Source organism: Lepisma saccharinum, chromosome 26 (genome assembly GCF_977018435.1).
Source record: "Lepisma saccharinum chromosome 26, izLepSacc3.1, whole genome shotgun sequence".
Classification (NCBI taxonomy): Eukaryota; Metazoa; Arthropoda; class Insecta; order Zygentoma; family Lepismatidae; genus Lepisma; species Lepisma saccharinum.
The window spans coordinates 47,614,024-47,686,112 of NC_139254.1; the positions used below are offsets into that span (position 1 = coordinate 47,614,024).

General features: G+C 40.5%; 1 protein-coding gene across 2 annotated transcripts; it reads right to left on the reverse strand.

Moving 5' to 3' along the window:
• Positions 1 to 10,174: 10,174 nt before the first annotated feature.
• LOC145979559 (uncharacterized) lies at positions 10,175 to 45,652 on the reverse strand. 2 transcript variants are annotated; one of them, XM_083112532.1, is made up of 7 exons: positions 45,570 to 45,652; positions 34,006 to 34,075; positions 27,580 to 27,674; positions 20,826 to 20,918; positions 20,156 to 20,272; positions 15,661 to 15,824; positions 10,175 to 10,603 (listed from the first exon to the last, which is right to left on the reverse strand). In XM_083112532.1, exons 1-7 carry the CDS (start codon positions 45,639 to 45,641, stop codon positions 10,555 to 10,557), a joined length of 660 nt encoding a protein of 219 aa, XP_082968658.1. In that variant the 5' UTR covers positions 45,642 to 45,652; the 3' UTR covers positions 10,175 to 10,554. The 2 variants fall into 2 exon arrangements, with proteins under 2 accessions (XP_082968658.1, XP_082968659.1); XM_083112533.1 differs by lacking the exon at positions 20,156 to 20,272.
• Between the last annotated feature and the right edge of the window lie 26,437 nt (positions 45,653 to 72,089).

The following is a 72,089-nucleotide window of genomic DNA, read 5'->3' on the forward strand; positions in this document are numbered from 1 at the left end:
TCATTTTTCTTTTTGTATGTAGTTATTTATAATAGGTCAAGACGTTTCTTGTAACGTTGCAACGTTTAAAAAATTATTAATTTTGTTTCTGTATTTTCCGTTATTGGGTTTCCTCGTCATGTCTATTGTGACAAATCCGAAATCATCTTGGTTCCAGCATGAAGAGCAAATTTTGGAAAACTGATTGTAGTTGATGTCCCCACCTACATAATCATCGTAAGCGTATTTTAAATTGGTGTAGTCTTGACGAAACAAACAAATAAAATTAGCATTGTCTCGGAGTAGCTGCTTGGGGATTTTGGAAAAAGTCTGAGCAAGATAGAAGCAGTCCATGCCTGTGTGCCGACCCTGAGTAAAAAAAATTACGAATTTCGATCTGGTTCTTCAGGATCACATCGCCAAAAACCAACACCGAATTTTCGAGACAGCAGTCTAGTGGTATCATTTCAGAAGCAAATATAGCTATGCCTAGTCCCTCGTACAGTTTCGACAGCTGGCGATACTTCGGTTGCTCCAAACTTTTGGAGAAAACATACAGGTGCCTGTTCTTCCAGTTTAACTAGTTGGGTGCAAGAAGAAAATTATCAATCCAGAAGGTCCAACAATGAGGCAGCGAATGTTGTCGGGTAGAAGCTCGCCATTTTTCCTATCCTGACGTTCCGATGGAAAATTTGGCAGTCGCCGTACCACGTCCCAAGTACCAGTTACACGATCACCTCGTTTGCGTCTATCCAACTTTTTTCCTCGAGTCCCAGCCATTTCCCCAACGTTTGTCACCTTTTCTACGTAATACTTTTTCAATAAGATACCTGTCGGGGTATTTTGTTTTAGAAAGTTCTCTTCGTATAATCTTCCTATCAGAATTTCGTCGCGATTATCTTTTATTATATACGTGTGACGGTTTCCGGGTAAGGCTCGAACTACGGTGAAAAGTTCCGTACTCCAATTTTTTGTAAGCCTTTTTCAAACGCACGCTTAAATTTACTGATTCTCTCCTGATCTCCAATTTTGTATTTCGGTTTCTTGCTTGTAAATTTGTACTTTGGGCAATAAATTGTAGAAATTAAACGTCGCTCGTCAGATTTGTTGACGTCAGCTGGTTTCATGTTGATCGTGCGGTGCAAACTGTGATTATAGCTGTTAACAAGTTCCGGAAGCATGTCGAGCCACTTGTAATTCCCCTGAAGCGTGAATTGTTTCCACATCCGTGTTTTGAGAGTTCGGTTGAAACGTTCCACTATGCTGGCTTTGATGTGACTAAAGGTGGAGTAATGTTGAATATTTTGTTTTCGAATAAATTGTCGAAAGACAGAGTTGTAGAATTCTTTTCCGTTGTCTGTTTGAAGAAATCGAGGTCGCCTGCCACTTACATCGAAAACAGTTTTGAATGCTTCCACTACACAGGTTCCTGTTTTGCCTTGAGGGGTAAAACCCACGCAAATTTTGAAAATGTGTCTATAACGGTGAAAAGATACTTGTAGCCCTTGTTGATTTTATGTAAATTTTATAAGTTGCCACTGCTCATTTCCACAAGGTCAGCTTCCCACAGGTCGTCTATGCCTTTGGTCACTACCGCCAGTCGTTTGTAGTTTCGCCGTGCAGGTTTGTGCAGCTCTTTCACAATAGCCTGCCTAGATATTGCGTGAAAATAAGAATATAGCTTGGATGGGATTTCTGGCTGCAGACAATGCCGGGTTTTCTATGTACAGCTTATCACCTATTTCTATGTCGATAATTTGAGTAGCATCTTCGGCATAGGCAGTCTCGGGAGTTTCGGGGTGGGTTAAATCGACCAACTCCACCCCTCTTATTTTAGGCTCGTCACTGATGTTCGTCACGGTCATGGTTGGGTAGTGGGTTGCGTGAGGCAAAGACCAGTATGAAACCTTGACGAACTGAAATGTGCCAGCGATGAAAAACTGGTGATAGGCTATGGCAGGGGTCTGCATGGCACCCGGATGGAAGAGCGAGGAAAATTCCCTGTTTGAAATGACAGTTCCATGACAACGGTGGACTTGATATTGTCGATGCTGGCGTTCAGGGTGTTTACATTGGTTCGAACCTCGCTCTCCACATCCTCCAATCAACCGTTCACCGATTCCAGGTGTTCCTCGATAGCACGGACAACAGTGTCGTAATTGGGCTTGATCTTCACATCGACAATTAGCCTCTTGAATTTTTCGTTTAACTCATGTAGTTGGGTGCTGAAATTGGTTATGGCCGATTCCTGGCTCGCCTCGATGCTGCCAATTTGCTCTTTCACATTGGCGATAATCTGCTGTAGACTTTCCACGAGTGTCAACTTGGAGCTCTGGGTTGCGAGGTCGTGGACCTGGGTTCTAATTTCCGCAAACAAACCAAGTAGCTCGCTGATGTTCTGGTTGGTGGGTAAGGTTGCAACAGACTCCCGAAGCAATTCAATTTCGGTTTGGATGTTTTTGATGTCGTCGGATTTGAGTATTCGGTTCAGAGCCCTCTTCACGCTTTTCAGTTCCTGCGAGGTAGGCAGGGAGCGACTCCAAAGCTTTTTTCATCGCATCCAACTCTGAGGCAGCAGCAGGAGCGCGTATGCCTTCTTGTAATTGTGTTCTGTCGTCCTGGGTGGGAGTGGATTGTTGCAAAGTTTCCAACTTAGCCTGTATGTCGTCGATCAAGTGATGAAAATGCGACAACTCTGATTCGGTGTTTATATTTTCCAACTTGGTGATCTGCTGTTGGACGCTGGCCAGAGTATCCCTGATGCCAGGCAGTTTGGATTCCAGTGCTTCGTGTACGTTTGCCAGATCATTTTTGATGACGGCAAGAGCATCCTCAATATGAGCTATGGTAACTTGCAGCTTCCCGACATCCTCGTAGGTCTCAAGTTGGAGTTTTATGTTGGCCACGCTACGGGCAATAGCATTCAGCTCGCTGGACGAAGGTAGATTGTCCATGAAGTCCTCTAGCGTTTGGAGTTTAGTTTTGACTTCGTTGATGGCTGCATGCAAAGCGTCCGTTTGAAGCTCAGCCTTGATGCTTTCAAACGTAGGAATTTCGAAAGATTGAAACTGTTAGTGCAATTTGGCAATACTGGCATTCACGCGATCGTAGTCATCTTGAGTTTTTATACTCTGGATAATGTTTTGCAGTTCAGTCTGGATGGTGCTCGTTTGGTCCTGCAAATGTCGCTTCAGCTGTTCCACGTCAGAAGTTTGCGCTTGCTGCAGCTTCAAAAATTCGTTCTGCAGCTTGCTTATGCTCAGCGCCAAGTTGTCGAAGTTGTCTATTGACGCGAGGTCGGTGTACTTTTGCAAGAGCGATTTAAGCTCGGCGTCAATTTTGAGTACGGGGTACAAGCACTGAGACTGTAGGCTGGCTATCTCTGACTGGAGGCTGGAGTTGAGCGTGGACTGCAGAGCCAGCAGGTCGCTTCGCAACTTCTTGACCCTGACGTCGAGCATGAGAAGCTCGTCGCCGTGATCGTTGCGCTTGGTGTGACCAAAAATATCGTTAGGCATTGTTACCAATGTGGTTATTTATTATAGGGTAGGTGATTTTCATTTCTATGAAAGGAGGGATGAGTTTGTCGTAGTCGTCCAAGAGCTCCACGTACAGGCGATCGCCAGCAGACACATCGTACGTTGTAGTCGCTTTCATTTTATCATGCTTGATGCGATAGATGTTCATGCCTGAGGAAACCTTGGCCTCCCCTTTATTCTTGGGATTCATGTTGAACTGCAGTTTGCCGGAGGCGGGGAACCGGTAATAATTTAAATTGTTGTTGAATACATATAAAGTTTTGCCCACATCTTCGTCGTACTGGGTCAAAATGCTATTCAAGTGTATAATTAACAGACCGTTAAGTTTAGATAGCATGGAAGGTAGGAGTTCGTTGAAGCTCGACGTCATGGGCTGGACGAGCACTTCCATGGCTTGCTTCCTGAAGCCAACAGGTTCATAGGCATGGTTATTTTATAGAAACATTTCTAGCTGTAAGGTTAAAATTGGTCAGTGAGGAATTCCATCGTTCGGCTACTGAAAAACTGGGTAGTAAACTTCCACCGTCCAAGGCCCCTACATATTTGTTCACTCTGTATTCTGTCGTCGAATCCTACCCAACAAACCTAAAATCGTCATCCTAGCTCAATTAGGAGCCAAGAAAATCAATATCTTGGGAAAACGTCTTAAGAAAATTTTCTTGACAGGCCGGAAGTAACATCTTGACATACCAGAAGTCGACTTTCTTAAAGATTAAGATATTTGTCTTAAGACGTTTTCCAAGACGTTGAGAAGCAACTAGTCAGTGTTGCCAACTCCTATTTCTAGGTTAGCTTCGCCTGTAAAATATCACATGGTGAAATTTTCTTGGTGTGGGCTGGCAACACTGCGGCTCACTTGATGTTCCAGAAGCGGCTTTATCCTACTACTCACACTGAGCATCGCATTCAAGAAGTATCAATTTCTGATAAAACTGAAATTTAAATCTGAGTTATCCGCTCACAAAATCCACACTTGTCGTTACCTTGACTTTCCCCCAACGATTCGTCATCAGAACTGGTGGAGCTATCATTTGAAGAAATGCCGTCTCTCTTTTTCTATAATGTGATGTTCTGTCGCCGCTTAGATTTGAGGAGAACTTCTAGACTTTTGGATGCTGCTGCAAGGTTTCGTAATTCTATCACATTATTGGGCGATGTGACATGGGCGTCTTTCTTCTCTTGTCGTTTTATCTTTCGTGCTGGTGTTGGTGCTTTTTTGGTGAGGGTACGATGTCTATATATATATATATATGTGTGTGTGTGTGTGTGTGTGTGTGTGTGTGTTTTATATATCCGTGTTTTCCTGTTTCCTAATATCTAATCATACATCCTGTTTACATATCGTGCTATTTTGTTGTGATCCGATTTAAAGGTTTAGTATACGAACTGCAAAGTACCGCCTACACGAGCAACAGCAACAATAACCATGAAAAAGTCAATGACATCGTATTTGTGTAGTATTCCTCATATTTATAACACACAAACATTAACACCTATTACAACAATGCTTACCTCATGAGCTTAACCAAGTACTGAATAAATATTTCACAGCAGTCAAGACACACAATGGCTCACGCCAACGGTATGTTTCGAATTGCTTTGTCACTATGAATACAGAATAAACACTGTTCTCGTCCGCTACTGTTTGCACAAGGCATGGGGTCACTCAGTGAGAATAGTAGAATACATCACCACGCCATATGTTCAGCGCTGGAGACAGTAAACCTTAGGGCGATTCGGTTTGCAGGCCGATCCAATTTTGAGGACTCCACTCTTATGTTATACATGCACTATTACGAAATAACTGTAAGAAAATAAATTTGAATCTAAATGGAATGAGAAGTTATGTTAAATTTATTCAGATTATAGTAGGTTCGTTACACAAATTACCATAATTCGAAAGTAAAAGTATAACACAGACAAGAAATAAATATAAACACAATAGTTTTTTTTTTAAAGAACGTACATGAAGCTGATATTTATATTCTCAGTTATTAGGATACAGAGTGATTGAAAATTCCGGTCCAATAGGCAACTCCGTTATTAGTTCACATGGCGAAAAATAGAAAGAGTGAAAGTTGTTGGGAATAGGTGACTTTCATTCTAAAGGTTTTGAATTTTCAACGTAGCATGCAACGTTCAGGTTGTACACTGGTTCTAGCCTCATTGGTAGACGAGAATGACGCATGTTTGGCTCGGAATACTGTGAAATTCGCAATACCATACAGAACTGTGTGAATGAAGAACGATCGATACAGGCAAATGAAAAAACCAACGCCGTCTGAAGAACTTCTCTAGGTACCATGATTGTAGAAATATTTAAATTTAAAGTTAACAAGATGAAGAAAAAAGTTGTCAAAATCGCACATTTTGCACCACTGTAATTTTGGAAATACAAAGAATATGTATTCACGTAATGTCACACCCACCATGCTTGGAAACCCATAAGGCAGGACTTAATGAATGAATGAATTTTTGTTTGAAGTCCACTTGATGGAACCCAGGACTTAAGGGGAGACATGCATACATTGAATTTCTCCACAAGACAACACCCATGAACAGGAATCGCAAAGACAGCACCATCAGAGCTATACGCTGGGAGGCGTTGAGACTGCAATTCAGACGAGCGGCGAGCGGACAAGGCGGAACATGCGCAAAGAACGCGTGCGCAACGATGGGCTGCGCAAATTCTTCTAATAACCGTGTATTGATAGAAAATCGTGCCACATAGAAATTTCAACCTATTTCTTCATTCAGCTGACTTCAAAATCGTTCAGAGTCAATGTGTTGCCGTTCCAAGAATATAGTATCAAAATACTCGATACCGTCAAGTATTAGGATCAAAGTTATACAAATAATGTTTCAAAATTTAAATCACATGTACTTTATTTTGTATAGTATTGCCAAAACGCAATTTTTCGAAATTTTCAAAATGGCGGACATATTTCAAAATGTATGTATGTTCTACATCTTTTCGGTAATTTTTCTCTAGAGGTACAGGGTGCCCCAAGGAAAGTAATAAAACAAAAATTAAGTTTCCAATTTTTCTTTCCGTCTCCTATCCTAATTTGCATATACTACAGAGAAATTCTAGAAGAAATATAAAATTAAGATCTGAACGGTTAATGCCGACGAGTAGAGGAAAAGGTCTAAATATAAACCTCCCTTTTTATGTTGTCATTTTCGGAGGAAAAAATTCATATATCAAGCACCTGCCTTTAAAATGCATATCTATGAAATATATACTTAAATGTAATAGCATGCTAAAGTATAGAAGGTCTCCATTTTGTATTTCAAAATTGTGGTCTAAATATGGGCCACTAGTGGAAATATAAAAAAAAACAATTAAATTTTAAAAAACAGTCATTTATCGCTAAAACATTATAAAATTCTTATTTATGAATAATCTGTTGTTTTGTAAATCACGCGGAATGGGAAAAATCGAAATTAAGAAAAACATCAGAATATTTGTTAAAAATGTGATCTCAACATTAGACATGATGTCATAGCCCATATTTAGACCATCACGCTACTTTTTCTTCTTCAATTTATTTTTGCTCTCTGTAGTACATATTTCACAAACATCTCATGGCATTATAAAAGCCCACCTATGATGTAGGCTATGTACTGCTAATATCATAACATACAAAGCAGATGAGAATTCAGAAAACGTTGAGTTAAAACATACCTGCAAAAAGTTTTCGGAGGTCGCAATTCTGTAACAGCGTCCAAGGCCGAAACTAAGCAGCACTTTCTTTTCGAATTGGCGCCGCAGCCTTTGTCCTTGACGGATAACCTGTTCCAATAGCCTCAGCCAGGCTTCAGCACCCTGGAGTGCTGATAACTCCAAAAACCATATTTGAACCTTAGCCCATATTTAGACCTTCTCCTCTAACTGTTACAGTGAATGTATAAAGTACTCTGTTGAAACTATTTAGCGTATTGTTGCAATATTTATTTAGTGAACTATTAAACTATAAAAGACTTTCAAGTGTTATCGTGACTACATAATGAAATAATAGTGCATAAAAATACATAAAAACTGTTATTGGATAGAGTATATAGTGAATTGGTACGTACAATAGCGGCTATTAGGGTTCGAGGTGGACAGTTGCCCCCCAATTTTTGACACTTTTGCCCCCGCACTATGCTAAACCTTATGTCCTTGCCCCCTCCACTTCTTGCACCTTAGGCCCCTAGTTTTAGAACCTAATCGCCGCCACTGGTTACGTACAGAGTTACATGTTGAACGTTTTTTTTTTTTAAGAATCTCTCGTAAAATTAAATCTGTTCTGACACCTTTCAATTTTATTTTCCGAAAGAGGGACAGTTGCAACAATCCTGAGGGATCGTTCGAACATTGAAATTGTATTATCTCTCCATTGTTGAGTGCTTGTTATATTCTACCCATTTGTGCTATCTGTTCCCTTTGATATACCACTGCAAAAGTTGGGCAAGCATGAAGTTCTTGGATGCCTCGCTAGGGATCGCTACTGTGCTATATTTCAGCTTTCTCCTGAATAGATGGCGACAGTGGTATGTAGAGTTCTCGTCTGATTGCTTTGGTTTATTTTACTTTGCGTTTCTGCCACTTTTGGTATAGACGAAAGTTTTGAAGTGGCACTCACAAAGATAACTCATGCTCAGAGCAGGATTCGAACACCGGAATCCTGTGCTCTGTTGGAGGTCGGCGTAGCATAATTGCATTTCACGAGGAAGTCAGTCCTTAACATTAATTATATGTTGATATTATAAGCTATTGAGATTATACGCTTATTACTATTGTATTATTATATTAGTTTTTATGCTAACCATATCAAATGCAATAGGTAGTGTTTGAACGTTTAATTGCATATATTAATGTTAATCAGCACGGAGATTCGTAAAAGGTAGATCTACGGTTAATAAAATGTTAGCTTTTGTTGATTCAATAAGAACATCTCTAATTAAGAAATCGCAAACAAATGCTATAATTATACACTTGTCCAAAGCTTTTGACTAACTGAAACATAATTTACTATTTCATAAACTGGATATTCTTGGAAAATCACCCAGATTTTTTTAAATGGTTTCAAAATTACTTACTGAATCGAACTATTAGAGTAAATATTTGGTACACAGTAGAGTAACACGCATATCTTCTGTAGGAGCAATTTTATTTGCAATTTTTATTAATCATGTCACGTACAGTGTTAATGACTCCAATGGCCGTCCATTTGCCGATTAGTCAAAGGTCTTCTGGGTAATACAAATTACTCAGACGTTTTCAAGTCCCAAAATCATCTTCGGTGTGTAGTACTATGGTGTGAAAACATAGAAATGCAAATTAATATTAATAAATCCAAAGTGTTGAGATATGCAAGAAAAACACACTTTGTTGTTTCCAACTACATTATTAAATGTCAAAAGGTGCTACGGGGTTCCAGTTATAAATATCTAGAAATCATTACTGATTTATCCTTATTATTTAATAAACATATAAAATAAACTTCAAAAGAAGCTGAACAATTACTATCCCTTATATTTTTTAAGTAAACATTTAAAAAAAAAATATTGGAAACTCTGAGGTCTTTTTGCTACAGTTGTACAGCCAATACTTGAATGTAGTTGTGAATTTTGGAACATAGCAGCTTAATGCTTCATAAAAGAAAATATAATCAATTCAGAAATTGTCAGATTACTGTGTATGAAGAGTAAAAGCTGTTATGTAAAATGTACATATGAGGAGTAGCTATTTGGAATATCTTAACTTACAAACACTGTATTAAAGATGGAATAAAAAATGATTGATTTGCTTTATTTTACTTATTTTACTTCGCTTTTTGTGCCACTTTTGGCTAATTTGCGAAGATAGGGATGAGTGACGACATGATGAAAATTGATGAATGGACACACACAAACATCCACGAACAGGCCGGGGGTAGAACCCGGGAACCCAGGCGTCGTAGCGCGATGTGCTAACCACTCCGCCAGGGGAGCCGGCTAAGTAATGACCAAAAATTCCTTGTAAAGAAATTATTTTCATCCAAGATTGACAGCAACTATTATTTTAGATCAATTGCTTACGAGGTTCCTAAATATGGGACTAGACACATTTACCTGATGTCGGTAAACTGTGTCCGTGGCAATTAAGTGATAAAACCTGGTATAAATAATTGAAACAATTATTTGCTGTGAAATAATTATAGAAATATTGAACGTGGTGTTTTATCTGTGTATTTCTGTGCTCAGAACGAAGTAACAATAAACTATGATTATTATTATTAGTATTATATTGATGATTACAGATGATTTGATGTTCCGTGAGCTGCGAACAAATTGAGGTCCTTGTCTCCTTAAGCTAACAACGTTTTTTCGAAAACAAATAGTCCTTACCTCAAGTGTGTTGAGAAATGATGTCCTGAAAAATAAAGCCGCTTATTTCCCCACTGGTATAGTAAGATGCCCAAGACTAAACTTTAAAGTCTCCATGTCTAGGGGTTTGGGATGTGCGTTGATGAATGTCCGAGTGAGGACAGACTCTATTATAAATTAAGGTGTAAAAATATGGAAGGATATCAGAGGGTATTTCGCTAAAATGAAACATCTATACATTCGTCATTATATATTTTGCAATAAATTCATGAATTAAGTATTGTCCCATCCATTACCCATTGTGTGTATTGTTAAAAATAATAAATTATCGTAAATTGTAAGGGAGTCGTATGAATAATCATAATAATACCAACATTAAATAATACTTTATATGTAACAATCTGTAATTAATATTGACAAAATAATTAGTGATGAAATTTGACGCTGTAAATTTTGAGCTGGTAGTTAAATGTGGTTTAACTTGGTTGGTATAAGCCTATTACCACCCGTTTCTTCACATCGGAAGAGAGAGGGGCCTTGCTCAACTAAAAGGAACCTTCGCCTTGGAACTCTCATCTGGTACGTACATATTAACCACAACGGACTGGTAATAATGCAAACACGATAAATATATTTGAACAAAGTTGATTCCCTTTCTAATACACTGTGATGAGACTCGTCTCTAGAAGTTATTGTACAAGCTTTCATCCATTATCATCACAGCAGCACATCTGGAAAGAGAAAACGAAATAATCTAATAAATGTTTTGTTTAGTAAAGTATACTCTTCTGCACTTACCAACCCTTGCAAAAGAGTGTACTGCTTCGCTCTGCTCACTCGATTTCCCCCTTTCTCTGCCGCTATGCGCGGTCTTGCTCCATATATTCCTGGGATAGAGTATAGTTGCTGTGGTGGTAACGCCAACACTTAGGTGGGGTCATCCTCCCAAATGATTTGGAGTGGGTGGGTTCAAGTTCTATGTAACGATGTAACTGGGAAATCGGTAGTCAACTATTGCCGAATTGAATGAAGGGAGTAATACAGGGTGGCGCGGAGCCGACTGACACATTTCAAAGTTGAATATATTACGCATGCGCGAAAGTTTGAAGTGGATTGCGGGGGAAATCAGAAGAGGATATGATGCCATTTCATATGAAGACAGCAACAGTCATACTGAACCGTTGGAGCGTTGAACATCGCGTTTTCTGTGTTCTTAGTTATTACTAAACGACGTCAGTGGTTAAAGTGCAACGATTGTTCAGAAAACAATTCATTGTTAGCCAACATGGTAACGTACAGTCTCGGAATATCATATTGGTTTTGGTGAAGAAATTTGAAGAAACTGGCAGTGTATTGGATGTGAAACATGGAGTGCCAACAACAGTGCGTACGCCCGAGAACTTGCAGGGAGTGAGGGAAGCATTTGAACGTAGTCCACATTGCTCGGCACGCCAGCAGTCTCTGGTGATTCTTGAAAGACCGTGTGTTCAGAAGGCATATCACGACTCTTCAACAACTGAAAGAAGCCATTGTTGAGGAAGTAACGGCTATGGATGAGAAACTACGGAGATAACTTCCAGAGACGTCTGCAACAATGCATTGATGCCAAAGGCCACCTGTCTAATGTAATTTTCAAAAAATGAACTTGTAAGTTGTTAGTAATAAAATTTCATTACATACGGTTTTCCTTATTGTCCTTCCTTTCTTTCATCATCTATGAGCATACCAAATGTGTCAGTCGGCTCCGCGCCACCCTGTACAAGGAATACAATACACATGTTCAAATCGCACCCACGCACAAGGCGTTGACGTACATCACCGACGCATACAGGAGATGCAGACGAACAACGTTTTAAAAGTACGTTTTGGACTGCTAAGGTCCTTTTCCCACGCTACGAGCCCACGAAATAGAATACCGCTTTTCGTAATCTAATTTAAAGCATGCATAATGACCATGATAAATTTCCGTCTAATACAATTCCCAGATCTTTAACAGTTTGGTTAAATGGAATGTGAGTCGAATCTACAAGAATGGAAGGCTGAATGTTAAGATCTACGTAACGTTTCAGTTTATCGGAAGCAATCAAAATTGCTTGTGTTTTATTAGGGTTAATATACATGCCATTGTCTAGCGACCAGTTAACAATCCTCTCTATATCTTCATTAACCTTGGAAATACCATCGTTTAACATTACTGGGGGTGCAGAATAGTACAACTGGAGGTCATCGGCATACAGGTGATAACGGCAGTGTTTCAAGATATTTGGTAGGTCATTAATGTATAAAGAAAATAATAAAGGGCCGAGTACGCTTCCTTGCGGAACGCCACAAGTAATCTCAGATAGCGCCGAGCACTTGTCATCATAAACCACCCTTTGTTTACGTCCAGTTAAGTAGGATTTGACCCAGTCGGTTGCAGAGGTGGTGAAATTAAAAAATGATTTTAGCTTGGAAATGAGAATATCATGGTCGAGTGACTGGAAAGCTTTCGTGTAGTCCAATAAAACTAAAACTGTCGCCTGTCTGCAGTCCATAGCTTGTCTGACGTTGTCGGTTATGTGAGTCATGGCGGTGCTAGTGCTGTGATTAGGTCTAAATCCCGACTGAAACGGAGCCAGAACTTCATTTGTATGTCGGCTGATTTGGTCGTGAGCAATGTATTCTAATGCTTTCGATAGCGCGGGAAGAATACTGATAGGTCGAAAATTGTCAATGGAAGTGGCGGGGTCAGTCTTGGCGAGAGGAAGAACGTGTGCTATTTTCCACTTATCTGGAAAAATACCAGAGCGCAGAGAAAGATTAAAAATGTCAGTGATGTATGGCAATACATGAGGTAAAATCAGCTTTATTAGTCGCAATGGGAGGTTGTCGGCTCCTTCAGAACCAGATTTGATTCGACCGATTGCAGTTGCAACTTGGAACTCATAGACTGGGTTAAAATTGAACTCTATCATTTCTGTTTTGTGGTTTGCTATAGCTCTAATAGTAACATTGTTAGCATCGTTATTCATTGAATTAGAGAGAGAGAAATGTGTATTTAATTCATCAAGGGACGAAACACGAGTAGGATCTGCGTTACGTTTCTCTCCTAGCCCTAGATTTCTTAAGTTATTCCACAACATTCGGGGGTTGCCTTGCATATTTAATAATTCGTAAGAGAGCCTTCTCTTTGCGTTGCGCACGGCCTGATTACATCGATTTCTCAACACGCGGTAGTTATTAAAACTGTTTAAAGTATTTGGAGATTTGAGGCGCTTGTCAGATTTAAACCTGCGGTGAGCCGAATCGCGCTTCGCCATAAGTGCGAGAATGCTGTCGGTCATCCAGGGGGAAGCAGGCCGCGTGACGCGTTTTTTCTTGAGTAGAGCATGTTTGTCGAAAAGGTGTAAAGGTGTACCAAGTTTGGTTGAAATTGCTCCAGGCGTTCGAGAGTTATGTCGGAACAAACACACACACCCACACACATATATCACTTTTTATACATATAGGTTAAAAGCACTTTACATGTAACGTTTCTACCCTCTATCAGGGTTTTTCACAGACGAAGAACTATACTAAAATAATTTAGGAACACCCTGATAGAGGGTAGAAACTTCACGTGTAAAGTGATTTTAATCTATATAAATATGTATGTACGTATATAAGTTTTTTTGTTCCGGCATAACTCTCGAACGCCTGGTGCGATTTCAACCAAACTTGGTATACATACGACTAACAATCTGGAAAGAAATACTGTAGGGGTAACAGAAGCCTAGCACCCCTAGGGGTGGGAGTGTGAAAGGGTCACATGTAAAAATAATCGAAAACGACCGATATTTGTGAGGAATCCATAGTTTTCGGGGTCGCTAAGATGAATAGTGACACTTCCAATGCCGTTCAACTCCACGTTCATTTTACACTATAGTTAGAATTCATAATCTTTCTGTCTAATAGAAGATTGGGATAAATAAATACCCTGGTAACTCCTGGTAATCATCTAGTTCTTAATAAACTGCCTTGGCCAGCAACTTTAGTGTTTTTAATATGGAAACAAGGCTTAATTATATTACCAAAGCCGTCAGATAAAACAATAACTGAAAATCTCGCTGCTAGTTTTGTAAAAATTATACTTGTACTGATAATGATTCGATAAGGATGGAAGATATCAGCATTGCTATTTTTGCTAGTGGCCGCGGTGGCTCAGTCGGTAACGCGTCTGACTACCATGTTCAAGGTCCCGGGTTCGATCCCCGGCCGGTTCAAATCCGGGAACTATTCTAACGATGGAAGCGGCCCCGGCGCCCACCCAGCGTCGAATAACATGGGTACCTGGGGGGAAACCCTGGGGGGTAAAGGCGGTCAGGGGCGTGATGCTGATCACATCACCCCCACTCATGACCGGATCAAGAAAGTGTGGGGCGTTACACCCACACCCCCTATACGCCTTCATGGCGTGGTGCTATGCACAGGGGAACACTTTACCTTTTTTATTGCTATTTTTGCTACGTACACAGATTGTATTCATGTATCTTCAATATATATAAAGACTGCAAGTCGAACATTTAACGTTGGATATGAAACAAGAAGAAGAAGGGCAAGGTATTAGATACAGTGCCCCAAAACGATCCATTATATCTGAAAATAGTGCAACGATATATCATAATACAGGTCTTTAAACATGAAACCGTCATAATACAATTGGTGTAAGTCATAAAAAAACTGTTTTCGAGACAATTGGTTTTACAAACTGGAAACAACAGTAAATTTGTAAATGTTGCTGGAAAATTTTGGCATCTAGAAACAAACAGTACAACCATGGACTTATTTTACTAATCCTCTGAAGCAACGTTTTTGAAATGAACACGTTCAAAACGTATTTGGAAGTAATTTAAAATTTGAGCTTACATCACTTGGATTGTAAGTGCCTCGTATGAAAAGCTAAGTCTTGAAATTATTGATGTTTCATCTTAATTTGTTAGTGGCACATTATACTGAATGACAATACAATTTGTTGGAAAGCGATTAACAGAACACATCACAAACGAACCCTACGTCATGACATTTCTTTTGAACCACGCGCAAAAAGTTTTGGAGGACCGTGTACTTTCTCTGTCTCTACAACCCAAGCAACAAAATGCGCCTTGACATGATTTTTCAAGAATTTCGACATCACCATGTGAAATACTCAATTCTTACTTGAAATCAAAAGTACAGAAATTCGGTGAATCGCTCCTTAATATGCGTCGTCGCCTTGTAATCAAGGGGTTCTGGGTTCGATATCTGGTGAAGGCACATGGCAAAATGGTTCGGAACCTAGTTTAAACTGTAAGTCGAGTCCCGATTAGCCTTTCTGAGCATTAAGTGGACTTAATGTAGCAATTGCAATATCTCATTTCGTTTTAGTTGCCCAGAAAACAATTGAGACACCCTTTATGTCAGAACGATTCATACACAGATAAAATTCACGCTTAGGTTTCTTCACGTAATGAATAATCTTATTTTAAAATGTCATGACAATTCCAGTAAGAATATAATGAATAACTCTATCCTTGAATTCAACTAAAAAAATCCATGTTTTGCTAATGTTTGATTGATTTTTGCGAAGTTGGTGATGAGTGATGATATGATGAATACACACTCGAAAACACCCACGCCCAGGCCAGGACTCGAACCCGGGATCCCTGACGTCGTAGCGCGATATGCTAACAACTCTGACACCGGCGCCGGCTAATGTTTGATTGCGGACAAGTTTCTATGGAGTCGATAAGTTGGAGTTTAAAGAGGAAAGGAATCCTCATAGCTAATTTACCTGCACAAACTTGGGATCCACTCAAGCCCTGTGGAACACTCCCTCTCTTCCTCCAGACAGGAGCACTTGCACCTCCTCTCGTCCCAAAACTTCCCATCCTTCTGACATTTCAACTTCTCCATCTGGTCTTTGCAGAGGCACATACAGTTCTTGGCATCGTACACCTGAAATACGAGCATAAGCATTTCCAAGAAATGTAACTGGTGCTGCCATCTATTTACTTTTTGAAACACTACGTCCAACAACTCGCATCCACAAGTTATGAATCCGTATGCAAAGAGCAACGCGATGAGATTGTAATGGTTTTCTTACAAGTTTACGTCTCGAAATAAATGAGAATAGGAAAATCATTACAGAAAGCTTAGGTTGTCAGTGACCTCGCAGGCCGAGAGGCCTAGGTCTTACCACAAAACTTTGCGTATTAGAGTATTCTCTTAGGCATGGATGTTCTTCGCTAGTGTTCTTCCATTAGTTTTACATCATCATTATTCATTGTCGCAATGAGACGTAGCAAAAATTGACTCAAAAATAAGAGTACTAAAAATGCATAAAGTGTACAAACGAACTTAGTGGAGTATTATACTACTACAAACTTACTGATTATTTTAGACAAGCTTGTTAAGAGATTCGATTCTAAAATCACAAATCGGAAAGCAAATCAGTCTGTCCACATCCAATAAATTTTCGAAATACGCTATTAGGAAACAGATATTGAGAATGTTAAATATCAAAATCATTTTGTAATTTTCCGTTGCTTAGACACCTCTAAACAAATATAATGGTGATTCTAAAAGGAGAGGCTATTTTACAATGACCAAATGATTGTTGTGAACAGGAAACAAATTATGTCGTTATTACGGGAAGTTTGAAGTCCCAAATGCTTATGGAGAAACCACGTTATAAGTTCCTGATTCCTTTTAGCACTTCTGGACATGTGCTTTCGTCAATATCCACAGACTTAACTTTGCTACATGTTCTTTCTCTGTCTCGATTTTTTTTTTTCAGAGGGACATTGCAAGGACAGGTGATTTCGCTTCATGTTGTGTTCCTCAGAGCCGTGGCAGAGTGGTTATCGCATCGCGTTACAACGCCAGGGGTCCCAGGTTCGAATCTAGACCTGGACACGGGTGTTCTTTAGGAGTGTCCCGTCATCAACTTCATAGCGAGTGGTAGAAGAGCGAAGTACATAAACAAATCAATAATTGAGTCAATTGTGTTCCTAAGTCAGTTCCCTGGATACACTTTACGGAAATTCTATCAAACATGAATCACGCTGTAGCTAAATTATGTGACATCAGTTCTACACTGTGTCCGTATTATATCTCTGTACTGTAGGGCGTCGTACAGGAAGGATGAGGTTCAGAATGGGAGCAACGCATACATGGTGTGACAGTGATATCTTGGATGGCAAATATAGCATTGCATTTTTGTAAAAAATTTAGATAGCGCACGAATGATCGATTTTCCCCAATGTTAGGGACATTCCAAATTCTTCTGATATTTTTTATGGGGACTCCCCTATGGCGCAGCGGTACCGTGTTCGCCTTGTAATCAAGGGGTCCAGGGTTCAATACCCGGTGGAGGCACAAGTGGTTCGGATCCCACTTTAAACTGTAGGTCCAGTCCCGATTATCCTTACTGTGCATAAAGTGGACTTAGGACACCAAATCATCTGATATTTTCAAATATCTGTCTAGTCTATATCTTTGGAGAATAATAATCGTGCTTCGCAGCAATGTTAGTGCAGCGTAGTAATGGAAGTTTCGTAAGTAGTGTGTTGTTGGGGAAGAAAAGAGGGTCAAAGTGTAAGCAAGAATCATCAGTGTTCTGATCACACCAAAATTAGATATTTTTAACATGATGAAACAAAATTGACTGTGAGATGTCGACAAAGAACATCCACGTCATAGCCAGGATTCGAGTATGTGGATTTTGGTGGCGAAATAGAAAGTCGACTGCTCGGTCACAAAGCCGGCTAAATTTAATTATCCTCACCATCGCCACCAGTGTCGACGGTTAGGGATGAGGAGGAAGGAAGTTATCCCTCAAACACTTTTCGCCAGTGTTTCTTGAACTTCACGAAAAAGTGAAGAGCATATACGAAGACACGCAAATTAGTGATATGAGGGACCCGCGAGCTAATGGACAAACAAGATTTCTAGCTCGGAAGGAAGCCGTCTGAATCCAGAACGAAACCATTCCAGTTTCAGCCAAGAAGCAAGCCATTCCAGTTCCAATCCAGAAGGAAGCCATTCCAGTTCCAATCCAGAAGGAAGCCATTCCAGTTCCAGCCAAGAAGGAAGCCATTCCAGTTCCAGCCAAGAAGAAAGTCATTCCAGTGCCAATCCAGAAGGAAGCCATTCCAGTTGCGATCCAGAAGGAAGCCATTCCAGTTCCAGTCAAGAAGAAAGCCATTTCAGTTGCAATCCAGAAGGAAGCCATTCCAGTTCCAATCCAGAAGGAAGCCATTCCAGTTCCAGCCAAGAAGGAAGCCATTCCAGTTGCAATCCAGAAGGAAGCCATTCCAGTTCCAGCCAAGAAGGAAGCCATTCCAGTTCCAATCCAGAAGGAAGCCATTCCAGTTCCAATCCAGAAGGAAGCCATTCCAGTTCCAGCCAAGAAGGAAGCCATTCCAGTTCCAATCCAGAAGGAAGCCATTCCAGTTCCAGCCAAGAACGAAGCCATTCCAGTGCCAATCCAGGAGGAAGCCATTTCAGTTCCAGCCAAGAACGAAGCCATTCCAGTTCCAATCCAGAAGGAAGCCATTCCAGTTCCAGCCAAGAAGGAAGCTATTCCAGTTCCAATCCAGAAGGAAGCCATTCCAGTTCCAGCCAAGAAGGAAGTCATTCCAGTGCTAATCCAGAAGGAAGCCATTCCAGTTCCAGCCAAGAACGAAGCCATTCCAGTTCCAGCCAAGAAGGAAGCCATTCCAGTTGCAATCAAGAAGGAAACTATTCCAGTTCCAATCCAGAAGGAAGCCATTCCAGTTCCAATCCAGAAGGAAGCCATTCCAGTTCCAATCCAGAAGGAAGCCATTCCAGTTTTAATCCAGAAGGAAGTCATTCCAGTTCGAGCCAAAAATGAAGCCATTCCACCAAGAAGGAAGCCATGGCAGCGGAGAAGAGAGCCATTTCAGTCCAAATGTAAGAAGGGGGAAGTTACCAGACCAGCGATTGAAGAAGGAACGCCTCAATCGTGGTCTCGTACATTGTGAAAGATCACATAATTAAAGGAAATCGTGGGATAGAACAAATGACAGATGATTGTGAAATAAATATTGAATGTGTAGTTGTAACGCATAAATTATGGATGAGAAAATTGAACTTCATCTAAATGTTTATTTAAAATTGTTCATTCGTATACTAATATATGTGCATACGTTCCCAATAATCGTATAGATGTGACGAAGGAAAGAATTAACATAATACTTTAACAGTCTCCATTAGAAGGATCCCTGTCTTGTCTGTATAAATAACCCACAACACTGTAGATTAAACCGTGGTGTAACCTAAAAATAGGTGGTACGTATTAAACACTCACATCGTGGGGCTTGGCCAGAATACACGTGGCAGACTTTAGTCGAGAGGCCATGGGAGAGGATAGGAAAGTTTTTATGTATCTTATTGGTAAACCTGATGGTAAGAGACCAGTGAGAAGGCCTGGACGAAGAGGAAGTGAGAATATTAAGATGGACCTGAAGGAAATTTGTTGGGATGGTGAATTCATGGAATTATTTTAGTCAAGATAGTGGCAGGTGGAAGACTTATGTTGTTATCATAGTGATCCTTCAGGTTTAAGAAAGCCAGAAAGATAATCGTATTGGCGAGAAGAAACGAACAACGGTTGTCATTTCCTATGCTGAAGTGCACAGGAAATAATTAGCTTTCTCAACCAAATCTATTGCAAGGCTTGATAGTGCTGCCATCTGCTGATCGTTTTCAAACTATTAACTACCAGCAAGAGCTCTACTGTTAGACCATGGAAGACTTGCCAGTGTCGAGTGGAGGAATCCAAAGACTAAAGGGTTGTTTATTGTTACTCGATTTTTTGACCTTACGATTTGTAATGTTTGTAGCAATTTGTAACAAACCCTTTCGAGGCGTAGCAAAGACAATTTTCGTATTGAACCTGCAGCCACCCAAATTTTGCCCGTGGACTCGTTCAGTTAGCACTGCACACTTGGGTCAATAGTCTCGGCTAACGCTGATTGACTGTATCACATAACTTTTGGCGACTTAATTATTTTCTCTTTCGTTGCATTGTTTTCAAAGTAAATGAACATTTTACAGGGAGCTGACGTTGTCACTTTTCTGCCATTTTTGGCTAATCGCGAAGATGGATGATGAAATTGATGAAGGAACACTCATGTTCCCAAAGAACACCCATGCACAGGTCGGGACCCCAGACGCCGTAGCTCGCTACTCCACCACGAAGGCCGGCGTTAGGAAAGAAGAAAGCAAAGAAGAAAACAGGGTACAATCTTGCTATGGCTTACCTGCTTCTCAGTGCAGTGTCGTGGCATTTGGGAGCATCTGCAACTACAGTTAACATGCTCCGTGATTCTTACGTGGCCGCAAATGTAATTGTGTTTCCAGGCATACAGTGGCTTAACCTGTAACACAAAGCAAGGAAATGATGTGGAATTTCTCGTCTGGTTTCTCACTTGTCGGTTGACGCCCGTCGAGCGTCACTTGTTACTTCGGTCTGAAAGTTGCCTCATATTGATTCATTGATTGAACTTGAAATTTTGGGTGTCCCAGCACATAGGCTGTTTTGTACTCTTCACATTATACGGGGTTCAGCCCGTTACCATAACGAAAATATAACTAACATAACATAAATGTAATGTCAGAGGAATAAAACATTCTTACTTGGGTTGAAAGCTGAGGCTGTAAAGGGGCACGTAGCACACATGAGGACAACACACACACACAGCCATACACAGGATTGTACTGGTGGTAGATCTAGACGCCAGAGCCTTGTTGGTATGCACAATGCAGTCCAGGGTGTACTACGTGGAAGTGAGATTGGCAATTAGGTGTACTATGCGTGGAAAGTCACCACTTACACCCCAGCTGCCGCATATTAAATGCAGTTCTTACAGTAGCAACTACCACAATTTTAACATCGCCATAAGCATAATATATCAGAAATAAGTTTCTCACCGGCACCCAGATCTTAGTGTCTGTGGGAATGCAGGACTTCTTCGAGGAACACGATCCACCACAACGTTTCACAACTAAGCTGCTGGGATTCATCTAAAAATAAAAACGTTTCGTTCAATAGTTGTCGTAAAATTAACAAAAATATAAAATGTTCAATACCACAAAATACTAAGAGCATATTTAGAAATTCTATTAGTTCTAATGCCACGAGGAACAGCAGTTTGAGTATCAAACCAGACACGATGTTCTGGAAATAATCTAGACCGCACTTCCCCCACCGACCTCTCCTCGCAGCGAGCTGTCGAGCTGTGCGCTGATTGATTAAAACTTACCATTACACTAATTTTTATCTTCAGAATATCAAATTTTAGTTGGCGTAGAAAATTACATGAACGGAAAGAGAACACGTTGAATTTTTTTTTTATAGCGTCAAGAAAAGTCGAAATCTCTCATTTGATGAGCTGTAACTTCATCTCTCCATAAGGAATGCACGGGATTCTGAAAATACTTTTTCAACAAATTTTTACAAAACGGATCTAGCTTAATTATGAATCTTAAAAACCGCTACCACTTGCAACATGCGGAAAAATTAATTCTCCTTTGTATGTACAATGTTTTACACATGGAGTGAAACTATCCCTCTTCGCCATAAATACGGTATTTCACCCTATCATCGTTCCAGCCTTTTTTTAAGTCTTAAATTGGTTTGTAACGTTTCATCGTTCAAAGAAGTTCCATCCAGCCGTACCTCAGATAACAAAACCGATAATAGCGGGGCACAATCTTCGAACACAGAAGATTAGATTTTGTAAATCCGTACTTTGCAATACTGTAGTAATTTTTTTCAAGTGTAATATTTCGATTCAATCCAGATATTTAGGACTCAAAGTGGTAAACGTTCTTAGTGCCAAAAGTGAAAGTGTTGGGAAATCGCATCGTTCAGCACGTCATCCCGTAAGAACGTTCACACTAGTGACCCCTTTACACGCCCTTTGAACTACTTAGAGGGCTACCAGCCACATTTCACGTTTACCACATCATAAAGCATGGCACAATTCACAGTTTAACGTGGAAAACGGTGTTTGAATTATTGTGGCACTTACAGCGTTTACCAATTTTAGTCTTCAATTAATAATAACTAGTCTGTTAAAAACGTTTTTAAATTGTCACGAAGAACCGGTGTACGTCGATTTGGACGATGTATTTTTAATATATTTTCTCGAGTATTCCGGGCATCCTAATCCTTCTGCACCAATGAGCTTATTAATAAACGATATGAAGTGCCGGTTTCACCGGCTGAATTTCACCGCCAAACACCTTTGAAATGCTGGCCAATCAATATGGTACAAAGTGGTTCATCGTGTTATAGTGACAAGATATAGGTCATACCAATATGGAATCAGTGACTCTCCTAACTGTATATCATGCAACGTGCCAGACTCTTTAGCCCACAGGATAACGAAGTGTCGAAACTCCTCCACGGCATGGAACAAATTGAAGACAATGCTCAGTCGTATAAGGCGCACCTCATTAACAAAGTTTACGGATACAGATATAGTTTTTCCTCATTTCAATTTTTTTCCACCAACAAAACAACGAGCAGTACAATGGTTGATAACTGAATACTTATTATATATATTTCACAATGACGTGAGCAGTTTTCAGAAACAATTCAGTATCTTCTTGCAAGAACAATACGAAAAAATTCATCTCCAAGCAAGGAAGAAATGGTATGCAAATTTCTTATTAGTGCTTTATACTTAAAAGAGTGGTTAGCACATCGCCCTACGACGCCAGTGGTCCCGGGTGCGAATCCTGGCGTGGACTTGGAAGTTTGTGAGAGTTCATTCATCAATTTCATCACTAAGACTAGGGTTTTTATCACCTAAAATCATCAAAGAATGCAAAATAAAATATGCCCTTATGACCTAAAATTTTACAAAATATGGACTACAATTTGAAAAAATATGCCCTTATAACTGGACTGTTTCAAACATCAATATCAATCAATGCTGAGATATTTTTACATACGTACTATTTTTAGTTCACTTTATGGGCCCTGAGTTGCAATGGACAATGAATACTATCTCTAAAATTTCAAAATTAAAATGAAAAATATTTTGCTACAGTCCAAAGAAACAAACTCAAGTAAACATGCGAGTAAGAACGAATCCACTTTCAAAATGCAAAAATATACTGAATATGACCGAAAATCCATCAAAATATGCTCTATCAAATGGCCAAATATGCCAAAATATGCCCTTAAAAAGAACTATAATTCAAATAGTTTCTTCATAATATGAATTTCTATATATTTAGGGAACACATCAACCTTACCCCCAAAAAATATGCTAAGTCATGAAAATCCTAGTCCTATTCGTGACTCATCCCCATCTTCGCAAATTAGCGAAAAGTTGCACAAGAAGCGAAGTAAAATAAAGCAAATAAATACATCAATCAATCACCGGCAGAATTAAAAAGAGATATCGCATAATGGTCGCATACTACTTTGTTTGAAAAAAAAGCATAAAATATGTTACGATTATACAGTAAAAATACGGTACCGAGCCAGTGGTTCGAAATACGGTTGGAGTTTCACTTAGCATCGCGAGGATATTGAGGATCCATTCGAAAGCAGTGGCAGCAGACTATGCTCTGCGAAGCCAAAAAAGAGGTACGATCAGATTTCATGAGCTGACTAGGTGACGTCCCAAGAAAAGTCGTTTAGCTGTCCTTGACCCTGAGAGAGCTGTTGCGCTACTGACTTTATTATTATTATTATTAATGATAATATTAGTAGTAATAGTAGTAGTAGTGGTGGTGTTATTAATTTTTCCTTACAACTCTTGTCTAGAGTTATGGCGAGCCGACTACATGCTGGCTTGGGAAGCGGGAGCGGGGACCGGGGAAGCGACCAATCCAGCGTGATAAGAAACACAGCAGCCTGTAGTACGAGGTGCGCGGAGCACCTCCTCCGGGACACCATAACTGTGTCCAAAGCCACAACACTAAACCAGGGATATCCTGTTCTTTCAGAACGTACTTTATATCATCGCTGTAATTTGGGCATAAGCTGTGTAAAAAAAGGTAAACTGCTCCCCTGTGCTTAGCACCACGCCATGAAGGCGTATAGGGTGTGTAAGGGTAAAGCCCCACACTTTCTTGATCCGGTCGTGAGTGGAGGTGATGTGATCAGCATCACGCCCCTGACCGCCTTTACAGGGTTTTCCCCAGGTACACATGTCATTCGACGCTGGCTGGGCGCCAGGGCCGCTTCCAACGTTAGATAAGTTCTCGGATTTGAACCGGCCGGGATCGAACCCGGGACTTTTAGCATGGTAGTCAGACGCGTTACCGACTCAAACACCGCGGCCAAGCTGGGAAATGATAATATTGACTTTTCGTAGTTTTGGGCTTGATGACGTAAAATTCTTAAATCTGATGTAATATATTATTGTTTATTTATAAAGTGACTTGCAGGAATTCGTGAGAATGTTATGTAACTATAAAGAATAGGTGTATACCCTCTGTTTCAATCACCAACTCTATTCTCTAAGCTGTGGCAAAGGTAATAGGTTTTGCCATTTCAATATCCACACTCATCAAGTTGGTTATTTTGTAGGTTTTTTTAGCTTTAAATGGATTGGCATATTAACTTTGTGGGAGGGAAGGAGGCAGGTGAATGAGTACATTGCATCTTTTGAAACAATATTTCATAATATCGAATTTAAAGGTTGACCAATACAGTTCTTGATACTCCGTTTTCGTTTACAGGAAGACACAGCTTTTATCAAATTACGCATGTGTTGTTAATGATTGGTTGGTTAATTCCTCTAAATTTAGTTCGATTTTCTGCCACGTTTGTAGTACAATAGCGTAGATGAGGGTGATAGATGATATGATGAAATTGGAGAAGGGAAACTCATGCCTCATCTTCGCAATTAGCCAGAAGTAGCAAGAATGCGAAGTCAAATAAATAAACCAAATTAATCAGGCTTCTGTTCATTGTCAAAGAAAAATGAAACGGTACGGCTACCCATGAACATTACAAGGTCCCGTGAAGGCATATTCGCTAATGTGAAGGTATCGTCCGGTGCGTTCACGGCCCCTGCTATTTGTGAAGACAATGTCATCAGCACCATCTCCCATTAATGTTTATTCCAAAGAGTTGCCCCTCGGTGAGAGAATGTCTGGATGAACCCCAGAGCCGCTCCATCCTGAAAAATCTCCCACCTGATACAATTCACCCTGGGTCTCACGACGGGTAATGAGGCGGTTACTGACTACTTCGTGCAACTGTAGTGAAAAACAACTAAAATTAGAACACAGAACATAAACTCGAAAACTTGTTTTCGAGGGCCTCCACGATGGCGTAGTGGCATCGTCGTCGCCTTGTAATCAAGGGGTCCAGGGTTCGATACCCGGTGGAGGCACACATACTGGTTCGGAACCCAATTTAAACATCAGGTCCAATCCCTATTAGCCTTCCTGTGCATAAAGTGATCTTAAAGCAACAAATCAATCCATCATAGATTTTCGAACCAGCAAATATAGTATTCTATTCACTGATTTGACAGCAATCCCACTGACTGGGGATGATCGGAAAAAGAGAATACAAAGCCTGCAAATTCCAGTAGGTATTTATTAGACGAATACAAACGTACTCACATGAAAGGATGTTTCATACACTATTTCTCAAGATAGTCTCCTCCCAGGTTCGAACATCTATCCAAGCGCTACAGGAGGTTCATGATGCCTGCCTCATAGAACTCGGGGTCTTGTTGTAGGAGCGCAACCCTTACTTCGTGCTGCAGAACATCATCAGAGTGAAACCGACGTCATTGCTGCGCCTACGAACATATCTTTGCTCCTTTGAAGAGGCATCGCAGAGGATACCGGTTTCACTCGGATGATGTCAAGCACGAAGTAAGGACTGGGCTACAACAACAAGACCCCGAGTTCTATGAGACAGGTATAATGAACCTCGTGTAGCGCTGGGATAAGTGCCTGAACAGAGGAAGAACTATGTTGAGAAGTAGCATATGAAGTGTCCAGACACGTAAGTCCCTTTGTATTCCTCTCCTTGATAAAATGCCTACTGGAATTTGCATTCTTTGTATTGTTCTTTTCGACCATTCCTCGCATATTCAGTCTTGGTATTATGTGATTCACGGAGAGGTGTAATACAGAGGTTGATTCATTTATATTGAGCCGAATTCGAATGTGCTACCTACCTAGGAAATGCAGTGTTTCCACCACCGGTTGTGTTCGATCTGCAGGCCACCACTATTGACTATTGCCCAGCATCGGAGTTTCCATTGCAGGAGACTGCGTTGCAGCTGGACCATGGGTATTGCATCCCACTCCTCGTTACAGGCTTTCCGCAGGCCGGAGATGGTGCGGACGGCGCCGCTTGAGGAGTCCGAAAGCACAATAGTCCATTGGACTGGCATCTGGACTCTTGACAGGGATGTCAGAGAAGGGAATTGCAGAAATTCCAGTTTCCTGTTCCACTTCCACCGATCACCCTCTAGATGACGTTCATACAGCTTCTTGCAGTTCTTTTTTCGCTCAGCCACATGACACGGTTTCAGGGCGTGCACACTGCTCTTGTGAATGACCTTGAGGCATAAATACCTGTGAATGACGCGGTTGATTGTCGCCTGCGATGTGCGGCATTTGCTGGCCATTGTACGCTGTGTGTGGGGATCTTTGGAGGTCGCCATACGCCGAACAACATGCAATAGCGGCAGGGTCCTCTTCACGGGAGGCCGGTTTGTAGCTGCTCGCGTAGGTGTGGTGGGCCCAGGACTCTGTGCCGCATATTTCCATATAATACGAATCACAGTGGCACGACCTACACGAAAATTATGCACTTTACACATTTCTACGATGCGCGACGCCGTGAACTTACCGTCGGAAAGGGCAACAATGTACCCCTCCCAGAATCTGTTCAGTTTCGGCGGTATCAGACTACGCTCGACCACACTGCTCTACTGCGTGACTAACGAGATACCGTTGCTTGCCTCGGGGCAATCTCACGGCGATGCGTTGCTCATGCACGGTAGTGTCGGCACATTGACTTCGGCTTAATATAAATGAATCAGCCTCTGTAATTGATCCTATCATACGAGTTTTTTACAACAGGGACGACAGATAGGCACTAGAGACTAGAGGAGAAAAATTGTTTTCAGCTTCAAGAATACAGTAGTGACACATTTTATGAACAGATGGAAGCACTGTTGAACTTCCTGTTTGAGGTAAAACATGCAACGGAGAAAAACATTTTTTGATTGCTGTCCTATTTCTTTGGCATTTGCTTATTGTTGGTTACAATATTGTCCATTGATCAATTGAATTGTTGAAATTTATCTTGAATTTATGGGCTATTTCTTGCAATTATTATTACGCCATTTTTTGTTTCAAGTTACAAATGTAGACAAAAGAGACAGAAATTCGTTTCCCATTTTTGTATATTTGTTAGTATAAATTGTCTAGCTTTTAGTTCTCGCCACATTTTGGTGTGCGAGTTTATAACGAATCTTTGACCTAGAGGGCCTCCCCGATGGCGCAGTGGTAGCGTCGTCACCTTGTAATCAAAGGGTCCCGGGTTCGATACCCGGTGGAGGCACATAGTGGTTCGAATTCCACTTTAAACTGTAGTTCCAGTCCCGATTAGCCTTACTGTGCACAAAGTGTACTTATATCATCAACTCAACTTTATGACCTAGAGGCTTTAAAGTAGTATACTTGCCTGGAGGTTTCCATTTGTTGGTTCCAGGTTCACAACTGTCGGTCGAGGTTCGCATTTGTTTTCTGCGATGACACGTGAAAACTTCTCTTGGCATTCTGCAACAAAGGAGAAATATAAATTTTGTGCACATTGTTACGTTTTCATTATTTTAAACTCTAGAACCCTGACGGAAGCATTTCTCTAGGCACATTGATAGGCGCCTCCTTCCGTTAGGCTCGTGGGTGACACTGGTCGATCCATAGATATTCCTTACGATATTGCAACACTGCGTATTATATTGTAATGCGTGCTTTTGTGTAGCTGAAGGTTGCAACAGTTCATCTTAGAATATGAAAAACTCAATATGCTGACCAAGGCAGAAATATATTTTAATATAAAACATAAACTAAACGTAACGTTTCAACCTTCTAGCAAGGTCTTCTTCAGACTCTGTACCATGCAGAAATGAAACAAGGTACAAAACAGGACGATATATATATATACACAAAAATTACTCCCCTCCAGCACGTGGCCTTCCCTTGTCAACTGTACTTTCACCTGGCAGGCGATTTAGCTAAACATTTCCTTTCATTTGGAAGGTGGTTGAACTCTTTATCTTATGCTCTTTTTCCTTTCTTCATTCTTCTTTGTTCTTCTCTCCTCTTTCTCTCTTGTCCTTTCCACTCTTTCTAACCCCTTCTTCCATTCTTTGTTTATCTTCAGTCCACAATTCCAGTTTATTGTGCCTTCTACACCTTTCTTCTCTATTTCCTTGACCTCCTTCCATTTCCTCAATAGTATTTATTCTCTTCTCCCTTCCTATCTGCTTAACCTCCTCCCACTCTATGTCATGTCCTGTTTAAATATCGCATTTCTATCTCTCTTAAGTCGTACATCATCCCTATGTTGTTTCAACCTGTTTTTCAGCCTCTTTTTCGTTTCTCCTATATACGCACCCTGACATTCTATACATTTCATTTTGTAGATAATCCCTTCCTCTTCCTCTTCTCTGTTTTCCTTTTTCTTGTTTGCATTCTTCGCTATTCTTAAGACGCTTCTTAAGATGTGAGTGCAGCACGCATGCGCAATATAATTCACAGCGTGCTTCGTAGGATTAGGTTACAGGCGTCACCCACGAATCTAATTCCGGGGTTAGATTGTAGCCTTAAGACAATTGGAGTTACGTAACATCAAAACTGATTTGTTCTTCGGAAATAAGACTTATAAAAATAATGATAATAATAACCCGTGGCTGTACAGACCGTAAGAGCCTTGGCCTATTTCTTGACTGCCAATCTCAATCCCACAGTACTACCTAGAGGTGTGGAGTTCTCCAATCGGTAATGGGATGACGTGGGGTCAGCACGTCGAACCTCCAGACATTATACGAGATTTTTATGATCAGGTTACGCTACACATTCGTAGCTTCCAATTTCCTCACGATGGTAGGTTGCCATCGGTCATATACACAGGCCGAAAACCCAGAGACTGAACCCAGGCGGACTCGAACCCATGCCGTGCCGCAGTCGGAGCTCAAAGCACAGCGCCTTAGACAGCACGAACACGAAGGAGGAACGAAATAAAACTTACCTCACTATATTCAGTTTTCGGATTGAGAAAGGTTTAGCCTCAATGCAATAATAGGTTTACACAAAATTATTGTTCAGTCATTTTATGAAGATTAGGTACAAATGAACTCTTGCAAGTAAACTTGTGGTGTCTGCATTGCATATACACATACATGTGCATATATGTATATTTTGATATACATTTACATAAACAAGGCTCACTGAATGATGATCCATACGTTTGCTGTAATTTTCTTTGTTAGCCGTATAATCCTTTTTGCGCGTGCGTGTATACGGTAATGTGCACTTGTTGCTTTAGACACTGTGCGAATTAAGCCAAGGCCGCCGGCAGGATTTTTTCCTCAGCGGAGATATAGTAAGATTTCATATCTTGCCATACAGTCATAGTAAGTTGTATTGTTGTTTTTGTTATTGCTATATTATTATTTTTATTATTATTTTCATTACTTCACAAATCACAAAATTCAAATTGAATTTAAAATACTTTGGCGCTGTATACAAGATCAGACTCGAGTGTACTATTAAAATAGAAACTGGAATGGCCTTGCATCCTCTCCATAAACATCTATCACTAGTTCTTTGTTTTCTTTTGTACGCTTTTAAAAAACACAGATACCAAACAGATTCCACTTAATCTGCTGTCTTCCATGGTACCTCTGTGCCATGTTTTAACATGCCGAAGGGTACTGTAAAAAAAAGTAATCATTGAAAATGACGGGGTGTATCAAAGTCAGATCCCGACTTCAGGAAATGATTTCGCGACTTCACGAGCAGCAGAGAAATTCGAAAGGGACGTATATAAAGAATATTATTGTTTGCACTATAATTGTCTAAATTTCATTAAATTAACAGCTTTTTATTCCAGAAGTGCAAAAACAATCACTTGAAGTGGAAATAGTGTGTACAATTCGAGATTTAAAGCGCATCGGGAAATTTGAAATTATCCGACCTGATCGGGAAATGAAGAATTTCTTCAGTCCCAAACGTTAGGATTATTATCATTTCGTTCTCAATCCCCGCCCCGACCAAAATTTTCCATCCTGCGCAAGCCTATAACTTTAGTGTATCTTGTGAAAGCGTTCTCTCGTTAATTTGTTGGACATGGCAGTCAACTGCTGCAACTGACAGCCTGTAGATCGCAGGAAACAATATTCTTTGTCATAAAATATGGAAACAATTAAACCATTCGAAACATGTGTACTTTTCCCAGATATCTCGAGTAAAGAGGGTTCAAGTGCCCACACCTCTTGCAGGCATGGGCGTCGGCAAGGGGGGCGAACCGGTCGGTCGATCCCCCTGGAAATTTCCATCTACTTTTTTTTTAAAAAAAATCTATGGCAATTTATAAACGAAGCACTTTATTTCACCTCACTTTGAGTCATTGTGTAAAAATGGTCTTGAGATATCAAATTTGGTACGAAACTTTCATAATTTGCAACACTGAAACTCTGTTAATGTGTAACTTTCACACGTTCCGAAGCTTTTTATACTACTACGGTTACTGCTTCTACTTCTACTGCTACTAATGTTAGAAGTAACTATTATGTAATCTTGGTTGTAACAAGTACTATATTATTCATATAATAAACTTATTGGATGCTAATATAAATTAAAGTAAAACTGCTACTGTTACTACTGCTGCTGCTGCTGCTACTACTACTACTACTACTATTACTACTAGTGATAATAATAATAATAATAATAATAATAATATAATAACAAATTAAAAATTCGATAATGCAATAATAATAAAAATGAACCCCTCCTTGACAAACGTCTGCATATGCCACTGGTCTGTATCACAATATTTTTGAGGGGAGGGGGTATCTCCCCTCGACATCGTCGATTCGACACCCCCCCCAAAATTTCTGGCGACGCCCGTGCTTGCAGGCGTAGTTTACCCACTCAGTGGCGTATGTTTAGAAAAAAATAGAATCGCCTCTTCTGCCTCACGCATGTGATTTAATTTTGGAGGTGGTTTTTTTTGAGTATGCAAATTTCTACATATGTTACCAGTCAGTAAATTAACTCTTGCCTTGAGCTTCTAAGTAATTTTGAATATTGGTTCTAAGGTAGGTCATTAAATCTTACGTAATACATGTATGACGTAATTTAGAAACAGTGTATTTATATTCCAAGAAATCCCCAAACGTCTATTTGACCACTTCCAAGTTTCTTGTAAACACTTCAATACATATTCGATGAGGTTGGTCAGTTTTCCAGAATGGTGTCCTTAATTACTCCACAAAGCTGCATACTTCTCGGCATCGAAATGTTGATGACTACCCTGTTCCAGCTAACTTAGAAGCAAGGCCGCGAGAGAAGCGAGAAAAATCGAGTGGCCGGAGCCAAGCAGTACATGCTGCTGGGAAGGTAGTCGCTTTCTCCCACTCCACGTAATTCCGTCTCTCTCACGTGTTTACTAGAAGACAACAGCGTCACTTGTAGGCCTTCGAGGAGGTCTGGAATGCTAAATGAAGATGGATTGTAAGATCGCCCTTAAAGTGCATTCCAATATGTTGGTGTTCAGGTAACTAATCAAGATAACTTTTTTAACATCTAAGCCATGTTTGTAACCTGGGAGTAGTGGCGAACGTGTTAGAAACTTCTGGGGATATGAGATTGTTACTGGATCAAAGTGAGAAGTCAGTAAGGTCAGCCCGTGTCTAGTGGGCCTAATTCAGATATTGTACCTGCTCCATCCTCTTAAGTTTTAATAAAACGTCTGCAAGTTGTTCATGTGTATCGCTCATGAAGACCTACAAAGTTTCAGATTCATATGAAGTTTTGTTGGGCCCCCAGGGTTGCTTCTGGGAAGGTCACTTTTCATTGCCGCGGCAAATATGAATGTTGCGATGAATTCGTCTCAAATTTTTTCAAGCTGTAACTACTGAATGAATACCTTTGTGAGCCTTTCTTCAGTTTATGGGCCATAGTCACCGTTGCTTTTTACGGTATGGCTCTTCAGCCAAAGTTTGGGTGGCCCTGGAATGCAGCATATGCCCAAATCTCACTTTTTCAATTGCGCTGACATATACCTTGTGCGTGAACTGAAAGAAACCGATTTCGTCATCGCTACCACCGAAACGGCCGAGAATCAGAACCCGTAACTTTCTGGGCACTCTGCATCACAAACGGCCTACCCCCGGTGTAAAGTCGGACAAATATGATTTACCTTATCTAAGAAGCCAGATAGCATTGCATTACAGGTGAATTTCTCCCATAAAGCATAATGGCGCAACCGCCCTTGAAGAGCTAGGGCCTGCCGGAGAGGCTTTTCATTGGGTGACGCGTGGTCAGTGCATTAGATTCCATTGCCACTGTTTATCTGGCTTTCGTGACCCGAGCCCGCTACTTCTTGAAGTAGCTTCCAAATTTTCCTCACGACGCTTAGTCAAGGATGAATTTTGGGGGCATCCACCGGGAATCGAACCCGGGACCGCTCGCACCGAAGGTGAGAGCGCTAAATGTATTTTTGTTTCAAATTTGTACCAGTATTGTTGATTTTAGCGATAATAAGAACAGCAATTTAAGATATTATTTGGAGTATTCATTTTTTTAAAAAAAAATAAAATTGAAATCTGTTTATAAATAGCCAAGCAACAAGGAATATAAAAATATGAGATCCGCCATTTTGAATCTAATATGGCGGCTAAGCACCAAAATGAAACACAAGGTTTTTAAACAACTTGGATGCGCTCTCTCCAGTGATGCTAACAATGATCAAATAAGACGTGTCAATTTTAAGGTATACGCTTCTGAAAATGCGTTGAAATTTATGAACTAAATTTTGGAGGGGGGGGGGGTTAAGAATGGATGACTTAATATATATTTGACCAGACAGGACACTATTCAAACAGCTTCACGACATGCGCATGCCCCGTAAACTGGAGAAATGTCAGCCTCTCAAAGCGATTTATTCATAAGTTACAGCTTGCTAAAATGCTTGGCGAATTCATCGTGACATTCGATTCGTTATGGCATTACGAAAGTGACCTTCACGGAAGCATCCCTGGCGTCTCAACCAAACTTCTTATGAATCCGAGACTTTGTAGGTCTTCATGTGGAATACATATGCACAACCTGTAGAAATTTCGTTAAAATTGTATAGGTCGCGGAGCCCGAGGCAAGTTTTCATGGAATTACCCTATAAAATATCCACGAGATAATTGTACAATTCTATGAATTTTCATTAATGACAATTCCACATGACATTGACTTGCATCACAAATTAGTTCATTTCAGACCATTTTAAATCTTATAATTCTTCATCAAAATGCAAATTATTTCTGTAGTTAAATTCGCTCCGTGTACAATTGAAGAACTTATGAATAAACATCATGGTGTATATGTGAAAAGTGATATGATGGAAAGCTTTGATGGCAATTGTCAAAGTCCCTAATGAATCGCATGGTTTCGCTCAGAATACTGGGCGTCCGGAAGGGTGGGGACAAGGGAGGCCGTGGCCCTTTCCCCTGGAAAATGAAAGTCAACCAAAAATTATATATATATCAAGCATATGATTTCACTTTAACCACAATAGTATGTGATAATTATTGCACGAACATGGTAAATTAATATTTAAGCAATGTTTCTTGAGGGAACAACACTATTATTGGAGAAAATGTGCCTTGTTTGCCCCCCTGGAAAAAAATACGTTCCTTGCCCCTCCCTGGAACAATTCTGTGGAAATCCATTCTCAGGATGTATGATATATGCCACTTGTGCCTGATGAACACTTTCATGTATCTATTTCTTTAAAATTAACTTTACATGCAAGATGGTTAATCGAGATACAGTCCTTTCTTACCCATTTCGGAAGATAATGGACATAGAATTTAAGGAAACATATACTTACTGCCTTCAAGGAAGACGTGTCTTTCCTCTTCCTCCGACAAAGACGATCGGCCACTTCGAAGGCGGAAATCCTAAGAGGAGAGAGAACATCAGTAATCTACAAGAGCCAATATCTTCCACAACGGCAATGAGGAAGTAAAGAGTTGAATCAGTTCTATTTGTGGAACCTTTCAAACAATTACCGGGATTCTGTTCCTTCAGTACTTCACACTGTTGTTGTCAGGTATCGATAAATATGGTTGTCTCCCATTGATTTTGCTTCAGAAGGAAGATTCTACCCTATTCATGTCGTGTCCGTTCCACCAGTAGCACACTATTTTTTTTATTTACGGGATACAAAGTTCAAGCCCTACACACGCAGACGTATATTCCAGTTTAGGACAGGCTGCCTGTCTTCTAATTTCTAATGTAAAATTTGCTAAACCTTGTACTGCCAGAAAGAATCAATATTCACAAAATAATTTGGGAATTTTCATTGTAGACAATAAATGTGACCTGTTTCAACATAGCTTTTACCATATTTCTAAACCATGTGCAAGTCAGGAACAGATAAAGATCTAAGCCGCATTCCACAGTTTTAAACTTATTTTAAACAGTGCTAATATCCTTACACAGTTTTCTAATAGTACCTATATAAGAAGGAAAATAGTACTCCCTGTTCTTGCGCCACTGCATACCATGACTTGCTAGGTCAGTTAATATGATAAGAACGAAGACCACAAAACAGTGCACTCAATAGCAGGACATTGGAGCAGGTGAAAAAGCAGCAAGGAGCCTCTTGGTCGTCCATACACGAATCAATCTCTGTTCATTTAGTTTTGTAAGTGAACGGTGATAGTGCTAGATAACAACTGTTCAAGATCAGATTTCCGAACGGATGAGGATCACCCTCGGGAACTTTATTGTAAGCATTATCTTGCATACATGTAAGTTCTGGCCACTCCTCGTGTTCCTTCGTTCTTGTGCTCATGGTAATCCAGTGCATATTGCGTAGTCCATCAATCTGTAGGAGGAAGCCAACACCCTATTAGAGTCGAATTACTTTCGGAACATCTCCAGCAGACTGCGCGAGTCTGTCTAGCGAGCCTAGTGGGCGTGTAGAACCTGAGCAAGGGGCTTAGCGCTAGGTTCTGGGTTGAGATGACGTCAGCGGCTTGCTTGGTTAATTGGCTGCTTCGAGAGTTGCGACTCGTTCCGAAGCTTCAAATGCATATCTGCCAAAGATGTTACTGAAATAATCTCCCTCTACCTAAATCAGTTTCTCTCGTGACTAGGGCCCGGGACTTTATGTCTTATAAAACTTTAAAATATGTATGTGATTTGTTTATTATTTGAAGTAGGGTCACACTTAAGTTTACAGTTTATTTTACACAGATTACACTGAGGAACAATGAAATTTGCCGCGACCGGAAAACAACCTATTTCTATGTTTTTTGACTTGCTGAACACGAAAATTATGTTCTTTTTTCTCCACCACGTCTAGTTTTTGAAAAAACACGAAACTGAAGTAAATGTGACAAAGCCTTTTTTTCGCCATATGATATACAGGGATTCTTCAAGAAATCACGTGTGGCTGTTTTTCCTGCGTAATATGAAGAAAGTATTTTAACGACAACAAAAGGGCAAACATTGATTTTTATTTTGTTGCCCGATATTATGATAAGAGTAGAGAAAAGTCTTTGTTAAAGAGGCAAGGTGACTTATTCTACTGTGTCTTTATCAGTTGCGTTCTGTTCGCTGGAAGTGTAGGTTGTGTGTTAGGTTGTGTGCTTCATCGCGATTGTTTTGTGTATTATTTGAAAATAGTGCAGTGATACCTCGTAACTGTGTAAATTCACCCAATCTGTTTTGCTATGTGTGTAGTGAGTTGACGACAAAATCCCAACGAAACTCAATTACACCAATAGTGAAGAAAGCTTACGAGCTATATTTTGGATGCAAAATCGGAGACCAAGATAAAGGGTGGGCGCCTCATGTCTGTTGCAGTAGATGCTTGCGATATTTACGAGGGTGGGTACATGGTACCCATCTATCCATTCCCTTCGTTGTTCCCATGGTATGGCGCGAACCTCAAGATCACGTTACTGATTGTTACTTCTGTTTAACTAATGTAACGGGATTTTCAAGAAAATCCAAAAAATTCTACAGTATCCAAATTTACCTTCTGCGATAAGACCAGTGCAACATGATAAGACATTACCTGTTCCAAAGCCACCATTGGAATGGTCTTTGGAAGAGGAAACATAAACTTCCTCACATGAACCGATATCTTCTCTCGGACATGATCCTGACTTTCAAGAGTCACAGAAGACACCGCATCTTACCACCCAGCCAGAATTAAATGATTTAGTACGTGATTTGAACCTTACATAGAAAGAAGCGGAACTGCTGGGTTCAAGACTGCAAGGGTGGAGCCTGCTGGAACCAGGGACAAGTATTACATTCAGAAAACGTCAACTAAAATTTTCTTCCTTTTTTTCTATGAAGGGTCCCTGGTATACTGCTACAATGTCACTGGATTAATGCAGGAGTTGGGAGGAAACTATAAATCAGGCGAATGGAGGTTGTTCATCGATGCGTCAAAAACTAGCTTGAAAGCGGTCCTTCTGCATAATGGAAATGAGAAACCTTCAGTGCCAGTTTCTCATGCAAGTGAATTGAAGGAAACATATGAAAACATTGCTTTGATTCTCACAAGTGTTAGCCACAACAAACACCAGCGGAAAATCTGTGCTGATCTGAAGGTACTGTGAGTTATTTTGGGGATGCAATCAGTTTTCACGAAATTCTGTTGTTTCCTCCGTCTATGGGACAGCAGAGCAAAGGACATGCATTACAAAACAAAACACTGGCCTCCCAGAAAGTGTTGCACACCTGGAGAAAAAAGTGTCTCCCACAAACCTCTTATCGACGCCAACAATGTGTTATTCCCCCCCACTGAACATCAACTTGGGGTTAATGAAGACCTTTGTGAAGGCCATGAACGAAGGAAAAGGGTTTGAGTACTTACGAAGCAAATTTCCTGGTGTAAGCGATGCTAAAATAAAGATGGGATATTTGTTGGCCCTCAAATCCGGGAGGTAATGAACGATCCCAATTTTGAATAACTGTGAACTGAATGTGAGAAAGCAGCATGGGGTGCGTTCAAGGGTGTGTGTCGCAATATCCTTAGCAACCACAGGGCTCACAATTACTCTGAACTTGTCGAACGTATGCTGGCAACATACAAAAAAATGAGGTGCAATATGTCTCTCAAGATACACTTTCTGTGTTCCCATTTACACTTTTTCCCCTCTACTCTGGGTGCAGTGAGTGACGAGCAAGGCTAGCTAGCTCTTTCACCAACAAATCGCAGAAATGGAAACACGTTATAAAGGCAGATGGTCTGCCAGATTACTAGCGGATTACTGCTGGAACACAGTCTCAGATGTTGAATAGAGGCCAGCATAGTCTGCATTTTACCTACCCACTGCCCGCTTGCCCGTGAGGACAGGTATACCTGCTAGCCTGCCCACGGCAACGAGTCGACTTGCGTCTTTACCCGGGTTCTTCGTCTTCCAGGCGCTCTGCGCTTACAAGGTAACTGGGCATTCAACAAGACCCGGGCGCCTGCAAAACCTGCTGGAAGGAAACAGCCCTCCGGCAGCGTGTCGCTCCAGGTGTTTCATCACCACGTGGACAGCTTCAGCCAGTGTTGCCTACTTACGTAGCTCGTAAATCCTACGAGGTCCTAGGAGGAGCTCTCTCCTCCAAGGAGAATTTATATACTTAGCGATTTCAGTTCAGCGTAAGCAGTTTTTATCTTATTGCCAGGAAATGCACGCAGTATTACAGCTTAATTTATTTAAATGAATGATCGAGCAAACAAAAATCTCCTCACTGAAAACTAATTGCTTTTCATTGCATGGTGCCTTAACCAGGCACGCAGTGGCGCAACCAGAGGGGGTAGGGTGCATTGCTCACAACCTTGGACGGAAATTAAGTCTAGCGGAAGAGTCAGGGTGGGGGTCAAATATTAAAGTACAAGAAAAAACAGACTAGCAGAATTTAAGAGTAGCAGGGCTAAAGGGTACTCAAGATGGAATTAATTTTCATATTTTTCTTGCATTTTCCTTCCAGACGGCCAAGGGCACCTGCAGAGGGGGAATGGAGGGGTAATTGCAACCTTTTGATTTCAAATTTTATGAAAGTAGAAATATATTATAAAATATTATCCAGTCTCATCAAGTTCAATGCCGTAGCAAAGGGGTAGCGGGAGTCGGCCCTGAGCGCCGAACGATCTAAGTGAGAAAAGTTTTAAAAGAGAGAATGCTATGGCGGCCCGTGATATTATTTGATATTAATGTTGGTTTGTTACGAGTTGGATGAATTGATTATGTAATACGTCGCTCCATGTGAAAAGAAAATATTGTAGATGGAAATTTTACATGCCATATGTCTGTACATTCGGAATGCATTTATCATGCACTTTCTTTCTTTCAAAAACAGTTTGTGTGCTTGTTTTCCATTATTAGCTAATGTGAAATTGACGTGTTGAAAAAAAATATTTCTAATCCTCTGTTTCAACACAAATGCGCGTGAGAACCGACTTCTACCCCCTTTTTGCGTGATTTATGAGGATTATAATGCCTTTCATGCTACTTTATTACTATTATTGTAATTGTTCTTGTTGGCACGTTTATCCAAGTACTTGGCCCTACCCCCCAAACGAGGGTAACGGCAATGGCCCTGGCTGGCTACGGCCCTGGTGTTCGCAGTAGAACAGTGTGTTGTTCGACTCGCGACCTCAGCGTCGAACGTGACATGTTTCAGTCCTGTCCTATATCACTATATATACGTATATTGGTTGTTTACGACATATACTTATGGATCCTGTGCCACGGAAAACCTATTTCAATGTGTGTGTGTGGGGGGGAGTAACATTCGTAAATCTCATTTCATTGGTGATGTGGCTTACGAAGCTTCGAGTTCCCTTTTTTAAGTAGTGAAAATCTATTGCAGTTGGCAACACTGCAGAACGGTGTGGGCCCGGTGCAGTTTCTACTCGAAGCAACTACGTCATGTAGAGGGAGGGGTCTGCAGTTGATGGAAAGAACGAACTGAGACCTACTAGGTACCGTAAGACTGCGGGTACCCGCCGGGTCTACAATGCCTGCCAGGAACGATCTGTGCAGGTGGGCATACAAGCTGCTCAAGCGAGGGTGTTGCGCAGGTTGCATGGCATTTCAGGAGCGATGTCTCGCGAACGGGTCTGCTCCAGGTCTTGTGCAGGCCTTTAATGTTGAACACGCCTGCTACAAGCGGAAATCATACAGAAATACATTTTGAAGGTGCGTTACTTTTACTGTTTTCTTTAATGATTACTATTTTACTGCAACTGCAAATTTTTGTGCATGTCATAACTACATCACTTACAATCATGTTTGGTATTCTATGAACCCAATGTATTACTAAAATTCACACTATCACATTAAGGTTTGGAGCAATATGCTATATTTTACCCTTCTTTTAATGTACGGTGAAAATTTTTCAAAATGGTTTCCGCCAGAAATGGTACGTGATACAGCATTTTTGTTATGGTTTTTGAAATCAGCGCACCCGATTTATTAAAGATCACCTATTTTCATGAAGCGGCAAAACAAAAAGTTTTAATTTGTTCCTCAGTGTTATCTTACTATAAGTCATAAAAATTGAAAAATATGTCAGAAAAATGCAGAAATATTCCCAGTAAAGCCACAAATATACACAACAGTACTTTTGAATTTCTCATTATATTAAAAGTCAGTATCTTCTAGGGAAGATCAACTAGGGTGGGAATTGTGACCGATTACTTTGGGTCACGTAAAATAACGCACACGTAGGAGGAAAGGGTGATTACGAGGAATAGGAATAGTGCGTAGCAAGAGTGTTGGATTTCAGTGAGCGTGTTTTGCATAGTGTCGCAATGGAAGCTGTAGCTAGGCGGACAAGAGCTTGAATGCTATTGGTTAACATTGCATGGTGTGATTATGCTAAAACCAATCACAGCCTTAGAGTTGCAATGGGATGAGTGATTCAAAACGGACGAGAACAGTGCAGTTGGGAACAGAAAAGGCTAAACATCAACTTTCTTGGTGAGCAAAGATTTCCTCGGTTGGCAGTAGTGCCATCGGACGTCCCGTTGCGACTTTCCGCGCGATTGACCAAACTTTATCCGGGCGTCGAGAAAATTCTTTAAACGCATTAGACGGTAGTTTAAATCGTTAGCAAAGTTAAGCTTGTGAGGAGTTGTTGTTGAAACAAATTGTTACTATTATAATCCCACACCACATTCTCTGGCATAAGAAGAACAGCATAAAAAGGAAAGTTGATATTGATTATTGGAAATAAAACTGTTTATAGTGTAAAATGTAGTAATATTGGACTTGAAGGTTAATTTTCAAATACAAGGTAAAAATTAGATATTATTAGTAGTTTATTTTATTTTGTGTTAATCTTATATACAGTTCACTAATTAGCTAACTTAAGACTTGCGAGTGACTGGTCGGTCTGGTGCCATAAACTCAGAGCTCGCAAGCCCAATCAGGTTATTACAATCAAAGCATTAGTAAAATTAGAAAGTAAGTAAACAACGACCGCAAAGTAAAAACTGTTGAAATGTGGGGTATTAACTAAAGTCAGAATCACTTTAACCGAAGAATGTAGTTGAAAAATGCTAAAAATATCGTGAGGTTCACTGCAAATATCCTACGTTTCATTTACTAATATTTGGAAACTAAAGCATAATTGACAGCTCGCTTCAGCTCTGGTAAATCTGTGCAATCAATACACAAACGCAACTTTTCTAGGCAGATTTTGAAATACAGCGTACAAAAGAGGTAAAGAAATTAGAGCAAGTGAAACTTGTTTACTTGTTTGCGGTGATTCTCGTGCTCGCTTAACAATAACGGAGAACATTTTTCAATAATGCTCGCACGGCTATAAATTGTAGGCAGGATAAAAAGGGGGTATTATTGTTCTGTATTAGTTGGTAAGAAAAGATGGCATCTGGTTTTAATTTCTTTGTCCATAATTTCCTTAACCTACCATCGATAATATAAAGTATTCATTTCGCTAAAGGTACTAAGGGTTATAAAATAACAGATTATATGCAAGACAATTACGGAATTATACGAAATATGTCTTCTTACGAACAAATTGAATAAATATGTTGTCAAAACGCAAAATTCGTCAAATATGTCATAATATGTCTTATCAGGTTCGTCTATTTCAGCTGATTTTCGTCAGATATGTAAATATCTCACCAGTATTCTATCCGATGCCAAATAAGAATTATGTTATAACATAAAGTCCCGGACACTACTCATGACCATGAGAAAATATTAAACAAATCTTACATTGGAGATTGGAATCTGGTGGCTTTCTGAGCATACAGAATCCAAAATATGTCAAGTGATATAAATATGTTGACTCCAGTAACACACTATAGTATATAAACTGTTAATGATGCACTTTTGGTTCGTCAAAATATGCATAGAAATGCATAAATGTGCAATTTTATCAGCTGTTGATTTGTATCATTTACTAGAAATGCATCAACGGGAACATCAGACAGAATCATTTAAGTAAAAGCAAAATCGACACACTTGTGTTGCATCAACTGAAACACTAAATCGTGCAATTTTGTTTTGATGCATTCGGAGCTCTGTGTGAACATATTGACTTCAATTACCTGTAATCGTCCGCTTGCATGACTTCTGCGCGGAAAGCATCAACGTGTAAAATGACAATATGATATGGTGAGCATGAACAATGACAACTTCCACCTCCGAATAAGGAAGAAAAACTACAAAGAAAAACAATTTGTGTATGATATTTAGAGATAGTACATTAAATGTGGCATACCCAGAGAATCCTGCCTCTCTCCCTCCACACTTTATATGTGGCGACAGTGACGAAGATTGGGTTCCATAGCTGGGGGGTGGGCTGCAGTTTACTTTCCCTTGGTAGATAAGGTTTATCATAGTGCTGAGGCAAAAGTGGAAAAAAGTGGTGGGGCAACTGCCCTCCCTTGACCCTCTCCATGATCGCCGCCACTGTGTGGCGAATATGCAATGAGGTAACATAATCGTACCAATAGATATTCTTTAGTAATTGTCCTTCATTATCTACAATACAATGTACAATTATGTACAACACGTACAATATCAATGTTGTCCACAGGATTCATGTATAAGGGGTCAAAAAAAGCTCTTTTAGAGATATTTTTGAATAAAATAGTAATAATTTAAACATATGAAATAAGATGGGGGAACATTTAATTTCATACTTTATAATTCAGCACACGCAGGAAATGCAATACGTAGAAATGTCAAAAAATGTAGGCTCGATCAGGACTCGTCACTGGTACACCATGCCAATGCTCAACTCTGTCCTGGACGATCTGAATATTTCAAAATAATTTTGAAAGTTAGATCCGTGATGTATATTTCTACGAGGATACGTTCTTATTAATTTAATTGATATTTGCATTCAGGTCCACAGTTTAACAATTTAGAAGGTTACTGAATTCAAATTTGTTCACTAGCGCCACAGCTCGAGACTTACCAACTACAATAATACCGAAGAGGTCGAGTGTGAGGGTGTGTGTGTGAGAGACAGAGAGATAATGATTCTCTAAATCTGATTTTATGTACTTCAAAAACAAATATTTCAACACTTCCAGCCAACATTATGTCACGGGGCAGATCCATGTTACATGAAGAGGGCTTCTAAAATCAAATATGAGCGAACAGGTCATTACAATAAAAGCAAGTCTTGTCTTTCAGGCATGTAATAATCCCAGGACTATATATTGCCCATTTAATCCGGGATTGTAAGATTATCGACCATGTAGGGTGAATAATAATTACCTAAAACTTGGGGTTATGTTTTATAAACGTTCCAAAGCTTATATTTTTTATGGCCAATAGTATATATTCCGATCATGGTGGATATGCTGGTATGCCATTATCAGTAAGCAATTGTTTATGAGAAATACTCAACATATACACGAGGGGGACAAATGAAATAACAGGCCAAGTCCAGGTTAATTATGGTTATTTATTTCAAAGTTGTTGTGGTATTAATTAGAATTCTTTGTTAATAGAATATTGATGGAGTTTATTTATTTATTGCAATTTCCAGTACAGCAGAAGCCATTTTAAACCGGAAAGACACAACGGTAAAACAGTACCCTAGTGTTAAAAAGAACACACGAAACAAGATAAAATAAAATAAACAAAATATAAACATAAGCAAGCCACGACAGTACCAAGGTAAACAGATTACTATCACAATATACTTATGTACAATTTTTTTCTAAGTTGGTGATAAAAGACGAATATGAACAGAAAATATCTACTTGGTTTGAGATGATATGAATTGGTTCGGTAGCCTATGGAATAATGAACGTTGTATGAGTGATAGTCTGGGAGTTGCAGTATGTAACTTGAAATTGTTAATTATGAAAAGCAGTTGTTAGTACCAACTTATAGAACTGAAAGAATTTCCGTCTATGTAACTGAACGAAATATTTGTACTTTCGTGGCTCTAGGATTAATAGCGTCCCAGTTTTAGCTATCTACTGCGTGGTAAGACTTTAACACGTAACTTGCCTCCCACATAACAGTTGGGCTGAAAAGTTCGTAGGCTAACATAGTAAAAAATATTTTTTTGACAAAATTCGATTTTATTATTCAATATAGTTGCCTTCGAGGGCGATACAACGATTAACGCGGTCATACAATTTTTCGATGCCATTTTTATAGTACGATTTCTCTTTAGCCTCAAAATAGGCCTCAGTTTCGGCGATTACCTATTCATCAGTGCTAAATGTCTTACCAGCGAGCATTCTTTTAAGGTCTGCAAACAGGAAAAATTCACTGGGGGCCAGATCTGGAGAATATGGTGGATGGGGAAGCAATTCGTAGTCTAATTCATATAATTTTGCCATCGTTTTCATTGATTTGTGACACGGTGCATTGTCTTGATGAAACAGCACTTTTTTCTTCTTCAAATGGGGCCGTTTTTTCGTGATTTCATCCTTTAAACGCTCCAACAACGCTATGTAATAATCGCTGTTGATGGTCTGGCCCTTTTTGAGGTAATCGATGAATATAATACCATGCGCATCCCAGAATACTGATGCCATAACCTTGCCAGCCGACTGTTGCGTCTTTCCACGCTTTGGATTCGGTTCATCACGTGCAGTCCACTCGGCTGACTGTCGATTGGACTCTGGAGTGTAGTTATGGAGCCATGTTTCATCCATTGTAATATATCGACGGAAAAATTCGTGTTTATTACGGTTGAATATCGCTAAACATTGCTCCGAATCATCAAAACGTTGTTGCTTTTGATCGATTGTGAGCACGCGCGGCACCCATTTTGCACACAGCTTTCGCATGTTCAAATATTCATGCACAATATGTCCAACACGTTCCTTTGATATTTTTACAGTCTCAGCTATCTCGATCAAATTCACTTTACTATCATTTAAAATTATTTTGTGGACTTTTTTTATGTTTTCGTCGGTAACAGCCTCTTTGGGGCGTCCACTGCGTGCATCGTCTTCGAGGCTCATTTCGCCTCGTTTAAATTTAGCAAACCACTTCTCAACGGTTGATTTTCCTGGTGCAGAGTCCGAATAATGTTTATCAAGCCAAGCCTTGGCATCAACAGTATCTTTTTTCGCCAAAAAGCAATGCTTTATTAACACACGAAATTCTTTTTTGTCCATTTTTTCACAATAACAAAAGCTGCTTCACTCACAATGCTATACTAATTATCCGGCAGCTGTGAAATTTATACACGTATCTTTTGAAGGTTAGTACTAAGTAAAAATCACATGGATTTAATTCTAGTAACGCCATCTATGAGTCAGCCTACGAACTTTTCAGCCCAACTGTTAGAGGTTGATTGATTGATTCATTGATGGATTAATTGATTTGCTTATTTTACTTCGCCTTTTGTGCCACTTTGGATTATTTACGAAGACGGAGATGAGTGATGATATGATGGAACTGATGCATGCACACTCACAAATATCCATGTCCAGGAAAAGATTCGAACCTGGGACCCTTTGCATCGTAGCGCGATGTGTTAAACACTCCGCCACGGTAACTTAAGAGGGCGAATCATATATTCTCCATATCAGGAAGAGTCGTTGAAAGTCCAGGAATTTTAAATACGTTCAATTCCGGTCTAGGAGAGAAAATCAGCAAGCGTAAGTGGGTTCTGGACGGTAATGAACCTTTTTATCTGTAAAGAATTTCAATTCGGTCCAGGTGCCTTTGCTCTGGATGAATTTAAATACGGTCCAATAACCTTTTTTCAGGAACAATTTAAATACGGTCCAGGAACCTTTTTTCAATGAAACAATACGGAACTTGGACCGAATTGAATTTGTGCGAGAAAAAAAGTTTCCGGTCCTGCAGAGGACTCCAATAGAACCCATTTATGCGTTCCTGGATTTTTAACAATCCTGCTCCATAGTAATTCATACAAAAATTGGATATGAAGGACAAATAGAAGTAAGTTACTTACATGGCCCCTGAGGAGAACTGCATTTGAAAAGAACAAGAGAAGAACATAGAGAACGACAACGTTTGCAGTCATTCTTGTCTTGCAGCGTGTGATGGAGTGGACTGGCAAGCGAGAGGATGTGGTTACCCAAAGGAACAGGAGTTTCCTGCGCGATATCAGGAATATATTATTGTATGTACACGATGCGACCAACTGCATATGATTTTCACGTGCAATTTGAAAAAAAAAAATCGCACACTCACACAAGGTATATGTGTAAGGCAAACCTATCCCCTGCAAATTTCAATATTCCACAGGGGCTTAGGAAGATGTGAAAGTAGGGCCCGCGCACACATATATCTCGACCACTCCTATTTACTCGTATATTAGAGGTTGGGTGAACTCTAGAGCTGCTCGAGCACAGGCAATTTACGAAACGTACTGAAATTTAAAAACAATTCTGGGTTATGTGCATAGATTTACAAAAATCGACAAGAGGCTAATCTAAAATTTTCATCGGGTACATTTCATTCCAAAATCTTCCACAAGTAAACTTTTGCCATTTCATAATATATCTGTTCTTTCCCATGCATTTTCGTCTCTTAGTGAAAATATTTAAGACAAGCAATTTTCGGGGTTTCCCTAACAGCAAATAAAATTACAAACTCTAAAGTGCTGTTATTGTAGATTTCAACAAAAATTTCACGTACGACGCACACATATTTTCTATATTATTTCAACTTCATTTTGTACGAAATTTCACATCCAAATCATAGATTTCAAATTCAAAGATGGTGTTAGTGTTTTACGAAATGATTAAAAAAAATTGCAAAATATTCTAATCTAATGCATGCTTTCAGTATTTTTCAATTCTAATATTTAAAACATGAACTGCAACAAATTTACTGATTTTCTTTACTTCGTGTGGTTTTACACATCTTAGTCATGAATTTAAGATGTGAAAATATATTCCCCCCTTGCTTGAAATAGTACAAAATTTAAAATGTAGCCTGATAAAAAGTGAGGTAAGTACTTGGTAAATTAAGAATTGATGACGATACTCACAGGTGAATTAAAAAAGTAAAAAACGTGAATATCTGACGCGCACACCCCTTCAGTTACCAGACTACTATAAAGGGCTAAAAAAAAATGAGAATCAGGCTATAATACCTACTCAACACTGCGCTTGTCATTACGTTTTTTAAACTTGTTTACTTTGCCTGCAATTATCGTCATCAATTCTTAATTTACCAAATACTCTACGGCATTGCGATGGCATACAGTATTCCGGGACAAGCATGTGGCAATTTCGACTACCAATGACGCTCGTACGAGTGTACAGATTGAAGTGTGTATACTACTTTGGAAAATCAAGCACTTTAGATTGAAACTCACCTATTTCCTATAAGTTTCTCCTCTTTCCATTTTTCGCTATGTGCACTAATAACAAATGGATCAGGTCTTTTGAATCACCCTGTATTTCTAATAACTGGGAATTGAAACATTAACTTTACGTACGTTAGTTCAAACAGTGTTGTGTTTCATTTCTGTTAGATTATGACTTGAATTGTGGGAAATTGTCTATCAAAATATGTCACGCACTACATAACCTAACATAACCTAAATTTAACATAACTTCCAATTCCATTGGCATCTCATTTTAAAATTGTGTACAGTTGCTTGGTTTTTTTTTTGAGCAAATTGAAAGACCCGTTGTTTTTGAGAAAATGGCAACCGCAATTTTCTTTACAACCCTTCAATTGTTATTTACCCTCACATATGCATGTAATATATTATGTGAAATAGCCCTTCAAGACCTTCCCAACGGCATCTAAATAACTTCTGTAGGTGCCCTGATTGCCGAAATATTGAAATTTACTAAAGTTTACAAGATGTTGAAAATAAATCGTCAAAATCGCAAGTAGTGTAATTGATGCTACAACCAGGACAACAAATGATGAGCCCCCCTCGGGCAGAATTGGCAACACTTAAAACAAGCTCAACATGTTCATATGAGTTTTTTGCTCAAGTGTAGCACCCCGTCTAATCCAAGATTTTTGTAAAAATGCCCTCGGGAATTTCCCGAAGCTACAGTGTACAAATGATGAGCCCCCTCAGATTGATTTGCCCACACTTACAAAAGTTGCATCAGCCAGATTGTTGTCCATAAGCTTGTTAAAAATATGCCCCTTTTTGATATTGTTTTGGATACACTTGAAATTAAGCCAAAATCCTCATAAAACCCATACCTACACCCATACATATTTACTTCCGGTTTAAGTTCAATTGGATACCAGGTTCAATTTGTTTATCTAATATTAAGACAATGTAATATGCAAAAATCTTTTAGAATTGTTCTGTAACTCTCTCATTTCTTACATCATAAACATATGATTTTTCACCTATGAGAATAACACTACATATAGTGTCATCAGGGAGTGTATCGTGGAATTCACAGATAATTTTAATAAAAACTCTCGGGAAATTCCCGTGAAAAATTATGACCCCTCGGGAATTTCCCGTTTTTTTCTTCTCGGACCGGCTTAGGGTATATAAAGAGATTTTGCATTGCATATCAGCCAGTATTGTGAGAGTGGCTGAGGAGAACAGATGTGTTGTTACAGTGCTTCTCATACTTACAGGCCTGTTTGGTTTAATATATAATTCATATTAAATATATTTCTGGTATATTGAACAAAATGGGCTTATATTTTGTATAAAAAATCTGATATTTGTTGCATCCAGCTTGTTTGTTGTAATCCACTCTTATTTAGAGTCAGGCTTATATCTGTCCCAGCCTGTTATACAAAAATCAATACATAACACTCAGCGCTAGGTCATTGCCTTTCTAGGACATGCATGTCTGTGCAGGCATTTGCGGAAGGTCAGTGTAGATCAATATTTATTCTCTTTTTCCACTTGTAGGCTATTAGCTTTACAATCTGTCATAATAAGCATAGAGTTTTGGTTTAAAACCCAAAAAATTTTGTATAATAAACCGAGAATAAAAATTAATAATATTAACATATTAAATATACACAAAAAATATACAAAGCACACAGCTGAACAAAATATATATATATATATTAAGTACAAAATTTTGAATTGAAACCCAGGAAATCTTATATAATAAAGCAACAACAAAAATGCCAAATCAAAAATATTGCAATCAGTGTAATAAGAATATATCCAGCCCCAATTGGGCCAGACACCAAAAGAATTGTAACCCAGGCAAATATAGAACTCACACTAAAATATGTCCTAAATGCCACAAAATATTTAGCAAGACATATTTCAATAGACATGTGGGTTCTTGCTCTGCACAGTCATCAACATTGCCCCCACAACCATCTACATCTGGTCTGAAAAGGAAGCATGAAACACCTGTTAATGCTAGAGCAGCAAAGCAGCCACGCTATGAACCCATCCATAGCAGTTTTAACGGCCAATTAAGGGATTACCGGTTTGTATCAGAGCAAAAATGTGATATTAAGAATTTTTTGAACAGTATAAATCCTGATGTGCAGGCAATTCTAAATGCACAAAATGGCTCATATAAGCTGTCCCTCAAATTGTTTACACAATATAAGAAATCAAATGGCACAAAATTTACACAGCCCCACATAACAGAAACTGCACCTGTATATTCAAATACAAATTCAGACAAAATAATAAGCAGTTTGATAGATCAATTGAAAATTAAACATTCTGAATTTGCCGCAAAAGAATCAGGATGGAGCCTATGCGGATCTCCACACAAGTTATATATTAATATTTCTGAATTCAGCCCATTACAAGGATCTACATATGTGTCTTTACCTGACAATATCAAAAACAAAAAAGCCGTGGTTAATATAAAAAATAATGATGAGAAATGCTTTTTGTGGTGTATTTTAGCTGCTTTGTTTCCAGTTTTAAATCATCCTGAGAGAATAAGTTATTATAAACAGCATGAACACAATTTCGATGAGGCAATGGAGGGTTTAGAATATCCTGTTCAGAATATTGATAAATTTGAAAAAAAGGCCAGGCATATCAATGGCAAACAATTATCTATTAATGTATTTACTTGTTCTACTGGCCGTGGCAATTGCTTGATAGCACCTCTCAGAATCAGTACACTTGATGATGAATCTGCTGTTCCGATTGATCTGCTCTTAATTGAAGAGGATGGCACAAATCATTACACTTTGATACATAATCTTGAAGCTTTAATTAGAACACAACTAGACAAAACTCATAGAATATTCAAGTTGTGCAGAAGATGTTTGACTGTATTTGATGGTCAAAAAATGGTGAATGGGGTTCGGGAAAATAATGCAGAAATTGCTAAAACAAGTTAATTGAGCATCTGAAATACTGTGGCAATCATAAACCTGTTCATATGCTGATGCCAATGCCAAGTGAAAATGCCAAATTCAAAAAGTTTGAAGCCTTGTTGGAACACCCAGCATATATAGTCTGTGATTTTGAATCAAATCTCAAACCTCTTGCATTCTGTAGCCCAGATCCTGATGAATCTTCAATTACACCATACCAGCTACATGAACCTTCCAGTTTTTATTATGTGGTTCTACAGGATGGGGTTGTTAGTAAAGAATATTTATACATGGGAGCAGATGCCATCAAAGAATTTGCACATAGAATAGAAAATGAGTGCCATGACATAGCATCTAATATTTTATTAAAATCAAAACCCATGTTGCCTTTAACAGAGAAACAGATTAAAGATTTCAACAATGCAGAAAAATGCCCGGTATGTGATTCTGAATTTTCAGATGCAAATATCAAGGTGAAACACCATTCTCATACAGATGGTAAATTCTTAATGGCCCTGTGTAATAGCTGTAATATTAAGATCCAGAGACCAAAATTTGTCCCTACATTTTGCCATGGAGCATCCAATTATGATTTCCATCATTTGATCAGGTACGAGGGGTTTGACAAGCAGAATTTAAATATTTTAGCTGAAAATAATGAAAAATATATTGCCATTAGCAAAATAATTAAAGTTAATGGCGTTCCTATTCACTTAAGATTTCTTGATTCATACAGAATTCTGTCTGCTAGCCTGGCTACACTGGCCACTCAATTATCTGATGATCAATTCAAAATCACATGTGCTTTGTTTCCAAATCAGGACCTGAAATTAATTAGGCGGAAGGGTGTATATCCATATGATTATGTTACAGATTTTTCTAAATTTGATGAGTGTTCTCTGCCACCACAACAAGAGTTTTACAGCAAAATCAGAGGATCTGGAATCACTGATGAAGATTATCACCATGCCCAGTTGATGTGGAACAATTTAAAATGCCAGACATTTGGTAATTATCACAAGGCTTATTTAAAACTTGATGTGACCCTCTTAGCTGATATACTGCAGGCATTTAGAAAATCTTCCATGCAAAATTATAAGCTGGATGCAATGTATTTTTACAGTGCTCCGGGCCTAGCATGGTCTGCAATGTTTTTAAACACTAAAATGCAATTGGATCTGATCCAGGATCAAGATATGTATCTGTTTATGGAACAATGTATAAGAGGAGGCATGGTGCAATGTTCTCAGAGATATGCCAGAGCAAATAACAAATATATTCCTGATTATGATCCAGCACTGCCATCAAATTATATACTGTATGTAGATGCAAACAGCCTCTATGGTTATGCTATGATGGATAAACTGCCATATGCAGGGCTTGAGTGGGTTGAAAATTTCAATATTGAAGATCTTAAAGATTTTGATGACAGTGACTATGGCCTGTTCTTAGAGGTTGATCTGACAATTCCTGATGATTTACACAACACATTTTCTGATCTGCCCCCAATTCCTGAGGTTAAGTGTTCACCTGGCTCTAAACAGAAGAAATTGATGATGACTCTAGAGCCGAAACAGGATTATGTCATATATTACAAAAACCTCCAGTTTCTGATGCATCATGGTGTTCAAGTAACCAAAATTGGCAAAGATTTGAGGTTCAGGCACTCAAGATGGTTGAAGCCATATATTGATACAAACACAGAGCTTCGAACATCTGCAATGAGCCAATTTGATAAAACTTTGTTTAAATTGATGGTCAATTCAGTGTATGGCAAAACAATTGAAAATATCAGAAAACATATTGATGTTAAAATAATTACTGACCCCAGCCGGAGCAAAAAATTGATTGCAAAGCCGAATTTCAATTACAGAAGAATTTATGATGAGAATATGGCACTTTTCAACATGCAAAAAACAAAGATTAAGTTTGATAAGCCTATTTATGTGGGGGCTGTGATATTGGAATTGGCCAAATTACAAATGTTAAAATTGTATTATGATGTGTTGAAACCTTTTTATGGTGATTGCGTAAAACTGATGTACATGGACACAGATAGTTTTGTTCTTGATATTCAAACAGAAGATGTTTATAAAGATATAGCACAGCCTGCATTGCTTGAATATTTTGATACCAGTGAACATTCAAAAATTAAACACCACAACAAAAAGGTGCCTGGCAAGTTAAAAGATGAGACACTTGGTGATGTTATTGTGGCATTTGCTCGGTTAAGGGCCAAGATGTACAGTTTTGAAACATGTAGTGGCGCTGTTGCCAAAAAGGCCAAGGGCATTGGCAGAGTTATTGTTGACAAAGAGCTTGAATTTGAGGATTACAAAAATTGTCTCAAATCATGTAGCATAATCAGAACATCAGAAAATAGAATTCAGAGTGTGGATCACTTATTGACTAGCAATATTGTAAGAAAAGTGACTCTGGACCCACATGATGATAAGAGATGCATTTTATCATGTGGCATACATACTCTACCATGGGGGCATTGTGATTTGAAAAATAGCAATCAATGCCCAATTACAGAGCATGATTTGAAATAAATAAACATGCCTATGAACTTATTTGGGTTCAAAAAACAGGTTATTATGGACCTGCCAACACCACAACCCTCTTCTGATATAATATCTAAACTAAGTGCTTTGTTAATTATTCATCTGAACAGCATACTTACAGATGTTGATGATGAAACATTTAAAACATTGTACATATTTAACAATAATTTAAATCATTACCAATTACCTGTAGGTGGTCAATTGCAATTTATTACAAACCCTGAGGGTAATGTCAAGATTTCAGTGGGGAGAAATATTTATAGAATTAAGCACTCAAACATGATTTCTGGCACTGTATATACTGTTTCTGCTGGTGACTGCTTATATATTGAGGTCCCGGGATCATATGACAAGCTTATACCTTTTTTTATAGAATTAAGAATCAGATATTCAATAATAAATAACCACTAAAACAAAATGCCTAATGATATATTTGGCCATACAAGGCATGAAGATCACAGTGATGAGATTCTGATGCTTGATGTCAGAGTCAAGAAATTAAGAAGTGATTTACAAGCTTTACAAACCACACTCAATGCCAGTCTTCAACTAGAAATTACAAATTTACAATCACAATGCATGGACCCTCTTCTTAAAATTGATTCTGAACTCAAAGTGCTGCTTCAAAAATATACTGATCTGGCAACATTGGATAATTTTCAAAGTTTAGAAGAAGCTGTAGCAGCTCTTCAAGCCAAATTTAAGACCCAGGCCACCAACTCTGAGCAATTGAAACAGCAATTCGAAGAGCAGATAAATAATGTCCAGACACAGCTCCAAACAATTGTCAAAAGCATAAAATCACAAGAAGATTTTGATCTAGTGATTTCCACTCTAAAGGAACAGATTCTATCACTCCAGATACCTAATCTGGACCCCTTGAACAATGCCATAGCCGAGGTTAAAGAAAAAATTGAGGCACTTGAAAATTTTATGAACAACTTGCCATCTTCTGATGCTTTGAGTGCAATAACTCGGAGTGTTGCCAACATTAAGCTGCAACTTGAAACATATGAAGATTTTGGAAAAATTCCAAGTACCATAACCCATCTTGAGGGTACAATAGCAGCAGTGCAAAGTGATTTGACAAATGTACAAGAATCCGGCCTGCCCGGTATTGTAGACACCCTTGTAAGTGTCCAGGAACAGATCACAAAGCTTGAAAACCTCAACACTGAATCTGAGCTATCTCATTTTCATCACTTGATCGATGATATCCAAACAAAACTTGAAATTTTACAACAATCAACACCTACTCAGGCAGATATAGCCCTGCTCCAAGATGCTATCCAAAATGTGGCTGATGCTTCTGAATTAAATAATGTGAAATTGGCACTTGAATCTTTGCAGAATACTGTATCAAATCTGCCTACATCACAGGAACTTAAAAATATTAAGAGAGCTGTGAATCGCATATTGAAATCATAAGATATCAAGAATATCCAGACAGAGATCAAACAACTTACTCAGACAGTAGCCACTCTACCAACTAATCAACATATTAATGAACTGCATGCCCTGTTTGAGGATATCAGAAGACAGGTCCATGATCTTACTGCTCAAAATTCAAAATTGGCAGTTGTTGAAAATTTGCAACAAATTGTAGCTAATATCAAGCAACAGCTAGGGACCATGGAATCCAATCAAGCAAATGCTCTGTCTGTTTTTGCCACCCAGCTACAAGAAATTGTGCAGCAATACAAGAAACTTGTTGTGGACATAAAAATCAAGCCAGGCCATGATGATGTTGTCAGGACCATCAATGAGCACCTTGAATCTGTAACAAGCAGATTGCTTACAGCAGAAAAAGAAATAACCGGCATAATTGAGAATCCAAAACATACAGTAATTCTTGAATTGTACAGTATCCCCAACAAAGAATATGATTCACCATTTACACCAGGTGGCAAAATATATATGCTGTCCCCTGCACAATTTTATTACCAGTTTTGTGTCGGGGGCACACTCAGACCAATCAAAATCAAATATTGGCTTCAACCACAGGCACACCACTACCCCACCTTATCAATATCAAATGCTGACAACAAACCAGAAATCACCAGTGTAGAGTTAGAGGATTTTGCAGATCCCAATACATTAGAAACAGCCTATGCTGAAGATGATGGATCTCTGGAATTTCATATACAAATAGGAGACAAATTATATTTAGAAAATCCTGCAGTATCAGCTGCTGAACACCCTATAGTTGCAATATTCTTGTTTACATATTATGTCTAGACAAATTATTGTTGATGAATTACACAGACAAACCAGACATAATTATAAGAGACTGCCAGTAGTCACAAAAGGCATAGATGATTTATGGCAGAGCGACTTGATTGAAATGGCAAGTGGACAGCTGAAAAACTTAGACAAAATCAACAAGCTACAAGTATCTACTCACTGTCATAGATACATTTTCAAAATTTGCCTGGGCTGTGCCACTCAAATCCAAGACTGGAAAATGTGTTACAGAAGCCATCAGGACAATCATCAATCAGAGTGGAAGATCACCGCGCTATTTGCAAACAGATAATGGCAAAGAATTTTATAATTCTGTGTTCCAACAATTTATTAAAACCAGTCAATACAACATTATTCGAGTTACAGTGATCTCAAAGCCATCAATTGTAGAGAGATTCAACAAAACCCTAAAAAATCTTATGTATAAACAATTTACACTTCAAGGTAATTATAAATGGTTCAGTATTCTTCCAGAACTTCTACATAAATATAACAACTCGGTCCATTCCACAATCAACATGAAACCCTCTGAAGTAACTTCATCTGATGAGCAAAAATTGATCAGGACTGTTTATTATCCTAGATACCAGCCAACAACAAGAAAGGCCAAATACAGGGTGGGTGATCAAGTAAGAATCAGCAAATATAAGCACTTATTCAAAAGAGGCTTTACAAGAAACTGGAGCACTGAATTATTTACAGTGGTTCAAGTTAAAGCTGGGACCCTTAACACATATATAATAAAAGATCACCGAGGAGAAATTCTCAAAGGCCGGTTCTATGAAGAACTCAAGAACTCAAGAACTCAACAAAACTAAACAGCCTGACACATATCTCATAGAAAAAATCATCCGCAGAAAAGGCAACAAGTTATTTGTCAAATGGCTAGGACTCCCAGAACACAGCTGGATCGATGCAGACAAAGTGATAATATGAGCACCTGGGATGTTATAAAAAGGCTGCCAGAACCTGAACAGCAGATTAAGAGAAATTGCAAGTTGCTGCCAGTAGCCCAGTTTGGACAGTTGAACGCCCTCTTGTGAGGAGCTGAAGTGAGGAGCTCGCCTTAATGGATTTCTCTCGTAAGGCATGAGCTCTATTTGATGGCGCAGTGTTGCCAGCTCCTTACTCGAAAAAATCACCAAGGTTTTTGGTCTAACCTAACCTAAAACAAGGAGCTGGCAACCTTTTTCTCGCAGTGTTGCCAACATCTTACTCGAAAAAATCACCAAGGTTTTTTGGTTTAACCTAACCTAAAGCAAGGGGCTGGCAATTTTTTTCTCGCAGTGTTGGCAACACTACACCCGAAAGTAAAGCTCGGTGGGGCTTGCTTTAATGGTTTGCTCTTGTAAGGCATAAACCCCCCCCCTATTTTCGGACACAGTATTACCAACATCCTACTCGAAAAAATCACCAAGGTTTTTTTTTGTCTAACCTAGCCTAAAGCAAGGAGCTGGCAATCTTGCTTGAGGCTTGTTTTACAGTGCATAAAGCAAGGTTGCCAACCTACTGGTACTTTTGCCATAGCCTTTTACAAAAAAGAGAGAGAGGAGAGAGAGGGAAGAGTTAAACAGCCGACAGCCTACCTACAGCTTTTTTTTGTCTAACCCAACCTAAAGCAAGGGGCTGGCAACCTTACTTAAGGCATGCCTTACAGTGCATAAAGCAATTTTTGCCAACCTACATATACTAAACAAGGAAAGCCGGCACTGCCGTAAAAGAGAGAGATGGATGGATGGGTGGGAACACTACACGGGTTCAACGTCATCAAATAAAAATCGCCTTAATGGTTTTCTTGTAAGGCATGATCTCTATTTTCTCGCAGTGCTGCCAACTCCTACCTACACTTTTTTTTAGTTGGCAAGGGCTAGAGAGAGAGAAAAACCTATAGCTGGGAACAGTAATGAGCGAATGTGCCATATCGTAATTTTCCAACTCCCGGGGGCCAATGTTTGTATATCGCGACCTTTGTAAACCTTTCTCTCTCTCGGGGGAACGATGTGCCGCACACACACACACACGCACACACACGCACACGCACACACACACACACGCACGCACGCGTGCGCAGCCAAAATTTTTGAATTTACGGCTGGAAAAATGTTTTTCTATGACATGTTTTCGTTCGAGGCAAATTCGTAGGTAGATATTGTTAAATAAATATTAATATTGTAAATATATATATTGTATTTAGTTTATCGGTATCGAAAAGCGACTGTCATATTGTATTTGAAAAAATATTATGCTTTTGCCTGTGGATATCTAGAAAAACGACAATTTCGTTCCCTCTCCCTCTCTGTATTTTACACGGAAAGCATTTCCCGTCAACTAGAAAGAGTTGCCAACACACGCACACTATTGTAAGAGAGATGGATGACTGGGCGGGGCGGCATTTCTGGCTATTCACAGTGGCGGATGTACTTTCTGTTTGTTGCTTGCATTTTTCGTTCCCTCTCCCTCTCTGTATTTTACATGGAAAGCATTTCCCGTCAACTAGAAAGAGTTGCCAACACACGCACACTATTGTAAGAGAGATGGATGACTGGGCGGGGCGGCATTTCTGGCTATTCACAGTGGCGGATGTACTTTTTGTTTTTTTAAAAGCTAATAATAATAATGTTGACGCAATAACACAAATTCAACAAATACGTGTGCTTGGTGGCAGAGAAAAAATACAGGGCTATGAAATAGAAAAAATGCAGGGCTATGAAATAAATAACCGGAAAATTCATTGTATTTTTTCCCCGCCACCAGGCATAGTTGCGAAGTGCATGTGGCTGAAATCTTGGATTTCTATTGGTCCACGTTGCGTTGGCTAACATATTATTTTTGACGTTATTAGAAAACCGTATAAAACTTAAAGCGCTGGTGTATAAAGTTCTGTTTCATTTTCAACGTTAGTAAAGAGCATTTCCGCAGAATTTCTAAAAGTAAGTAACTTTGTTTCTTAGCTCGCATGAGTTGGCTTTTTGTGGAAGAAAATATACTCACAAAACATGCAAAAAGAGAGAGAATATAGAAGGTGTTTCATGTCTCTCTCTGCTTTTATATATTTGAAGCATGCATCTTGGTAGCTGGAATATCTTTTTTCTTCCGTGTGCTGTTGTTGGTAGGTAGGAAATATGTGTGCGGGGCATATTTCAAAAAAATAAATGTGTTAAATTGTTAGAGGAAGACAGGAAAAATAGAGGAGAGTTGCGTGTTTTTGATATCTAATGGAAGTACTGATTGATTGATTGAGTTGGCGTTTTTTTAAGTCCACTTTATGCACAGTAAGGCTAATCTGGACTGGACCTACAGTTTCAAGAACCACTTATGCGGGTATCAAACCCCTGATTACAAGACAACGATGTTATTGCTACGTCATCGCAGAGGCTAGTGGAAGTACTGATTGATTTGATGTTTTAAGTCTATTTTATGCACAGTAAAACTAATCTGGACTGGACCTACAGTTTCAAGAACCACTTGTGTGGGTATCGAACCCTTGATTACAAGGCTATCGCTGTGCTAACGCAAAGGCTAGTGGAAGTACTGATTGATTTGATGTTTTAAGTCTATTTTATGCACAGTAAAACTAATCTGGACTGGACCTACAGTTTCAAGAACCACTTATGCAGGTATCGAACCCTTGATTACAAGGCTATCGCTGTGCTAACGCAAAGGCTAGTGGAAGTACTGATTGATTTGATGTTTTAAGTCTATTTTATGCACAGTAAAACTAATCTGGACTGGACCTACAGTTTCAAGAACCACTTATGCGGGTATCGAACCCTTGATTACAAGCCTGCCGCTGTGCTAACGCAAAGGCTAGTGAAAGTACTGATTGATTTGATGTTTTAAGTCTATTTTATGCACAGTAAAACTAATCGGGACTGGACCTACAGTTTCAAGAACCACTTGTACGGGTATCGAACCCTTGATTACAAGCCTACCGCTGTGCTAACGCAGAGGCTAGTGGAAGTACATAGTTATTCGAATCTTATTTATTTAAAATATTTAGTTTTTTTTTTATGCACGCTTATTGATTTTAAACCTAAAATTAAATAAAATCCGGCAATTATATCCAATTATACTTATGGCTACAACGAGCATTGAGATTTTTTTTGCTACGTAAACAAAATGGCTGACATGCCAAATATGAACAGGCTATATAGATTTGAGAGAGAGATGGATAAAAGAAGTTAATTAAAATTTAATTTCATGATTGCAACACGGAACTTAATGATTGATTTAGTTTATTTTATTTTACGTTTTGTACCTCTTGGCTAATTTGCGAAGATTGGGGATGAGTGATGAAATGGACATTCACAAACAACCAAGCCCGACCAGGATTCGAACCCGGGACCCTTGGCGTTGCAGCGCAATGTGCTAACCACTCGGCCACAGGGTCGGGCAAGTGTTGGTATATACATAGATCAAAGTTACATGGTTCTAGGCCCCATAGGAGCCGAGAAAATCAATGTCTTGGAAAACGTCTTAAGACAAATATCTTAATCTTTAAGAAAGTCGACTTCCGGTATCTCAAGATGTTACTTCCGGTCTGTCAAGAAAATTTTCTTAAGACAAAAATCTTAAGACGTTTTCCAAGACATTGATTTTCTCGGCTCCTAATTGAGCTAGGATGATGATTTTAGGTTTGTTGGATAGGATTCGACGTGAACTATTCGACTAGCAAATAAAATCGATTCCACCCCCTCAAGTTTCGGAAATACAGACAATTTTTTATTTTTTTGAGAAACTTGATTTGCAGGCTTAGTTTTTGCCCTAATTCGAAAATTTTAATAGCATTCGATACACAATTAGAAGTACTCTACAACTTATTGGAGGGATGATGACTACTGCCTGCTGTTTTCGAGTTATTTTGGATTAAAATTTCAAGATGTAATTTCTAAGATGTTTTGTAATTCATCAACTATGGGTTGTAGGAAAACGATTCTTGCTCTATCTGCTATCGCTCGACGAATACTATAAACATAAATAATGCTTATGGTTTGATTTTTAAAATGGCGAGCGGAAAATAACCATGTTTTCTGAAATTATGATTTATACTTCATATGCCAAGAGGGCTGAGGGTTAGAAAAAAAAAGATTGTTTGGTAGAATTATGCACACATAATATTTTTGTGTTTTCTATACACAAGCTTAATTATTTTTTTTCAATTATTTACAGGATTCATTAAGAAGCAAGAAGTAGCATAAATAGCACACTCCCACCAAACCCAACACTATTGTGAATTATTGCACAGTATTTATTTTGTGGCACTCCACTATATATATATAATAACATACCCACAAATATTTTCAACAAAATGCAATCTGAGAAAAGTTGCCCTGTGTGCAAAAGAAGCATATCAAGCCAAAATTTTGCAAGACATCGTCGCACCTGCGTGCCAGGCAAGCATTTGGCTGCCGCCCAACCATGTCCCAGGTGCGGTATACATATTACCATTAATAATTTGAAGAGGCATATAACATCATGCAAAGTTGTCGTCGGAGCACCTGTTCCCCAACCGTCGACCAGCTCGACCAAGAGGAAAGCGGAAGCCGACTCGCCACCATCCGCCAAACGCGTCAAGCCTGTGACAAAAACAAACCAGTCTGCTTTCCAGCAGTTGTTAGAGGATTTTGTCATCACTTCGGAGGGCTCATGCGACGTGCGTAGCTTTTTGGAGAACGTGCGAGCCGAAATTATTTCCATCCTCGGCGATGCACTGGCAACGCACTCCACCAAATTCTACGCATCGCTACGTTGCCAGTACAAGAAGCCGTCCGATGAAATTTACAGCTTCTGCCACAACACCAAGGCGAAGACGCTGCATCTGGCGGATGTCGACAACCTCGAGGTTATCTACAACCAGTTTACCGATGAGCTGGTGGCAAAACAGGAGGAACATCAAGCTAAAGGCTCGGGGGGTTCGCTGTGTGGCGAGCCTCACGAACTGTGCGTCAAACTTTGTAAGTTCATGCCTCTCTCCGCCTCCAGCTACGTCCCCTTACCACCTACCATTGTGGCAAAGAAGGCCGTCCTGAACATTCAAAACAGTGACGCCAAGTGCTTTCTCTGGTCGGTGCTGGCAGCGTTGCACCCTGTCCACTGGAAAAACCATCCACACCGGGTTAACCACTACCTACCCTACGAGTCAGAGCTGGAAGTTGCGATGGCTGGGATCAACTACCCGGTGGCGCTTTCGGACATTCGAAAGTTTGAGGTTCGTGCGCGGTTGGCTATCAACGTTTACGGTCTCACTGACGAAAATGCGGTGTACCCTATTCGCGTGAGCGACGTAAATGTTGATGGTGCGCAGGAAATTCACCTTCTGCTCATCAAGGACGAGACCCATCACCACTACACCCTCATCCGTTCGCTCTCCCGGTTGGTGTCGAGCCAAAAAAGCAAGCATGATGGTAGCATAGAAGTTTGTCGCAGGTGCCTGTCAACTTTTGACAATCGAGAACAGCAGGACTACCAGCACATCAGAGGTCCCAACATCGCTGCAGAGAAGCTCGCTCGCCACAAGTTCTACTTTAGTAACAACGAGCCGGGTGTGGCAGTCTTGCCCAAACCTGGCACTGTGGAGCGTTTCCACATGCACGGTGCCATGGTAGAGCATCCCGCTATCATCATCGCGGATTTCGAAGCCTTCCTCAAACCCCTGTCCACTTGCGATCCCGATCCCGAAGTTTCCTCCACCACCCCTTACCAACTCCACGAGGCATCCAGTTTCGCATACGTTGTGGTGCGACGTGACCAGCATATCGCCCCCGAGCCCTACGTGTACCGTGGTCCCGACGCCGCCAAACACTTCCTCGAGAGGATGGTTGTCGAGGCCAACGAGATAGGGAAGGTACTGTTGGCCCCCAAGTCTATGCTCCCACTGTATCCCGACGATCAGCGTAGACACGACGAGGCCATCGCTTGCCCTGTCTGCGTCAAGGAGTACACCGCCAACAACCGTAAAGTCCAACACCACGATCACTTTAACGGTAGGTATGTTGGTCCATGGTGCAACGGATGCAACCTCATGGCCCGGGACCCGCGATTTATCCCTGTGTTTTTTCATAATGGCTCGGGATACGACTTCCACCATCTGGTACCTCACTTTGGGTACGACGACATGCGAATCAACGTCCTGGCGCAGAACGAGGAGCGTTACATTAGCTTGAGCAAGTGGGTGCGAATCCCAGGATCACGCTCTACCGTCGAGCTTCGCTTCCTCGACTCCCTGAGGTTCCTCCCGGCCAGCCTCGATGCTCTCGCGGGGAAGCTTAGCGACGAGCAAATGCTCATCACCTCTGCGAATTTTCCGAACTTGGACGCCGGTCTCTTCAAGCGTAAGGGGGTCTACCCCTACGAATATATTACAGACCCTTCCAAGTTCGCAGAGACGACGCTACCTCCTCGAGCAAACTTCTACAGCAAGCTGCGAGGCTCGAACATCACCGACGAGGAATATCACCATGCCCAGTCCATGTGGCGCGAGCTGGGCTGTCGAACTCTCGGGGACTACCACGACGCCTACCTCAGACTTGATGTGACGCTCCTCGCCGACGTGTTCCAGACGTTCCGTGCAACTGCGAAGACCATCTACAAGCTGGACCCCGCCTACTTCTACAGTCTCCCCGGACTGGCATGGTCGGCCATGTTTCTGGTGACGAAGATCGAGCTGGAGCTTCTTTCGGACGTGGACATGATGCTGTTTGTAGAACGTGCCGTGCGGGGTGGAATGGTCCAGGTGTCGCAGCGACACTCGCACGCCAACAATTACCACATGGCCACCGGTTACGACCCCTCACAACCGTCCAGCTACATCATGTACACGGACGTCAATAACCTCTACGGACACTCCATGATGCAGCCACTCCCCTTTAGAGGGTTCGAGTGGGCTGACCCTTCCAACTTCGACGTCGAAAGCTTTGACGATTCGGAACATGGGTTCTTCGCCGAGGTGGACCTTGAGTTCTCCGAGAAGCTGCAGGATTTGTTCAGCGATCTTCCCCCTGCACCCGAGTTCAAGTGTCCACCCGATTCCAACCAGAAGAAGCTCGTCATGGATTTCGAGTCCAAAGAGCGTTATGTCCTGCACTACCAGAATCTCCGGTGGTTGATGAAGCAAGGGGTTACCGTCCACGCAGTTCACCACATCCTCAAGTTCGAGCATTCTCCATGGTTGAAGCCATACATCGAGCTCAACACCGAACATCGCACAGTCGCCACTTCTGATTTTGATCGCGATTTCTTCAAGTTAATGAATAATGCGGTGTTTGGCAAAACTATGGAGAATGTACGGAATCGCATGGACATAAAATTGGTAACGAGGAAAGCACAATGTCGCAGGCTCGTAGCAAACCCATTATTTAAATCGAGGACCATTTATAATTAGCAGCTTGCTCTGGTGCATATGAGGAAGAGTGAGGTGAGGCTCGACAAGCCAATTTATGTTGGTGCCTCAGTATTAGACCTGAGCAAGCTGCACATGTTCGAGACGTACTACGACATATTACGTCCACATTATAGCCACAACATCTCGCTTCTCTACACGGACACGGACAGCTTGGTGTACCAAGTCCACTCAGCCGATGCATACGGGAATATAGTCACGGTACCATCTTTGGTCAACCTCTTCGACACCTCGGGCTATCCCCAGCCGAACCAGTACTGCATCCTGCCCCGAAACAAAAAAGTGCCTGGCAAACTCAAAGAGGAGAAGGACGGTGATGTAATTCTCGAGTTTGCGGGTCTTCGCGCCAAGGCCTATGCCATCAAAGCCGAGGGCAGCGTTACCAAGAAAGCCAAGGGTGTCGGCAGACAGGTGGTACAGGAGCATCTCACATTCGAGGACTTTGTCGATTGCCTCAAAACCAGGTCGTCGGTTCTAAGAGAAGAACAGCGCATCCAGAGCGTCGACCATGTGTTGACCACAAACAAAGTTAGAAAAATTGCCCTGGATCCCAACGACGATAAGAGGTGCGTTCTCGAGTGTGGTATTCACACATTGCCGTGGGGGCACTATCGCTTAGCAGAAAGCAAAACCTGCAACATATGTCCATCTTCAACAGAAGATTCATAAAAACAAAACAAAACAAAAAAAAACACTTTGACTGTCATTACAAAAAACTTTGACTGTATTCTTAAATAACCAGCATGCCTATGAATTTGTTCGGTTTCAAAAACAGATCATTATGGAAACCATACCAGATCATAAAGTCTTACCTTCCGTGTTACCTAAACTCAACGGTCTGTTGATCATTCACCTCAACAGCATTTGGACGAAACTGAATGACGATGTGGGCAAGATGTTTTATGTTTTTAATAACAATTTACATTTCTACGAAATTCCGATCGACGGGAAACTTCAAATCACCGTGAATCCGGAAAACGCAGGCGAAATCAAAATTTCTACCGGCAAGAACATTTTTCGAATCAAGCACGACAAGATGCTTTCTAACATTACGTACGATGTTTCTGCAGGAGATTATCTTTACGTGGAACTCCTCGGAGATTACGACAAACTTATTCCTCTCTTCGTAGAATTACGAATCGTCTATCCTATTATAAATAACCGTTAACCAAAAATGTCTAACGACATTTTCGGCAACACCAAGCGTGTAGACCACGCAGAAGAGATTCTCATGTTGGACATTCGAGTTAAGAAGTTGAGGACCGATTTGATCGCTTTGCAGGAAACCTTAAACAAAAGTTTAGAGTCGGAAATCGCTACGCTCCAAACGCAATGTCTCGACCCCATTCTGAAAATCGATTCCGAACTGAAAACGCTGATAAAAAATTATGTCGACGTACCTTCTTACGACAGCGTTCAAAATATACAGTTGAGCGTGGATTCGCTTCAAAATGATTTGGCCAAATTACAGCAATTTCAATCGAAAAATGAAGATTTGGAAAAATTGAAACTCGAAATCGAAGAACGAACTTCCGCAATAGAAAAGAATTTCTCTGAACTTCAAACCGTCGTGAGCGATATAGACGCAGAACGCTTGCATGTCGTCGTTTCCAAATTACAAGAAGAATTCACCAGCACGTTGGAAGAAATTAAATCCAAGTTGCAGACTTTGGAAGATACAATGACGAACCTACCATCGTCGGACGAACTGCAGGTCATCGGTAAAAGCGTCGCGAACATAAAAATTCAATTGGAGGCCTATCAAGATTTCGAACACATTCAAACCACCATCGCTACGCTTCAGGCGTCCTTGGAATTGATCAACGAAGAAATTAAAAATATTCACGCTGAAGCGAGAGCGTTGACGAGCATTCAAGACACGTTGAGCACGGTTCAGCAGAAGATCGAATATTTAGAAAATTTGAACGTCGAAACGAATCTCGCTCATTTTCATCACGTACTCGACAACATACAGGGTGACTTGGAATCATTACGGACGAGCGTGCCTTCGAGCGAAGATTTGGAAAAATTGAAAACGGCGGTGACGGCACTATCCGAATCGAGCGACATCAAAAGTTCATTGAGCGATCTCGAGAGTAAAGTGGCCAATCTCCCCACCTCCAAAGAATTGCACGCTTTGAAAAGAAACATATCTCGAATGCTGAAACGACTGGAAACGGAAACGGCGAACGTGGAAGAGATTCGGGACGAAATTAGTTCGCTGGTGTCGACGCTGCCCACTTTGCAGAGCGTCGCCGACCTTCACACGCAGTTTACAGAGATGCGAAGCATTGTGAACGATCTTACCGAGAAGAGCTCGAAATTGAATCAAGTCGAGAACCTTCAGAACATCGTCGTCAACATCAGAGATCAAGTCGGAGTGCTGGAATCCACGCAGGAATCGACGCTGACCTCTTTCGGTGCCAAGTTGCAAGAACTCAACGAAAACTACAAGCAGTTGAACGTGGAAGTGAAAATCAAACCGTCGTTTTCTGCCGTAGCGGATACCATAATCGAGCATTTGCTGCCCATCGAAAATAAACTCGGACAAGTTCACAGTAATCTGCTCGGCGTCGACACTAAATTCGCTAAACTGCATTCTCTGCAAGCCATCGAAATCAACAGCGTTCCCAATCAACAGAGAATCTCCACGTTCGTCGAAGGTAACAAACTGTACATGTTGCATCCTTATCATCCGTACTACAAGTTTCTCCTCGATGGCACGATTCAGATAAACGAATTTTCGTACTGGTCTCACGGCAGAAAAGCTAGCGTTCCCACCATGACTTTGATATCGAATCGTGGTGTCCAGAAAGCAGGAAATATTCCTCTGGCACGTTGGAACGAAACGCGCAACATATATGAAATACACGAAGACGAAGATCTTACCGTTTTCGACGTGAGTGCCGGCGATAAGCTGATCATTCAAAACACGAGCGAAGTGCCACCTTCTTTGAATCCCATCACGCTTGTGCTTCTCTTGAAACGTAATCTCTAAAAAAATGTCTAGGCAAGCCATCGTCGAAGAATTGCATAAACCTGCACGCCGCAACTACGAACGTTTGGCTGTGGTAACCAAGGGCATCGACGACCTCTGGCAAAGCGACCTCGTGGAGATGAGCAGTGGCAATTTGAAAAACGTTCATAAATTGAACAAGGGCAACAAGTACCTTCTCACCGTCATAGACACGTTTTCGAAATTCGCATGGGCTCTACCTTTGAAGGCGAAAACGGGGACGTGCGTCACGGAAGCATTCAAATTAATTTTTCGCGAAAGCGGCGGCAGACGACCACGGTTTCTGCAAACGGACAACGGTAAGGAATTTTACAACGCCGTATTCCAAAAGTTTATTCAAAAACACAAGATTCGACATTATTCGACCTTCAGTCACATCAAAGCCAGCATCGTGGAAAGATTCAATCGAACCTTGAAAACACACATGTGGAAACGATTCACGCTTCGGGGAAATTACAAATGGGTCGACATCCTGCCGGAACTCGTCGACACCAGTAGGTGAAATGCTTCGTTCTGGAACGGTCCTTTGACCTACTTTTTATTTTACGCCGTTTTATGCACTAAACTAACCTACAATGAGAGAAAAGAGGACAGAAAAAGCTCTGGCATCACTTTTTAAGCTATTTTTTTACCTTTTTCAAATCTTGCTCTTATGCTACCTCGCCTTTTGACCTACTTTTGAAATAACTTACGACATTTTTCTATAAGGCTGTCCTCTCTTACGATGTTTTCCTGTAAGGCGTACCTTTGACCTACTTTTGAAATGACTTACGACATTTTCCTATAAGGCTGTCTCCTCTTACGATGTTTTCCTGTAAGGCGCACGTTCTAGCAATGCTTATTGACCTACTTTTGAAATGACTTACGACATTTTCCTATAAGGCTGTCCCCTCTTACGATGTTTTCCTGTAAGGTCCCTCAGTGTAATCTACTACGTTCTGGAAGGGCCCTTTAACCTACTTTTTATTTTACGACGTTTTACGCACTAAACTAACCTACAATGAGAGAAAAATGGACAGAAAAAGCTCTGGCATCACTTTTTAAGCTATTTTTTACCTCCTGCAAATTTTTGCTCTTATGCTAACTCGTTTTTTGACCTACTTTTGAAATGACTTACGACATTTTCCTACAAGGCTGCCTCCTCATACTGTAAGGTCCCCCTCAGTGTAATCTACTACGACCTGCTAATGGGCTTCTGCTCTCAGCGTAATCCGTTTTTACGACGTTTTACACACTAAACTAACCTACAATGAGAGAAAAATGGACAGAAAAAAGCTCTGGCATTACTTTTTAAGCTATTTTTTTACCTCCTGCAAAATTTTGCTCTTATGCTACCTCGCCTTTTGACCCACTTTTGAAATGACTTACGACATTTTCCTATAAGGCTGTCTTTTTTTAGTGTAAGCTCCCACAGTGTAATCTACTACGATCTGCTAATGGGCTTCTGCTCTCAGCGTAATCCGTTTTTACGACGTTTTACGGATTAAAACTAACCTGCAATGAGAGAAAAGTGGACAGAAAAAGCTCTGGCATCACTTTTTAGGCTATTTTTTTACCTCCTGCAAAATTTTGTTCTTACCTTTTTGACCTACTTTTGAAATGACTTTCCTATAAGGCCGTCTCCTTTTACTGTAAGGTCCCTCAGTGTAATCTACCACGACCTTGCTCTCAGCGTAATCTGCTATGATGTTTCTTGTTTTTTAAAACTCTCAGGTGCGATCTTCTACAATGTGTGTGTGTGTGTGTGATAATCAAAATTTATTTTTTGTTAAGGAAATCCGTGGCCCCTGCTACGACCTAACAGGCGACCTCTCCTACGATGTTTTGGGCCCCTGTTACAATATTTTTCTGTAAATTGCTCCTCATGATGTAAAAATTGGTATTGTGGCGGTATTTGAAATCGAGTGTGCTGCGTGAAGAGGGAAAAATCTCTTCATGTTCACTGAACAATAGGAGAACGCAAGAGTACTTCCGGGCTTTTCATCGAATGCGAGGAGTGATATGTTGAGGAAATCCCTTTGTCAGACAATGGGATTTCCGGGCTTTTCATCGCACCCCACGCTTTCGATGAAAAACCGGGAAGTACTCTTGTCAGACAATGGGATTTCTGGGCTTTTCATCGCATCCCACGCTTTCGATGAAAAGCCCGGAAGTACTCTTGTCAGACAATGGGATTTCCGGGCTTTTCATCGCACCCCACGCATTCGATGAAAAGCCCGGAAGTACTCTTGTCAGACAATGGGATTTCCTCAACATATCACTCCTCGCATCCTCTTATAATCCGAAGCTCTGCCATGGAAACTTCCATATCATCTAGAGCGACTGTTCAGCGAGTTGATTCTTGAAACTAACCAAAACAGACGTTAAGGAATTGTGGATGCGTCTCGCATGAAACAAGCCAAACAGTCCTTATCGTATTGTTGAAGGAAATATACACTCGCAGAACACAAAGTATGGAAAGTTTTTTTTGTTCGTGTTGAGTGTGTGTTCCAGAGAAAAGGAGGTATCTTGCATGATATGTTTTCTTATTGGTGTTTTGTTCTGTGAGTTGATTTTTGAAACGAGCCCAACAGACGTGAAAGGGGATTGTGGATGCGACTCGCATGAAACAAACCAAACAGCCCCTTAACGTATTGTAGAAGAAAATATACTCGCAGAACTACACATACATTTTAGCATGCATTTTTTTTGTTTGTGTACCGTTTGTTGATAGGAAAAAATGTGTGTGCGGGACACATTATTAGGCTATTTCTTTATTGCGCTTGATATCAAGTGGAAAGTGTGGTTCGGATCTTATCTGTTTTAAATTTTTATGCTCAAAAAAAAAATTTTCAGCTCAAAGGCTATGACTATGATTGCAGGGGGCTGTCTGCTGTTTTAAATTTACTTTATGCACAGTGAGGCTAATCGGGACTGGACCTACAGTTTAAAGTGGGATCCGAACCAATGTGTGCCTCCACCGGGTATCGAACCCGCGGGACCCGCCGATTACAAAGCAAATGACGCTACCACTGCACCATGGGGGGAGGCCCTGTCTGCTGTGTGGTTGTGTGGTGCTGACCACATCACATATGCGAGTTGTTCTGAATCCAAAAGGCGAGAGAGTTAGGGGAGATCCGTGAAGGTACTAGACCAAAAAGTTACATTGTTGTAGGTCCCATAGGAGCCGAGAAAATCAATGTCTTGGAAAACGTCTTAAGACAATTATCTTAATCTTTAAGAAAGTCGACTTCCGGTCTGTCAAGATGTTACTTCCGGTCTATCAAGAAAATTTTCTTAAGACAAATATCTTAAGACGTTTTCCAAGACATTGATTTTCTCGGCTCCTAATTGAGCTAGGATGATGATTGTGGGTTTGTTGGATAGGTTTTGATGATAACTACTCAACTACAAGCAAGCGCCCTCGATTTTTTTTTTCAAGAATTTCGATTTGATCCTAAAACTCTGCAAAACCTATTGGAGTGCTTTTGACGTGTGTTTTAGATTAAAAATTTTTGTAATGGGTGGTTGTAGAAAAAGTTATTCTTGTTCGACGAAAGCAATATATTTTAAAACTGCTCTGTGACCCACTCGTTCTTCACGTCGTGGACGAAGGACTTCTCTGCGACCAGGATGACGCTGCATAGGGTATCCTCGGGCAACGGACTGTTGAACTCGCAGACGACTTTGATGTTGGTTCGATCGTTGACCACAACCTTCTTTCTCTTAGATGTGTTGATGACGAACATCGGCCTGCGGATTTTGAATTCGCTGGGCGTGTAGTACATGTCCACGCTTCCCTCGGTCACGCGTTTGTAAGCTGTGTAAGCTTCGTAAAGTTTGAGGTAATCGTCTTTGGTCACGTCGAGGTTGTAATTCTCGCGCGGGAACACTTCGTTGCGTCCATTCTTCAGATAAACGTTCTTGATCTTGCAGTCGTCGAACTTGCTGGAATCTTTTTCCTGATTCTTGTCCCTCCCGGTCTGAAAGAGCACTACGACGAAATCTGGCATGTCGAACTGTATGTTGTTGAACTGCGTCGTCACGTCGAATTCCATGTGACTTCCCGACGCCATCTTCTGCACGCACTGGTAACCGTGAAAGTGAATCGGCACCTGCGGACTTTTCAAGATCTCCGCTTTGTACTTGAGGGCGTAGTTTGTTTCGTATTCCACCACCGGCATTCTCAATTCCATGCTCCGGATGACGCACTTGGCTGCTTCGGGTAAAGTGTTGGCTATCGGCGTGGTGCCGTCCGGACCCAAAGTAGCGTATCGCATCATTGCGTCGTTGTCGTTGGCCGCTCTTCGAAACGTAACGCGCAGTCCCCCCTTCCACATGATCTCCTTGTAGTCCGAGAAGAAACCAGGCAGCAGACGCATGGGAAAGAGCACCGTGTGACTTCTCGTCGATATTTTGGTCCCCGCTTCGAATCCCCCGGCCTGGTAGTACGCTGCGTCCGTTTTGGATAATTTCAAAGTTCCCACTGCCGTCGACGTGATGCCTGGATAATCTATTCTGTCGATGACGGTGTTGTGTTTCCTCACCTCCACCTGCGAGAACAGGTGAGGCACGAAGTTGTCCACGAGTATCAAGTTTGCTGCTGCGGGAAACGCGTCTCCGCTTTCCTTCTTCACCACGTCGAATTGAAGGTAGAGGTCCGCTCTGTGAGGATGAACGAACCCGTCGCCTACGTCCACGTCGTATTCGATCTCCCTGTTCGCTTCGTTCAGATTGGCGAACGTGCGACGGTTGGGAGGGAAAGATTGCAATTCGTAACTTTCGATTTGCTCCATTTTCACTATGTATGGTTATTTATTATACGTTGATCTCCACGATGGCCGTCGTAGTGGCACCTGCGAAATCCACCACGTCTCCTTTCTCGTTCGTCACCACCAACTCTATGTCGTTTATGCGGTTGCGACATACTGGAAAATAGATCGGCGAAGAGGGCGTGTAGATGATCGGTTCCATGAACTCGGAACTTGGTTTGAAAGTGGCTATGATTCCCGTCTGCTTGTGACTTCCTAATCCGTCCGAAGATTTCGTGATCATGCCTTCCGCCACGTTACAGTGTACGTTCAGAGTCTCTATGGCCAAGAATTTAGGAATGTTGGTTGCCACGTGCTTGATGCCAGCTTCGAGTTTGGTGTCGTTCTCGAAACCTAAAAGTTCTTCCATGGTGCCCAGGTCCACGGTCTCCGTCGCGGATAGGATTTCCACTCTGTGCGTGACCGAATTCTGAGAAAGGTATGTGCCTTTGGGTAATTGAGCTTGCAAAGTGGAAAGATTGTATTGTCCTGGCGTGACGACGATGTGTTCGCTTCCGACGCTAATTTTGTTGTTGTGCTGCGTAACATTAGGTATGAGGTACATGCTGTAGAATGCACGCAGAGCCACGGATTTAGGATAGACGATGTCGTCGTGCAGCGTGAGTTTCAAGATCGAAGATTCGCTCGTGAGATGGAACACGCCCATCCTAGTGATGCTGTTTGAGGTTCCACAATGCTTTCTGGAAATCCTCGATCGTAGGGTTATTTATTTTAGAGAGAAACGCGAGCACGGAGAGGCAGAGATGACCGCAGTTCACGTCTCCGAAATCTTGAATGAATGCGTTCGTCGTTGTAGTATATGGAGGTTTTGTTCGTTTTCAGATAATGAATTAAATTTGTAGGTGGAACACCTCCGAAAGAATCGAAAACGAATGCTTTATCATTGTCGTTTTTGTGGTAACATATCCAATGCGTGCCTGGATTTTCTTGACCGTCCAAGTTGACTACTCCGCATTCTCTTCTTTTGACGCTTGAAGGTAACGAGTCGGACATGAAAACTCCTCTGAAGTGTTTGATTTGTAACGGTTCGATCAGAGATTCAATGTCTCGGTTGGTGAGTGCTTCTGTTTCTTTTTTTTAAACTTTTTCATCACGCCCTTCCCTTTCTTCTCCATGGCCAGGTTGTGACGTTTCTGTTCTTCCAACTCGGCCTTGTTCTTCTTCGAGTCGATGACTGTTTTCGCGA

Bases quoted from the DNA above. Each gene is read 5' to 3' on its own strand.
- LOC145979559 (XM_083112532.1), bottom strand. From the start codon at position 45,641: ATGACTGCAAACGTTGTCGTTCTCTATGTTCTTCTCTTGTTCTTTTCA. The intron at 27,675-34,005 runs GTAAGTATATGT...CCTTTGTTGCAG, and splicing joins ACACGTCTTCCTTGAAGGCA to AATGCCAAGAGAAGTTTTCA. The intron at 10,604-15,660 runs GTAAATTAGCTA...TTCTCTTTCCAG, and splicing joins TGGATCCCAAGTTTGTGCAG to ATGTGCTGCTGTGATGATAA.